This window comes from Salvelinus namaycush, chromosome 35 (assembly GCF_016432855.1).
Source record: "Salvelinus namaycush isolate Seneca chromosome 35, SaNama_1.0, whole genome shotgun sequence".
Classification (NCBI taxonomy): Eukaryota; Metazoa; Chordata; class Actinopteri; order Salmoniformes; family Salmonidae; genus Salvelinus; species Salvelinus namaycush.
Genome location: NC_052341.1, coordinates 2,176,685 through 2,248,773, shown reverse-complemented (window position 1 = coordinate 2,248,773; position 72,089 = coordinate 2,176,685). Strand labels below are relative to the sequence as shown.

At 44.2% G+C, this 72,089-nt stretch overlaps 1 protein-coding gene across 1 annotated transcript; it reads left to right on the top strand.

Moving 5' to 3' along the window:
* The first annotated feature begins 21,400 nt into the window (after window positions 1-21,400).
* On the top strand, window positions 21,401-70,695 carry LOC120029867 (dual specificity mitogen-activated protein kinase kinase 6-like). Its single transcript, XM_038975175.1, has 12 exons — window positions 21,401-21,699; window positions 35,789-35,855; window positions 38,588-38,636; window positions 40,047-40,160; window positions 40,565-40,684; window positions 42,960-43,076; window positions 54,937-54,988; window positions 55,449-55,576; window positions 61,789-61,866; window positions 62,607-62,746; window positions 69,070-69,115; window positions 70,141-70,695. The coding sequence occupies exons 1-12, from the start codon at window positions 21,609-21,611 to the stop codon at window positions 70,216-70,218; spliced, it is 1,080 nt and encodes a 359-aa protein (XP_038831103.1). The 5' UTR covers window positions 21,401-21,608; the 3' UTR covers window positions 70,219-70,695.
* The last annotated feature ends 1,394 nt before the right edge of the window (window positions 70,696-72,089 follow it).

Below are 72,089 nucleotides of genomic sequence, written 5' to 3'. Positions count from 1 at the left end.
TGAACCTGAACCTGAACCTGAACCTGAAACTGAAACTACATAACCTTAACCTAAACCTAAACCTGAACCTGAACCTGAACCTGAAACTACATAACCTAAACCTGAACCTAAACCTGAACCTGAACCTGAACCTGAACCTGAAACTACATAACCTAAACCTAAACCTAAACCTGAACCTAGTTCCTAAACTTAATTTGAACTCGTATCTTCTGTAGTGTGGTCACAAGACCTGTGTTTCAGCCACGTTCCAAAGATGTTTGTAAGACACAATAAGATGGAATAATTGGTCATTGATCATCACATTTATTTTGCATCTAATTAATTAAACGTGCATCTAATTAATTAAATGTGCTCTCTCTTGTTGCCTGTAGCAGCTCATACGTCACGCTTATGGACCGATCTAGCTGTTTACACAATCACATGTGCCAACAATCAAATGTGCAGACTATCGCTACCACAACTAATCAATCAGTTCTATGGCCTCAATTGTCCCCTTTTGTAGGCCTAAGCACCTGATGTTGCCAGCATACAGTACTAGCTTTAATCCTCTTGAATCGATCAGATACACGGTATTTTGTTGGGTTGATAATAGGCCTACAATGTAACAAATTGCTGTACATTTACAGCAAAACGTTCACAGTTAGCTACTGAAATTCTATATTACAGTACAGTACTGTAAAGAGCAATGCATTAATGGGGGCTCAATGGCATTCCGCTACACTGCTACACTACAATTTTACTCTAAAATACTGTATCTGTTCTGCTGTATATTTACAGCAGCATACTGTAAATTATGGTGTATTTGGGGAAAATGTTATGGGCGGTGAAAGAATCTCTGGCTCATTAGCGTATTTTGAGGCAAGCCTTGTGAGAGGCTTTATTGGTTGGACGCATTAGTGAGAATGCTGTACCCAACAGAATACACTACCATACTGTAAATTTGGAGCACCCAAAACCTATTGTGGGCGAATGGGATTGTTGTGGCTCATTAACAAATGTTGAGGCGTGCCTTGTAAGAGGCTATACATGTTGCAACCGTTAACGAGAGTGCCTTACCAATTTAAGTGGTATGTGGTAGTGGTTCCCTACCAATGACATGTATATAGGGAACAGAGCAGAGTGGCAACAAGTCTCAAACCTTTAATGGTTGAATGTTTAACCATGTCCTTTTGATCTGTTCTGTAGTCACTTTTATTTATTTTATTTGTTTTATTTAACCTTTATTTAACCAGGAAGGGCTCATTGAAAATCTCTTTTTCAAGAGCGTCCTGGCCAAGATAGGCAGCACCAAGTCATTACAAAAATCACTACCAGTTTAGAAGCCTTTGTTAAAGCTCCTAAACAGTCATTCTGAAAAATACTTTTTTTTCTGTCATGGCTAACTACCAGGAAGTTTGAAAAGACAGGATGAGTGGGCGGGGATCTTATATTCATGAGCTCTCCTTGACTGACAGCTCTTTGAAATGCCTATGTAAAGCAACTTGGATGCAGTGAGCAGTGCTGCAGTAGAACCTCTAGCTGTGCCCTCAGAGCATGTGCAGACCAGCTGGCTGTTGTGTTCTCTGACATGTTCAGGCCTCTATACCCACCCGCTTCAAGATGTCCACTATCATCCCTGTGCCCAAGAAAGGGAAAGTAACTGAACTGAATGACTACCGACCAGTAGCCCTCACTTCCATCATCATGAAGTGCTTGGAGAGGCTAGTCAAAGACCATATCACCTCCTCCCTACCCGACACACTCAACCCTCTCCAATTCACCTACCTTCCTGACAGATCCACGGGCGACGCAATCACCATTGCACTGCACACTGCCCTTATCCACCTGGACAATTATTAAATTAAATTATTCCTGATTATTATTTGACCATGCTTGTCACTTATGAACATTTTGAACATCTTGGCATAGTTCTGTTATAATCTCCACCCGGCACAGCCAGAAGAGGACTGGCCACCCCTCATAGCCTGGTTCCTCTCTAGGTTTCTTCCTAGGTTTTGGCCTTTCTAGGGAGTTTTTCCTAGCCACCGTGCTTCTACACCTGCATTGCTTGCTGTTTGGGGTTTTAGGCTGGGTTTCTGTACAGCACTTCGAGATATAAGCTGATGTACGAAGGGCTATATAAAATAAACTTGATTTGATTTGATTTGACAAAAGGGTGTGATACAGCCCAGGATCGAACCAGGGTCTGTGGTGACACCTCTAGCACTGAGATGAAATGCCTTAGACCTCTGTGCCACTCGGGAGCCTCAAAATACAATTAAACTGATTATTAAACTGTTACAAAATAGGCTTCATGAATTGTAGGACAGGCCGGTGAAATACCAATGACAAAACAGGTATTGAAAGTATTGAAATACTTATATCAAATATATGTAACAGTAATGCACTGTAAATTCTAGAAATACAGCATGTTACTGTAGTCAGGTGTTCCATTAATATGCTGTAAATTTGTGATAGAGTAAAGGTCCTGTAAATCTACAGTAATTTACTGGTTACTGTGCTGTCAGTAATTTACTGTAAAACAACATACTACCAATATGTTCTGTTCAACCTTGACAATTCTGCCCTGCTTCAACCTGATTATGGACTTCTCAATTTGAGAATGCCCCCCCCCCCCCCCCCCCCATAGCCTGCTCTGACTTGCCCCAGCAGCACTAGACCCAAAGAGGAGACAGAACTATACAAATCAAAGTGGTTGTCATGGTAATGGCCTACCTGGGCAGATTCATTTCACCAATCGATGGGGGGTGGGGGTTATTTTCTATCATGTGCAGCATCAGTTGGTCTGAATGGAAGGATGTGTCTATAGATCTAGAAAAACCAATGTCCCACATACAGAACCCTCTTTCAGCATTAGGCCAGACAGACCGAGCGCAGGACACCACAGGATACTACACGCGCAGCTGAGGTCAAGGAGAGAGAGAGAGAGACGGAGAGAATAGACAGAGAGAGAGACAGAATAGACGGAGAGAAGAGGAGAGAGAGAGAGACGGAGAGAATAGACGGAAAGAGGAGGTGAGAGACGGAGAGAATAGACAGAGAGAAAGACAGAATAGACGGAGAGAAGAGGAGAGCGAGAGAGACGGAGAGAATAGACAGAGAGAATAGATGGAGAGAGAGAGACGGAGAGAATAGACGGAGCGAGAGAGAGATGGAGAAAATAGACGGAGAGGGAGAGAGGAGGAGAGAATAGACGGAAGAGAGGGAGACTGAGAGAATAGACAGAGAGAATAGACGGAGCGAGAGAGAGATGGAGAAAATAGACGGAGAGAGAGAGAGAGGGAGAGAGACAGGGAGAGAATAGACAGAGAGGGAGAGAGAGGGAGAGAGACGGGGAGAGAATAGAAGGTGAGAGCGAGAGACAGAGAGGGAGAGAGACGAAGAGAATAGACAGAGAGGAAGAGAGACGGAGAGATTAGACGGAAAGAGAGAGAGAGAGAGACGGAGAGCATAGACGGAGAAAGAGAGAGAGACGGAGAGAATAGATGGCGAGAAAGAGAGAGAGGGAGAGAGATGGAGAGAATAGACGGTGAGAGGAGGTGAGAGGGAAGAATAGACAGAGAGGGAGAGAGAAGGAGAGAATAGACAGAGAGAGAGAGAGAGAGAGAGAGAGAGAGAGAGAGAGAGAGAGAGAGAGAGAGAGAGAAGAAATGTTCTTCCTGGAAGAGGAATAGAAGATATGTCTGTGGCCCTTCCCGGGAATAAAAGGGCCCCTGGCTCAGATCAACCTAATGGGGATGCTGTTGTCTCTCTGTCTCCACACCGACCCCGTCACTGGAGGTAAGGCCACCCAACACCACCACTGTCTGTCTGTTCCCATTGACAACTCACTTTGCAGGGCAGGATGACACAGAAGCCCAGGGGGTAGGGGAATTGAGATAACAAAACACTTCAGTGTAATGTATTGTAAAGGGTCATTTTAGGTGCGTATAAACCGGTATAGAATACGTAACAGTTGGAGTACTGGATTTGTAGTTTGTATTTGTTTGATCATTTATACAGGGAGACTCATTTTTCATTTATTTGATACGGTAGTATGACTAATGCTTGAAAAATAAAATGTCTCCCCTTGCATTTGAACTTGAGGTATTATTTACTTTGATACTGCAAATGAGGGAAGTTTACAAATATATTTAGGAACTGACACATTCAACTTTAAAACCAATGTTTAAGACAATTAGTCTAGTCGTATAGTAATTTACACTGTCAACCTCGTGCCTGTGTGAATCACGACTGAAGGAGAGTTAAACACTGACACAATAGTTCCGGTTGTTTCTTGTTCCCCTTTTCTTCCGGAAAAGGAAGTTTGACCAACAGACTTATAAGAAAAAGCGGAACTTCCTCTGAGAAATTAATAAAAGCTAAAATAGATCCTTAATTCAAATCATATACAGTTTCTGAGTCCCATTTGAATGTGGTCAGGGCATCTATCCAAGCAGCAGCACGTGAATCAAAGTTTCATTAAAACTGACCTACAGTCACCCCACACGGTGTGCACAGCTACAATGATTGATCCCATGGATTGGGACTCTACCCCCTCCTCCCAATAGCCGTGAAGGTTGAGGGGGCCGTAGATTGTCCAGTGTCTTTATTTAACGACCACTGCTTCCCCCTCCTTCTCCCTTCCCTGTTCATGGTGACGGGGCCCAGGACATCTCCTGCGGTTGTACCCTTGCTAAAGGCCAATAGCACCACTTTTCAACCTCGTATTCATTATCTCCAGCACCATACCAGTGTCTGCGTATGTGAAAATGGCACATTTGTAGGTTTTGTAGCAAAAAAAATTAAACAATAAAATGTGGAAACACACCATTTTCATTGCCCTTTAAACCCTAAAACTGTACAATAAAGTATTCTTCCTCTTCTTGGCATAATGAAGGCTGGTGAGATCCAGAATTATGGCGGTGACACCATAAGCCACTCCCTGGCCGTGGTGCAGCGTCTGGAGGCCCTGCTGGCTCAGGGGAACGGCAGCGATGTGGCCCTCAGGGTTCAGGTAGGCAGCTTGCCTAGAGGGTTAGTGAGGTGGGCAGAGACCAAAGGGTTGCCGGTTGAAATCCGGGGTCTGACTGGGAAGAATCTTCTGGGATGTGGGTGGCTGACCGTGTCCTCGAACCTGTGTGTGTTTGTGGGAGGGGATAAAGGAAGATGACAAATCGTCTCTGTGACATTTGAAACGAACAAAGTAGTCTTCCTCCAGACGGTGGAGGTGATGAAGATGATCCAAGCCCACTACCTGGTGCTGTCCAAGGCCACTCCCTGGTGCTGTCCAAGCCCACTACCTGGTGCTGTCCAAGCCCACTGCCTGGTGCTGTCCAAGCCCACTACCTGGTGCTGTCCAAGCCCACTACCTGGTGCTGTCCAAGCCCACTACCTGGTGCTGTCCAAGCCCACTGCCTGGTGCTGTCCAAGCCCACTACCTGGTGCTGTCCAAGCCCACTCCCTGGTGTTGTCCAAGCCCACTACCTGGTGCTGTCCAAGCCCACTCCCTGGTGCTGTCCAAGCCCACTACCTGGTGTTGTCCAAGCCCACTACCTGGTGCTGTCCAAGCCCACTCGCTGGTGCTGTCCAAGCCCACTCCCTGGTGCTGTATAAGCCCACTCCCTGGTGCTGTCCCTACAGAGCCCTGTGTTTGAGGAGCTGCTGCTCAGTCGTTACGGCACCACCCTGGTCCTGCTAGAGACCGCTGAGTGTGCTGAGGTTAAGTTAATCAGGTGAAAAGGGAGACACATACAGTGTGCTGAGGTCTTTGATAAGTTAATCAGGTGAAAAGGGAGATACATACAGTGTGCTGAGGTCTTTGATAAGTTAATCAGGTGAAAAGGGAGACACATACAGTGTGCTGAGGTCTTTGATAAGATAATCAGGTGAAAAGGGAGATACATACAGTGTGCTGAGGTCTTTGATAAGATAATCAGGTGAAAAGGGAGATACATACAGTGTGCTGAGGTCTTTGATAAGATAATCAGGTGAAAAGGGAGATACATACAGTGTGCTGAGGTCTTTGATAAGATAATCAGGTGAAAAGGGAGATACATACAGTGTGCTGAGGTCTTTGATAAGATAATCAGGTGAAAAGGGAGATACATACAGTGTGCTGAGGTCTTTGATAAGTTAATCAGGTGAAAAGGGAGATACATACAGTGTGCTGAGGTCTTTGATAAGTTAATCAGGTGAAAAGGGAGATACATACAGTGTGCTGAGGTCTTTGATAAGATAATCAGGTGAAAAAGGAGACACAGTGTGCTGAGGTCTTTGATAAGTTAATCAGGTGAAAAGGGAGATACATACAGTGTGCTGAGGTCTTTGATAAGATAATCAGGTGAAAAAGGAGACACAGTGTGCTGAGGTCTTTGATAAGATAATCAGGTGAAAAAGGAGACAGTGTGCTGAGGTCTTTGTTAAGTTAATCAGGTGAAAAGGGAGACACATGCAGTGTGCTGAGGTCTTCAACAGGTTCATTAACAATAATAATAGTTTGGTGTGTGCTTAGATTTGTCCTATTTCACACATGTACAAGTGTGTATTAATACACGTGTGAATTGAAAATTGATTTTTTTTTTGCTGCATATCCCAAACACCATGAGACACCCTTGGAGAGAGGGGACCCGGTCAGGGTATGCCATTATCAACGGTGACTCTGGAGTAAATTAGGGTTAAGTGCCTTGCTCAAGGGCACATGAACAGATTTCTCACCTTGTCGGCTCGGGGATTCAAACCAGCGACCTTTCGAGGAAGACAGTAATAAGTCACAAGAAATATGATATCATAAGGAATTCCCCCCCTGACAAGTAAAACATGGTTTAGGGTTCATGGGGGGGGGGGGGGGGGGAAGCAAAAAGTGTCAGGAGAGGGGGGTTTAACTGTAGATGTCTCTCTACTGCTTTAGACCGTGTACTCTATATGGGTAACACGCTCAAACAGTTTTACTGTCTATTTTTATATAGCCATCTAGTGGGTGTACTTGGTAGCTGCAACCTCGTGACTGATTCAGGACTAGTCTCGGAAATCCCAGACCTAAATGCTGAATACCAGTGGAGGCTGGTGGGAGGACGTACGGTCGGTGGGTGTCATACTATATCAATTAGTAAGTAATGAAAACCTAATTGGTTTATGGAGGTGTAACCACATTGATCATAATCTACTGTAGAGGCTTACTCTGGCTGGCTACTGCAACCATAGAATTAGAATTCCTGTATAATTCCACTCATTAATTTGAATGTAAAAACTTGTTCTAGGAATTATATCTCTATGACTGCAACACTAGACAGCTGTATATTGTGTACATCCTATAGGGTATAGGTTATTCTATAGGGCATAGGGTATTATATAAGGTATAGTATATCTGGTATTCTTTAAGGTATAGGGTATTATATAGGGTATACTATAGGGTATTCTATAGGGTAAAGGGTATTCTATGGGGTATAGGGCATTCTATAGGGTATAGGGTATTCTATAGGGTAAAGGGTATTATATAGGGTATAAGGTATTATATAGGGTAAAGGGTATTCTATAGGATATAGGGCATTATATAGGATATTATATAGGGTTTGGATATTCTATAGGGTAAAGGGTATTCTATAGGGTAAACGGTATTCTATAGGGTATAGGGCATTCTATAGGGTATAGGGCATTCTATAGGGTATAGGGTATTCTATAGGGTAAAGGGTATTATATGGGGTATAGGGTATTCTATAGGGTATATGGTATTATATAGTGTAAAGGGTATTATATAGGGTATAGGGCAGGTTTTCCCAAACTGGGGTACGCGCAATGCCGTCGGGGGTACGCCAAATAAAAATGTTATTCACATAAGAAAATTAAAATAATAATAATAATTAAAATATTCACAATTTCAATTAGTCCCTTTATATTTTCCAACGGGGCTATACATTTGGGTGAGTTTTTTCTCTCACCTGAGTAGCCTCGTTTCACTGCCCAAAATAAAATTAAACCCATCTAATGTGAAATAACAGCGAAATAACAACACAATGTCAAATACAGGTAGCCTTGTCAAATAATTAACATCCAATCACATTAACGCTCTCGCGGGAATTCCACTACCGGTCCGTATGTAGCCAAACATAGCTGCTGCTCATTCCTTTTGCTCGAAAATGGATAAATGGTTAAAAACAGTAAGGCCCGCGTCCATAGAGACACATACCAGCTCTACTGGTAGTACTGCTACTACCAGCAGTACTACATCTGCACCTGGCAACGACACAAGTTGTTCTGCTTCCACGAGCACATCCAATGCTAGCATCAGTAATTCTACATTTGTTGTTAGCACAGCTAGCATGGACACTAACAGTTGTGAATCTGATGCAGCCAAAGAGCTACTGCCCCCTTACCCGGGAAAGCACCGAACAACAGACAGGGACGTTGGACCATTGAAGAGGCGCAAATATGATGAGAACTACATTGATTTGGGGTTCACTTACATTGGGAGTAGTGCCTTTCCTCAGCCACAGTGTGTTATATGTACAAAAGTACTATCTCACAACTTAACGAAACCTTCACTCTTGCGCAGACATTTAGAAACAAAACATGGCAGCCTGAAAAACAAGCCACGGGAGTTTACAGAGAGTCTCTGTAACTATATTTAATGTGCGGGACAAAACTGAGGCTATGATTAGGAAGTTGGAGCTCTTCTCTGTCTGCATTAACAAGGACAACACACAGGTCTTTCCATCATTGTATGATTTTTTTGTGTGCAAATGAACTCAAGATTACGGACAATGTCAAATGTGATATAGTGAGTTGGGTGCACAATTACGCAGGTACTTTCCTGAAACGGATGACACAAACAACTGGATTTGTTATCCCTTTCATGCCCTGCCTCCAGTCCACTTACCGATATCTGAACAAGAGAGCCTCATTGAAATTGCAAGTGGTTCTGTGAAAATGTAATTTAATCAGAAGCCACTGCCAGATTTCTGGTTTGGGCTGCGCTCAGAGTATCCTACCCTTAGAAAATCGCGCTGTTAAGACACTGATGCCCTTTGCAACCACGTACTACCTATGTGAGAGTGGATTCTCGGCCCTCACTAGCATGAAAACTAAATACAGCCAGACTGTGTGTGGAAAATGATTTAAGACTGAGACTCTCCAATACAACCCAACATTGCAGTTATGTGAGTTATTCACCATTTTCGATGAACAAATAAGGTTTTATATGTAAGATGGCTAAATAAAGAGCAAAATTATTGATTATTATATTATTATTTGTGCCCTGGTCCTATAAGAGTTCTTTGTCACTTCCCACAAGCCGGGTTGTGACAAAAACTCACACTCATTCTTATGTTAGATACATGTATCGTATAGCGTGTGTGAGGAAGGTTTACAATGAGGGTAAAAAAACAACATTTGAGAGTGAGCTGACCCTGGTGCTAGAGGGGATACGCAGCTGGAGGTTAAATGTTTGAAGGAGTACGGGACTTTAAAAAGTTTGGGAATCACAGCTATAGGGTATTCTACACGTCAGGGTTTCCCAAACTCGGTCCTCGGGACCCCAAGCGGTGCACATCTTGTTTTGTTGCCCTAGCACTACACAGCTGATTTAAAATAGTCAACTAATCATCAAGCTTTGATTATTTGAAAAAGCTGTGTAGTGATAGGGCAACAAAAACAAAACGTGCACCCCTTGGTGGTCCCGAGGACAGAGTTTGGGAAAAGCTGCTACAGGGTGTGTAGGCCAGGGCTATTAAACTCTGACCCTACGAGGTCCAGAGCCTGCTGCTTGTCTGTTTTACCTGATCATTAATTACACCCACCTGGTGTCCCGGGTGTAAATCGGTGACTGATTAAGAGGAAGGAGGCTTATTCTGGCTGGCTAACAATAGACAACACTAGACAGGAGAAAATACTCTCTAGGCTTCTGTATGCCGGGTACAGCCTACTACCATAAATAGCTTTGATCTGTTGCCATTTTTGTTGGGGTTTGAGTTTCTGTCTTGGCTGGAGATACCCACGATAAAGTTAGACTTGTAAAATAATAATAGCAACTAAGACTATTCTGTGGACTCTGCGGAGGTTGGATGTACTTGGATCAAGTACAACATAATTTCCTTGGGTAAAACATAACATGTATTTGGATCAAATACAACATAATTTCCTTGGGTAAAACATAACATGTATTTGGATCAAATACAACATAATTTCCTTGGGTAAAACATAACATGTATTTGGATCAAATACAATATAATTTCCTTGGGTTAAACATAACATGTATTTGGATCAAATACAACATAATTTTCTTGGGTAAAACATAAGTATTTGATGGAGGCAGGGCTTTCTCAGCTGGAGGCAGGGCTTTCTCCTATAGATCTCCATTTTTATGGAATGGTCTGCCTACCCATGTGAGAGACGTAGACTCGGTCTCAACTTTTAAGTCTTTACTGAAGACTCATCTCTTCAGTGGGTCATATGATTGAGTGTAGTCTGGCCCAGGAGTGTGAAGGTGAACGGAAAGGCTCTGGAGCAACGAACCGCCCTTGCTGTCTCTGCCTGGCCGGTTCCCCTCTCTCCACTGGGATTCTCTGCCTCTAACCCTATTACAGGAACTGAGTCACTGGCTTACTGGTGCTTTTTCATGCCGTCCCTAGGATGGGTGCGTCACTTGAGTGGGTTGAGTCACTGACGTGATCTTCCTGTCTGGGTTGGCGCCCCCCCTTGGGTTGTGCCGGGGCGGAGATCTTTGTGGGCTATACTCAGCCTTGTCTCAGGATGGTAAGTTGGTGGTTGAAGTTATCCCTATAGTGGTGTGGGGGCTGTGCTTTGGCAAAGTGGGTGGGGTTATATCCTTCCTGTTTGGCCCTGTCTGAGGGTATCATCGGATGGGGCCACAGTGTCTCCTGACCCCTCCTGACTCAGCCTCCAGTATTTATGCTGCAGTTGTTTGTGTCGGGGGGCTAGGGTCAGTTTGTTATATCTGGAGAACTTCTCCTGTCTTATCCGGTGTCCTGTGTGAATTTAAGTATGCTCTCTCTAATTCTCTCTTTCTCTCTTTCTTTCTCTCTCTCTCTCTCGGAGGACCTGAGCCCTAGGACCATGCCTCAGGACTACCTGAGGACTACCTGGCATGTCCCCAGTCCACCTGTCCCCAGTCCACCTGGCCGTGCTGCTGCTCCAGTTTCAACTGTTCTGCCTGCGGCTATGGAACCCTGACCTGTTCACCGGACGTGCTACCTGTCCCAGACCTGCTGTTTTCAACTCTCTAGAGACCGCAGGAGCGGTAGAGATACTCTTAATGATCGGCTATGAAAAGCCAACTGACATTTACTCCTGAGGTGCTGACTTGCTGCACCCTCGACAACTACTGTGATTATTATTATTTGACCATGCTGGTCATTTATGAACATTTGAACATCTTGGCCATGTTCTGTTATAATCTCCACCCGGCACAGCCAGAAGAGGACTGGCCACCCCTCATAGCCTGGTTCCTCTCTAGGTTTCTTCCTAGGTTTTGGCCTTTCTAGGGAGTTTTTCCTAGCCACCGTGCTTCTACACCTGCATTGCTTGCTGTTTGGGGTTTTAGGCTGGGTTTCTGTACAGCACTTTGAGATATCAGCTGATGTAAGAAGGGCTATATAAATAAATTTGATTTGATTAGCCTCCTCCATTTTCGTACATGCAGTGACACGGTTGACACCATGTAAGCCAAGCACTGCCCTCTTAAAACATCACACTCATATCACATAATACACACAGTCAAGGGAGAACCAACTAGCCAACCAACCCAATCATGTCTGCATTCAACCAACCAGCCAACTAGCCAGCCAGCCAACTAGCCAACCAACCCCATCATGTCTGCATTCAACCAACCAGCCAACTAGCCAACCAGCCAACTAGCCAACCAACCCCATCATGTCTGCATTCTACCAACCAGCCAACTAGCCAGCCAGCCAACTAGCCAACCAACCCCATCATGTCTGCATTCAACTAACCAGCCAACTAGCCAACCAACCAACTAGCCAACCAACCCCATCATGTCTGCATTCAACCAACCAGCCAACTAGCCAACCAACCCCATCATGTCTGCATTCTACCATTCAGCCAACTAGCCAACCAACCCCATCATGTCTGCATTCAACCAACCAGCCAACTAGCCAGCCAGCCAACTAGCCAACCAACCCCATCATGTCTGCATTCAACCAACCAGCCAACTAGCCAAACAACCCCATCATGTCTGCATTCAACCAACCAGCCAACTAGCCAGCCAGCCAACTAGCCAACCAACCCAATCATGTCTGCATTCAACCAACCAGCCAACTAGCCAACCAACCCCATCATGTCTGCATTCAACCAACCAGCCAACTAGCCAGCCAACCCCATCATGTCTGCATTCTACCATTCAGCCAACTAGCCAACCAGCCAACTAGCCAACCAACCCAATCATGTCTGCATTCAACCAACCAGCCAACTAGCCAACCAACCCAATCATGTCTGCATTCAACCAACCAGCCAACTAGCCAGCCAGCCAACTAGCCAACCAACCCCATCATGTCTGCATTCAACCAACCAGCCAACTAGCCAGCCAGCCAACTAGCCAACCAACCCCATCATGTCTGCATTCAACCAACCAGCCAACCAACCCCATCATGTCTGCATTCAACCAACCAGCCAACTAGCCAACCAACCCCATCATGTCTGCATTCAACCAACCAGCCAGCCAGCCCCATCATGTCTGCATTCAACCAACCAGCCAACTAGCCAGCCAGCCAACTAGCCAACCAACCCCATCATGTCTGCATTCAACCAACCAGCCAACTAGCCAGCCAGCCAACTAGCCAACCAACCCCATCATGTCTGCATTCTACCAACCAGCCAACTAGCCAACCAACCCCATCATGTCTGCATTCAACCAACCAGCCAACTAGCCAGCCAGCCAACTAGCCAACCAACCCCATCATGTCTGCATTCAACCAACCAGCCAACTAGCCAGCCAGCCAACTAGCCAACCAACCCAATCATGTCTGCATTCAACCAACCAGCCAACTAGCCAGCCAGCCAACTAGCCAACCAACCCCATCATGTCTGCATTCAACCAACCAGCCAACTAGCCAACCAACCCAATCATGTCTGCATTCAACCAACCAGCCAACTAGCCAGCCAGCCAACTAGCCAACCAACCCCATCATGTCTGCATTCAACCAACCAGCCAACTAGCCAACTAGCCAACCCAATCATGTCTGCATTCAACCAACCAGCCAACTAGCCAACCAACCCAATCATGTCTGCATTCAACCAACCAGGCAACTAGACAGCCAGCCAACTAGCCAACCAACCCCATCATGTCTGCATTCAACCAACCAGCCAACTAGCCAACCAACCCAATCATGTATGCATTCAACCAGCCAGCCAACTAGCCAACCAACCCCATCATGTCTGCATTCAACCATTCAGCCAACTAGCCAACCAACCCCATTGTGTCTGCATTCAACCAACCAGCCAGCTAGCCAGCCAGCCAACCAACCCCATCATGTCTGCATTCAACCAACCAGCCAACTAGCCAGCCAACCCAATCATGTCTGCATTCAACCAACCAGCCAACTAGCCAACCAACCCCATCATGTCTGCATTCTACCATTCAGCCAACTAGCCAACCAACCCCATTGTGTCTGCATTCAACCAACCAGCCAACTAGCCAGCCAGCCAACTAGCCAACCAACCCCATCATGTCTGCATTCAACCAACCAGCCAACTAGCCAGCCAGCCAACTAGCCAACCAACCCCATCATGTCTGCATTCAACTAACCAGCCAACTAGCCAGCCAGCCAACTAGCCAACCAACCCCATCATGTCTGCATTCAACCAACCAGCCAACTAGCCAGCCAGCCAACTAGCCAACCAACTCAATCATGTCTGCATTCAACCAACCAGCCAACTAGCCAACCAACCCCATCATGTCTGCATTCAACCAACCAGCCAACTAGCCAGCCAGCCAACTAGCCAACCAACCCAATCATGTCTGCATTCAACTAACCAGCCAACTAGCCAACCAACCCCATCATGTCTGCATTCAACCAACCAGCCAACTAGCCAGCCAGCCAACTAGCCAACCAACCCAATCATGTCTGCATTCAACCAACCAGCCAACTAGCCAGCCAACCCCATCATGTCTGCATTCAACCAACCAGCCAACTAGCCAGCCAGCCAACTAGCCAACCAACCCAATCATGTCTGCATTCAACTAACCAGCCAACTAGCCAACCAATCCCATCATGTCTGCATTCAACCAACCAGCCAACTAGCCAGCCAGCCAACTAGCCAACCAACCCAATCATGTCTGCATTCAACCAACCAGCCAACTAGCCAGCCAACCCCATCATGTCTGCATTCAACCAACCAGCCAACTAGCCAACCAACCCAATCATGTCTGCATTCAACCAACCAGCCAACTAGCCAGCCAACCCCATCATGTCTGCATTCAACCAACCAGCCAACTAGCCAGCCAGCCAACTAGCCAACCAACCCAATCATGTCTGCATTCAACCAACCAGCCAACTAGCCAGCCAGCCAACTAGCCAACCAACCCAATCATGTCTGCATTCAACTAACCAGCCAACTAGCCAACCAACCCCATCATGTCTGCATTCTACCATTCAGCCAACTAGCCAACCAACCCAATCATGTCTGCATTCAACCAACCAGCCAACTAGCCAACCAACCCCATCATGTCTGCATTCTACCATTCAGCCAACTAGCCAACCAACCCAATCATGTCTGCATTCAACCAACCAGCCAACTAGCCAACCAACCCAATCATGTCTGCATTCAACCAACCAGCCAACTAGCCAGCCAGCCAACTAGCCAACCAACCCAATCATGTCTGCATTCAACCAACCAGCCAACTAGCCAACTAACCCCATCATGTCTGCATTCAACCAACCAGCCAACTAGCCAACCAACCCCATCATGTCTGCATTCTACCATTCAGCCAACTAGCCAACCAACCCAATCATGTCTGCATTCAACCAACCAGCCAACTAGCCAACCAACCCAATCATGTCTGCATTCAACCAACCAGCAAACTAGCCAGCCAGCCAACTAGCCAACCAACCCCATCATGTCTGCATTCAACCAACCAGCCAACTAGCCAGCCAACCCAATCATGTCTGCATTCAACCAACCAGCCAACTAGCCAACCAGCCAACTAGCCAACCAACCCCATCATGTCTGCATTCTACCAACCAGCCAACTAGCCAACCAACCCCATCATGTCTGCATTCAACTAACCAGCCAACTAGCCAACCAACCAACTAGCCAACCAACCCCATCATGTCTGCATTCAACCAGCCAGCCAACTAGCCAACCAACCCCATCATGTCTGCATTCAACCAACCAGCCAACTAGCCAAACAACCCCATCATGTCTGCATTCAACCAACCAGCCAACTAGCCAGCCAGCCAACTAGCCAACCAACCCAATCATGTCTGCATTCAACCAACCAGCCAACTAGCCAACCAACCCCATCATGTCTGCATTCAACCAACCAGCCAACTAGCCAGCCAACCCCATCATGTCTGCATTCTACCATTCAGCCAACTAGCCAACCAGCCAACTAGCCAACCAACCCAATCATGTCTGCATTCAACCAACCAGCCAACTAGCCAACCAACCCAATCATGTCTGCATTCAACCAACCAGCCAACTAGCCAGCCAGCCAACTAGCCAACCAACCCCATCATGTCTGCATTCAACCAACCAGCCAACTAGCCAGCCAGCCAACTAGCCAACCAACCCCATCATGTCTGCATTCAACCAACCAGCCAACCAACCCCATCATGTCTGCATTCAACCAACCAGCCAACTAGCCAACCAACCCCATCATGTCTGCATTCAACCAACCAGCCAGCCAGCCCCATCATGTCTGCATTCAACCAACCAGCCAACTAGCCAGCCAGCCAACTAGCCAACCAACCCCATCATGTCTGCATTCAACCAACCAGCCAACTAGCCAGCCAGCCAACTAGCCAACCAACCCCATCATGTCTGCATTCTACCAACCAGCCAACTAGCCAACCAACCCCATCATGTCTGCATTCAACCAACCAGCCAACTAGCCAGCCAGCCAACTAGCCAACCAACCCCATCATGTCTGCATTCAACCAACCAGCCAACTAGCCAGCCAGCCAACTAGCCAACCAACCCAATCATGTCTGCATTCAACCAACCAGCCAACTAGCCAGCCAGCCAACTAGCCAACCAACCCCATCATGTCTGCATTCAACCAACCAGCCAACTAGCCAACCAACCCAATCATGTCTGCATTCAACCAACCAGCCAACTAGCCAGCCAGCCAACTAGCCAACCAACCCCATCATGTCTGCATTCAACCAACCAGCCAACTAGCCATCCAGCCAACTAGCCAACTAGCCAACCCAATCATGTCTGCATTCAACCAACCAGCCAACTAGCCAACCAACCCAATCATGTCTGCATTCAACCAACCAGGCAACTAGCCAGCCAGCCAACTAGCCAACCAACCCCATCATGTCTGCATTCAACCAACCAGCCAACTAGCCATCCAGCCAACTAGCCAACTAGCCAACCCAATCATGTCTGCATTCAACCAACCAGCCAACTAGCCAACCAACCCAATCATGTCTGCATTCAACCAGCCAGCCAACTAGCCAACCAACCCCATCATGTCTGCATTCAACCATTCAGCCAACTAGCCAACCAACCCCATTGTGTCTGCATTCAACCAACCAGCCAGCTAGCCAGCCAGCCAACTAGCCAACCAACCCCATCATGTCTGCATTCAACCAACCAGCCAACTAGCCAGCCAACCCAATCATGTCTGCATTCAACCAACCAGCCAACTAGCCAACCAACCCCATCATGTCTGCATTCTACCATTCAGCCAACTAGCCAACCAACCCCATTGTGTCTGCATTCAACCAACCAGCCAACTAGCCAGCCAGCCAACTAGCCAACCAACCCCATCATGTCTGCATTCAACCAACCAGCCAACTAGCCAGCCAGCCAACTAGCCAACCAACCCCATCATGTCTGCATTCAACTAACCAGCCAACTAGCCAGCCAGCCAACTAGCCAACCAACCCCATCATGTCTGCATTCAACCAACCAGCCAACTAGCCAGCCAGCCAACTAGCCAACCAACTCAATCATGTCTGCATTCAACCAACCAGCCAACTAGCCAACCAACCCCATCATGTCTGCATTCAACCAACCAGCCAACTAGCCAGCCAGCCAACTAGCCAACCAACCCAATCATGTCTGCATTCAACTAACCAGCCAACTAGCCAACCAACCCCATCATGTCTGCATTCAACCAACCAGCCAACTAGCCAGCCAGCCAACTAGCCAACCAACCCAATCATGTCTGCATTCAACCAACCAGCCAACTAGCCAGCCAACCCCATCATGTCTGCATTCAACCAACCAGCCAACTAGCCAGCCAGCCAACTAGCCAACCAACCCAATCATGTCTGCATTCAACTAACCAGCCAACTAGCCAACCAATCCCATCATGTCTGCATTCAACCAACCAGCCAACTAGCCAGCCAGCCAACTAGCCAACCAACCCAATCATGTCTGCATTCAACCAACCAGCCAACTAGCCAGCCAACCCCATCATGTCTGCATTCAACCAACCAGCCAACTAGCCAACCAACCCAATCATGTCTGCATTCAACCAACCAGCCAACTAGCCAGCCAACCCCATCATGTCTGCATTCAACCAACCAGCCAACTAGCCAGCCAGCCAACTAGCCAACCAACCCAATCATGTCTGCATTCAACCAACCAGCCAACTAGCCAGCCAGCCAACTAGCCAACCAACCCAATCATGTCTGCATTCAACTAACCAGCCAACTAGCCAACCAACCCCATCATGTCTGCATTCTACCATTCAGCTAACTAGCCAACCAACCCAATCATGTCTGCATTCAACCAACCAGCCAACTAGCCAACCAACCCCATCATGTCTGCATTCTACCATTCAGCCAACTAGCCAACCAACCCAATCATGTCTGCATTCAACCAACCAGCCAACTAGCCAACCAACCCAATCATGTCTGCATTCAACCAACCAGCCAACTAGCCAGCCAGCCAACTAGCCAACCAACCCAATCATGTCTGCATTCAACCAACCAGCCAACTAGCCAACTAACCCCATCATGTCTGCATTCAACCAACCAGCCAACTAGCCAACCAACCCCATCATGTCTGCATTCTACCATTCAGCCAACTAGCCAACCAACCCAATCATGTCTGCATTCAACCAACCAGCCAACTAGCCAACCAACCCAATCATGTCTGCATTCAACCAACCAGCCAACTAGCCAGCCAGCCAACTAGCCAACCAACCCCATCATGTCTGCATTCAACCAACCAGCCAACTAGCCAGCCAACCCAATCATGTCTGCATTCAACCAACCAGCCAACTAGCCAACCAACCCCATCATGTCTGCATTCAACCAACCAGCCAACTAGCCAACCAACCCCATCATGTCTGCATTCAACCAACCAGCCAACTAACCAGCCAGCCACTAGCCAACCAACCCCATCATGTCTGCATTCAACCAACCAGCCAACTAGCCAACCAACCCCATCATGTCTGCATTCAACCAACCAGCCAACTAGCCAGCCAGCCAACTAGCCAACCAACCCCATCATGTCTGCATTCAACCAACCAGCCAACTAGCCAGCCAGCCAACTAGCCAACCAACCCCATCATGTCTGCATTCTACCATTCAGCCAACTAGCCAACCAACCTCCTCATGTCTGCAACCAACCAACCAACCCCATCATGTCTGCAACCAACCAACCAACCCCATCATGTCTGCAACCAACCAACCAACCAACCAACCAACCCCATCATGTCTGAAACCAACCAACCAACCCCATCATGTCTGCAACCAACCAACCAACCCCACCATGTCTACAACCAACCAACCAACCCCATCATGTCTGCAACCAACCAACCAACCAACCAACCAACCAACCAACCAACCAACCAACCAACCAACCAACCAACCAACCAACCAACCCCATCATGTCTGCAACCAACCAACCAACCAACCCCATCATGTCTGAAACCAACCAACCAACCCCATCATGTCTGAAACCAACCAACCAACCCCATCATGTCTGCAACCAACCAACCAACCAACCCCATCATGTCTGCAACCAACCAACCAACCCCATCATGTCTGCAACCAATCAACCACCAGCCAACCAACCAACCACATCATGTCTGCAACCACCAACCAACCAACCCAATCATGTCTGCAACCAACCAACCCCATCATGTCTGCAACCACCAACCACATCATGTCTGCAACCAACCACCAGCCGGCCAACCAGCCAGCCAGCCAGCCAGCCAACCAACCAATCCCATCATGTCTGCAACCAACCAGCCAGCCAGCCAACCACATCATGTCTGCAACCAACCAACCAACCAACCCCATCATGTCTGCAACCAACCAGCCAGCCAACCCCATCATGTCTGCAACCAACCAACCAACCAACCAACCAACCCCATCATGTCTGCAACCAACCAACCAACCAACCATCCAACCAACCCCATCATGTCTGCAACCAACCAACCCCATCATGTCTGCAACCAACCAACCCCATCATGTCTGCAACCAACCAACCAACCAACCAGACAACCACCAACCAGCCAACCACATCATGTCTGCAACCATCCAACCACCAACCAACCAACCAACCAACCAACCCAATCATGTCTGCAACCAACCAACCAACCCCATCATGTCTGCCACCAACCAACCAACCAACCAACCAACCAACCAACCAACCAACCAACCAACCCCATCATGTCTGCAACCAACCAACCCCATCATGTCTGCAACCAACCAACCCCATCATGTCTGCAACCATCCAACCAGCCAGCCAGCCAGCCAGCCAGCCAGCCAGCCAACCACATCATGTCTGCAACCAACCAACCAACCAACCCCATCATGTCTGCAACCAACCAACCAGCCAGCCAGCCAACCACATCATGTCTGCAACCAACCAACCAACCAACCCCATCATGTCTGCAACCAACCAACCCCATCATGTCTGCATTCAACCAACCAGCCAGCCAGCATGTCTGCAACCAACCAGCCAGCCAACCCCATCATATTTGCAACCAACCAGCCAGCCAGCCAACCAGCCCCATCATGTCTGCAACCAACCAGCCAGCCAGCCAACCAGCCCCATCATGTCTGCAACCAACCAGCCAGCCAACCAGCCAGCCAGCCAGCCAGCCAACCAGCCCCATCATGTCTGCAACCAACCAGCCAGCCAGCCAGCCAACCAGCCAGCCAACCAGCCAGCCCCATCATGTCTGCAACCAACCAGCCAGCCAGCCAGCCAGCCAGCCAGCCAGCCAACCAGCCAGCCCCATCATGTCTGCAATGTATGGATAGCAGACCATACCTGTTTGATAACATTTGGTACAGTATGTATATTAGAGATCAATATGTCTTACAAGCTTTGCTTTAGCAATGTTTTAAACGCTATTTCTCTGTGCTATTATACTCAAGACATTCACCTCAAAGGGTCCCTCATCACACCCATGTAGCATACCTAGGGACACAAACCAAAGTACTGGAAACCATGTCAAAGGGTCCCTCATCACACCCATGTAGCATACCCAGGCATACAAACCAAAGTACTGGAAACCATGTCAAAGGGTCCCTGATCACACCCATGTAGCATACCTAGGCATACAAACCAAAGTACTGGAAACCATGTTGAAAGCGAAATTGATTGAATGTATTTAGTTCATTTGTATAAGAAATAACACAAAGGTTATACATATCGTGATTAGATTCATGGTCATTTTGCTTTTTTATTAATAATAGATAACTAATATTATCTTAGTAAAGATTAACGTTGTTTCTTTGTTGTTGGTATTATTCTCAAGCTGTTTACCAAGGAGGAGGTTGTTAAAAACGGCTTCCTCTTCATTGACATTACCGTTGATGATATCTCTTGCTTGCGGTACCATTCAATAAAGCAAAGTTATTCCGGGACAGATTGACTGTGTGTGTGTTTCCAATATTTAAGAGTGATGTATTACAAGTAGCCTATGCCTATTGTTATTGATTATGTCGGCATATAAGTGCAAACAAAAGTGGAACTTCAAGTTTCATTTCATGTAAATCATAATACACTTGAAATTAATATTTTGTATTTAGCCTACAAGAAAACATGCGGATCATTTATCACACATAGCCGTACTCACATACTGTAATAAAGTAATACAATACTGTAATACAGTACGCATAACTACAGTATGGACTACAGCTCCCACCATCCTTTACGCCCAAGCAGGAAGAACGTTCGTAATATAGGCCAATGCCACTCACTGTCTGATCCAAGTTAGGAGCTTTCAGCTGCCAGCCGTGGCCCATTATGTAAGTGCCGCTAAGAATTATTTGCAGTGCCATTGCAAAACGACCCGTTTCCTGACCGTTTTGCAAGGTGTGCAATTGTAATATTGCTCTTTGCACGGACACACACGGTTCAGACGCAAAAAGGCTCCAAGTGCATGAAGATCGCGGCTTGTATTCCGCATCCTTGTTGCAAAGCAAGCCGCTGAAGCAAGCTTCGGTGCGAGGGCGATGGAGGGAGGGAGTGAGAAAGAAGGCAAAGTCTCTAGTACATCCCCTCCCCCCCATCAAAGCAAAGGGGAAATGTCTCAGCCAAAGGGAGGTAAGACTATATTACATGCGATCTGTGCAAAACGACTGAAATGCAATTAGTTATGCATTGTCTGCAATGTGCATTGCTGCAGGTTGAATATCGTCAATGCATGTTAAAGTTTATGCGGTAAAAGGGTCAGTTGCATTTCCTGTTTAGATCTTCCCCTTTGCAGAGTTCCTGGTAAAACGATGCTGTCTGTCTGTCTACTCTCAGCATGTAATAGCTAGATGCTTTTTGCTCATGTTGATGTTATTTGCAGTCCTCTTGTACAAGGGATATTATAACCTAATCAAAGCTGTCACATAGTCAGCAACTCCCTGCAGACATATTGCAACGCCTTTTATATAAAGCATGTACGAACACATGCACATTTCGACGAGATGTTGCCTTTACAAGGTAATGAATCGAATGCATTTATTGCAGTGCATCGATTAACTGCGTAACTGTAAACTTTGCTATTAAAGTACGTGCGTTGTAAACGGGGAGTCAGGGGGCACGATTACAACGTGACATGCAGCTTTCAATTGGTTAAGTTCAGTTCAAACTGCTCAGGATAATCACACTGAAGTTCTTCTGACAATTGTATTAAATTCAGTTTTATTTTCACTGTTAGTGGTGCATAATGGAAATTATTGGGACGCCTATAGACCTATTTTTAAAAAGTAAAATAGCTAAATATAGATTTGCTGTATGTAAGTCTACTGTACTGAGGTGAACAGTTAAAGAAACAGGGCAGTAGGCTATTAAAACACGAGTCTCCAAGCAAAACATCCCTGCCACATTCACTAAGTAAAAGCTCCGACACAGGTAGGATTGCCAAACGGTTACCTGCTGACAGTACTTAGTACCTGTGAAGAGTGCCTGCAGTCAATCTCTTTTTGTGTTCACACAGCAAAGACCTTGGAAGTTGTCAGTCACTCAGCCTTGTTAAAATTCTACTAAGCAGAAGGTGGCAGAGTATTATTATTTTTTGGCAATGCATAGCTGTGCATCTTGCTTTTGGTCTAGATTCCAAGCTATCTGCTCTAATGTTGCTATTTTGTAGAAAACCCTTGTTGATACTAGCCAGATGGCCACAGCTGTATAACTACCTAGCAAGATGACGAAGAAACAATTTAATTCCCTCTCCATAATACTGCCAGTCCAGCCCATAGTCAAATGTTTAGCTAGCTACCGTTAGCACATTCACTAGCTAGCACTACATAGCTAGCTAAGGACACTGCACTAACTCGGCAGCTGTTACATGGAAGCTAGCTAATCCATTGTGATTTAATTATAATGTCAATACCTGCTACAGTGGTTAGCTAGCTTGGAGGAAGTATTCAGTGCATTGCGTCTCTGCACTAAGCTAGCTACCATCCCATAGCCCACATTGCATATGAAGTCTGACTGGCTCATCTATGGATGTACGGAGAAAATGCCCTCTTTTTCCTTTTTTTGGCTCCCCCATGTGGGGGGGTTTGTGCCCTCTAATTGGCTCAAAGTCAAGTTGTTGGCTACCGATGAGCATTGCGATTCTACAAGTATAATCAGTAGGTTTGTCGCTACCGGGTCGGCACGCACCACGTCCAGCTTCTGTTCCAGCAAGAGAAAGAACAGCTTGCCACTGTATTAAGTGTGTATCGGCAGTGAGATTCTCATTTGTTTCTTGCTTAACAGTTTCTCTTGAGGTGGACCACTGTACAAGAAGACTAGACCTAGAGACAATCTCTATAACCCTCTGGAATGTGTTGCTATTGATCTCTGTTGTGTGCTTGATTAATTAATCAATTAAGGTCTCTGATCAATTAGAAACTCCCCTCACCTGGTTGTCTTGGTCTTAATTGGACATACATTGACACAAACCAGAAGTCACTCGTTTCGTACCTCCATGGAAGGAGTTTTGAATATTGATGAATATTTTCAGAGAGTATTTTCATCGTTTTCACAACATAGGCCTAATTGTCCTGTTACTCCGATCCATCTAAACTCATTCATTGGATGATTCCTTTCCACTTGTGTCCATTTTTTAAAAAGACCTAGACAGTGGAGTTCTTAACCAATCAGTGGCCTTACTTGATCAATGAAGAACAAAGGGAGAAGTGAAAATCCGCAGACACTCAGCCCTCCATGGAGTGATGTAAAGGATGCACATGTCCCATAGCTGCAGGCCTCTGCACTTAGTGGACCCTACTGCATTCCTAAGGCCAAGGCAAACATCTATTTTAACAGATCATCAAGGGGAAACATGTGTATGATTTGCATAGCCAGGAGGGCTATTATCGGATGTGTCCCAAATGACACCCATATTCCCTGAATAGTGCACTACTTTTGACCTAAGCCCAATGGGTGCTGGTCTAAAGTAGTGCACTACATAGGGAATAGGGTGTCATTTGGAACGTAACCCAACTACTTTGTTGTGAGGTCGTCTAGTATGGGCTCTCCAATTGCAGATGGTTGGTTTTCACAGTCCGAGGTTCAGGTTAGATTATTGCGTAACTAACACCTGTTTTGTTGAAGTAAATGTTTTGTCTGTAATCCCCCCCCCCCCGGTCACCAAACACACACACGTGAATGTACACATGACGGTGTGTTTAGCAACAAAGCCGATGCGAGCGTATCTTCGGCGCAAAACGGACAGGGTTGGCTTAGAATCATGGGATTATTGACAACATATAAAGTATATTTAGTCTCCGATGTTTCTTGAAAACTTAAATACATTTGCACAATAAGCACTTGTTGTCGCTGAATTACATCATTACAGGTATTAGTTACTTAGCTATTGAATTTTTTTCCCATATTGTCAGACTTGGTATGAATCAAAACACTTCAAAATACAGCTAGCTGAAACAAGCCACCTACGGACCCCCACCGTAGTAGCTTCTTGTCTTTGTTTCTAGCTATCTGGCCATCCAGAATCACTACCACGCACTGCTTTCTACACCTGCAATGCAGAGCACAGCACACACTCTGGCTGGCTGTGCAGGATATGACCAGCTAGTGGCTCGCCCCTGATTGGCAGCAATGTTTACCTTTACCTGTGAGCTTCTGTCAATACAGGTGAAATGTCAACTCCCCCCACACACACACACTGGCTTTGCAGCTAATGTTTAGGCGGACGCTTTCTATGTGGTTAATACAAAGCCAGATTTTAATTTATGGACTCGGCTGGTTTGGGACTTTTATGTGATATTAAGACGGAACACTGTATTCACACTTTTTTGTTTAATCTGTGCAAAATAAAATGCCTGCAAAACGGTTTCCATTGAATATTTCCATTGTTAGAAATGCTTAACACCAGACGTTGTAGTGTGAGCATACCTTGCAGATACATATGTTCTTTTCTTTAGTAAGGACTCTGGAAATAAATAAAATAAAATGCTGTGATAGCAAATGCCGAAGAATTTATCAAGAATTTAGATATTCTGCAAATGATACTGGCTCCTGCTCTAATTCTTGTGCAAGATAAGTGCAAGTGTCAGGCCTCGGCTAGGAAGGGTTTACAAAAGGGGTGGGCTACCAGACACATCTATTTACAACGTGTGTTTCTGTAATTACTGTCCTGTCATGTCAGTAGGGACTAGGGAGTAAATGATGCTGTGAGTCTTTAAAAAAAAGCAAAAAAAAGCAGTTTGGCCCAGAGACAGACCGTTGTGCTTTCATCATTGTCTGTTGTACTGTGCTGTGGCACTGGGGATGGTGATGGCAGCAAGTCAGCCAGCCAGTGGCCCTCTCAGTGTGTGTCCCTGTTCTCTGCCGTCTGCCACTGTAGCCCAGCCTCAGCCGACCCTCTTGCCCCAGCCTGGCCTGCACAAACACCCCATTTGTCATGCAAATAGACCCTGCATCGTTTTCAGCTGCACAGATAGTAAATTTGCTGTTTCGACGGGCCTATTGTTGGTCCGGTTCCAAGCCTATAGTGGCTTTCTGCTGCAATAACAGCAGGATTGTTCACTGCATTGTTAGCTGATGATCCACTAAGTGTGTGTGTGTGCAGAGATGGAAATGATTTGTTACATATATTTGAAATACAGTGCCTTCATAAGGTATTTATACCCCTAGACTTATTCCACAAATTGTTGTCTTACAGCTTGAATTGAAAATTGATTAAAATTTTTTTTTTCTCTCACCCATCTACACACCATGCCCCATAATTAAAAAAAATTAAATCTTTTTTTAGAAATGTTTGCACATTTGTTAAATGTAAACACAGAAATGTATCATTTACATAAGCGTTCACAACCCTGAATCAGTACCTTTTTTTTTTGCTAGAAAGGCATTTCACTGTACTTGTGACATTAAAACTTAACTTGTAGAACCACCTTTGGTAGCGATTGCAGCTGTGAGTGTTTCTGGGTAAGTCTCAGAGCGTTCCAAACCTGGATTGTGCAACATTTTCCCATTTATCCTTTAAAAAATTCTTCAAGTTCTGTAAAATTGTTTATTGATCATTGCTAGACAACCATTTTCAGGTCTTTCCGTAGATTTAAGTCAAAACTGTAACTCGGCCAATCAGGAACATTCACTGTCTTCTTGGTAAACAAGTCCAGTGTAGATTTGGCCTTGCGTTTTAGATTATTGTCCTGCTGAAAGGTGAATTCATCTCCCAGTGTCTGGTGGAAAGAAGACTGAACCAGATTTTCCTCTAGGATTTTGCCTGTGCTTAGCTCCATTCCATACATTTTTTTTTATCCTGAAAAACTCTGCAGTACTTGACGATTACAAGCATACCAATGACATGAATCAGCCACCACTATGCTTGAAAATATGGAGAGTGGTACACAGGAATGTGTTAGATTTGTCCCAAACATAACACTTTGACTAAAGACATTTCAGCATTTCATTTTTTTTATACATTTGTAAACATTTCTAAAAACATAATTCCACTTTGAATACTTTCTAAAGGCACTGTATGTATTTCATTACTTCTGAGTATTTTGTAATTTGTATTACACTGGACTGAACTACAATCCAATGTATTTTGCAATAAGATACTTTCGAGGGCTTTAATTTGTATTTTCAAAATCTTTCTTCTGTACCATTTTTTTTTGGGGCCCCCTTTCAACCTGCATTGGTATCAGAAGTTTGATTGCGCTATGGTCTGATAAGAGTGTATTCTAAATGTGTATGTTAAAATGAACAATTGCAATGCATGCTGAGTATTATGCTAATTTAAGTCATTTGAGCTCCACCCTGAAGCAAGGCCAATAATAATACCTGCTGTGCTTTGCAGTTTATTTTGGTATGTTCATTTTCACATATGCATTTACATTTAAGCAGTTCAGCAGACACTCTTATCCAAAGGGACTTAGTCAGTGCATTCAACTAAGGTAGATAAAGAATCACATTTCACAGTCATAGCAAGTAAAACGTTTCTGTAACCGTTGCTAAGAATCTTGTTGCTGTTCGGGCCGGCTTCTTGCATGTTTAGCACATTGATTCACTCTTCGGCGTGCATCATGCTCTCTAGTACAGTAACAACTTACACAGTTGCAAAATCAAGATGTAAGCAGCAGGAATAGAAATGCCTACTCAAATTCCAACATAATAACACTGTCTGCAAGAGGGCATGTACTGAACTATACTCTACTTTACTGTACTGAACTCTACTCTGCTTTACCGTGATGTCCAAACTTGTGAAACATGAGGAGAATGACATTCATATTCTTAACAGATCAGGGACCCATGATGTAATTCCGGTACGGTAATTCCGTTACCGGGTGTAAATCCACTTCACATACTGTAGTTCAATAACCAAAATAGATTTTTTTCTAACTCGAGGTGTCATAGCTGACACCCCATTCTTTCTGCAGACATTTTTTTCATCTTAATTCGTAGCAGATATTTAGCAGTTTTTGGAAAACGTGGTCGCGTAAACCTGAGGGGGATTTTACTGTATTTTTGTTACCAAAGTTTGCATCTGCATATTTCTTCCACTAAAATCGTTTTTTGTAACATTTTCAGTGGAAATTGTTAAGTATTCCTTGTGCATAGAGTTGTATGGTTTGTTAAATTTTCAAATCAATGGTTTTTTGTTTGACATACATTTGAATGTAAAAAAAAAAAAAAAAAAAAAAAATTCCATCAAAGCTCAATTCCGTTATCGTGGAATTGCCGGGGACCACCACACCAAGTCATCTGTGCAGGATAAAGCTTGATACGCCAGGACAGTGGTTGGCAAATAAATGTCAACACAAAGTACAACTTAGTCAGACTGCAAGACAAGACAGTAGATGGCTCCACAGGGTTAACATGACACATGCATCTTCACGAGCCTCGAGCTCTCTGTGACCCTCTCTCTGTGCTGGAGCTCTCTGATAGGAGCATAAATCTAGTCTCATCTTCATTCATCTTGCCTGGAGCCAGCCACCCCGCGGTGAATGCGATCACAGCAGGTCTCCAGCAGTGTTTTCTCTCTTCCTGATCTCAAAGGGGAAGGGGAAGAAGTCTGCATCTACTCTGTAGCTGAGCTTTACTGCTTGTCAAAATAATACAATCAATGCATCACAGCTGAATCCTAACATTCATCTTGAAACCTCATCAGGCTTCCTGAATAAGCAATCAGCTCCTTTCTCTACATGGCATTTCTCCTGGCATAACCTCCCTCCCTGCAACTATAATCCTACAATTCTTTTTTTATTTCACATTTTAATTTCTTGAAGGGCCGTTTTAGGAAAATTGATTTGGTGTGTCTGAAGGGCTGTAGAGTTAATGTATATTTTAGTAAATCAATGTCATGTGTCTGAAACAACATTTCTTGGTTCCACTATGGCTGCGTTTACACATGCATCCCAATTTGGATCTTTTGCCCCATTTATTGGCAAGAGCTGATCTGATTGGTCAAAGTGTGTTAAAAGATCAGAATTGGCCCGCCTGTTTAAACCCAGCCTATCAAGATACAGGGTGAACGTTGTCTCCCCGGCTCTGCTGGATGCAATAAATAGACCCAGCCATTGTCATCGTGGCTGGATCAAAGATGTTTTGATATTAAAGCATTCGGGTGGCAGTGCACTTAGCTGCCCCCTGCCTGATTACCAGTTGGACCTTGTGTGTGCAATTGACCAATAAAGTGATGTCTCTTAAAACCCCCCAGCTAGCGCACTGAGGAAAGGAAAGCTTGCCGACCTGCAAATTACTGCTCTCCGGTTACCACCGAGAGAGTACATCTCATCGCATGCTATCCCACAGTAACCCTATTTCCTACATAGTGCACTACGTAGGGGAAATATGTGCACTAAATAGGGAATAGGGTGCCATTTGGGATGCTATGACATTACTCTGGATGTGGGACATTACTCTGGATGTGGGCCAGACAAGCTGTCTGGAGGTAAATAGACAAGACATTTTGATGCACGTTTTTAAATGGTGATTGGGGAAAGTTCCTGAATTTGAATAGGAAGTGCTTTTAATTATGTGAAACCCAGCTAAAGAGAGATGGTGTGCTAACTCGAATGTTAACAACACACCTGTTAGGGTTTTATAAATGTAATGGATGTCCTTAGCGAGTACTGCGACTTCCTGTTTCGGCTCACACCGAGGCTCAAACCCAGGATTTCTGCCTTCCTAGCACCTATGACCGCCCTCCTGAAACGTCTTACCAGTTGGCGCCACGCAAAAAGCAAACTATTCGCTGCCGCAGGTGGGGACACTATAGGTTCAGGAGTTCGTTTCACACATCCCCATGTGCTACGTAAACATCTCTCTCTCGACTCCAGCCACTTGTGGTGTGTGTGGGTGTATTGTTGAATAAAACAGGACGTCACCTGGTCCACTTGGAACCATATACAGTTGCAGTCGGAAGTTTACATACACCTTATCCAAAAACATTTAAACTCAGTTTTTCACAATTCCTGACATTTAATCATAGTAAAAATTCCCCGTCTTAGGTCAGTTAGGATCACCACTTTATTTAAGAATGTGAAATGTCAGAATAATAGTAGAGATTTATTTCAGCTTTAATTTCTTTCATCACATTCCCAGTGGGTCAGAAGTTTACATACACTCAATTAGCATTTGGTAGCATTTAAATATTTGGTAGCATTTAAATTGTTTATAACTTGGATCAAACGTTTGGGGTAGCCTTCCACAAGCTTCCCACAATAAGTTGGGTGAATTTTGTCCCATTCCTCCTGACAGAGCTAGTGTAACTGAGTCAGGTTTGTAGGCCTCCTTGCTCACACACGCTTTTTCAGTTCTGCCCACAAATGTTCAAAAGGATTGAGGTCAGGGCTTTGTGATGGCCACTCCAATAGCTTGACTTTGTTGTCATTAAGCCATTTTGCTACAACTTTGTAAGTATGCTTGGAGGTCATTGTCCATTTGGAAGACCCATTTGCAACCAAGCTTTATCTTCCTGACTGACGTCTTGAGATGTTGCTTCAATATATCCACATAATTTCCCTGCCTCATGATGCCATCTATTTTGTGAAGTGCACCAGTCCCTCCTGCAGCAAAGCACCCCCACAACATGATGCTGCCACCCCCGTGCTTCACGGTTGGGATGGTGTTCTTCGGCTTGCAAGCCTCCCCATTTTTCCTCCAAACATAACGATGGTCATTATGGCCAAACAGTTCTATTTTTGTTTCATCACACCAGAGGACATTTCTCCAAAAAGTACGATCTTTGTCCCCATGTGCAGTTGCAAACCGTAGTCAGGCTTTTTTCTGGAGGTTTTGGAGCAGTGGCTTCTTCCTTGCTGAGCGGCGTTTCAGGTTATGTCGAATTTATAGGATTCGTTTTACTGTGGATATAGATACTTTCCTACCTGTTTCCTCCAGCATCTTCACAAGGTCCTTTGCTGTTGTTCTGGGAATGATTTGTGGAGTGGTTGAAAAACAAGTTTTAATGACTCCAACCTAAAGTCTATGTAAACTTCCAACTTCAACTGTAAGTAACTGGAATGAAATGGCCCTGCAGTTCCACAGATTGTGTCAACTAATCTTGGGGACGAATTTATTTTCTTTCTGGACCTCTCACATCCAACCAATTCAACCAGGCCAGTAGGGCCTACATCCTACTGAAGCCTGGCCAACAAAACCAGGCCGGTAGGCCTACATCCTGCTGAAGCCTGGCCAACTCAACCAGGCCGGTAGGCCTACATCCTGCTGAAGCCTGGCCAATTCAACCAGGCCAGTAGGGCCTACATCCTACTGAAGCCTGGCCAACAAAACCAGGCCGGTAGGCCTACATCCTGCTGAAGCCTGGCCAACTCAACCAGGCCGGTAGGCCTAGATCCTGCTGAAGCCTGGCCAACTCAACTAGGCCGGTAGGCCTAGATCCTGCTGAAGCCTGGCCAACTCAACCAGGCCGGTAGGCCTAGATCCTGCTGAAGCCTGGCCAACTCAACCAGGCCGGTAGGCCTAGATCCTGCTGAAGCCTGGCCAACTCAACCTGCCTGGTAGGCCTACGTCCTGCTGAAGCCTGGCCAACTCAACCTGCCTAGTAGGCCTACATCCTGTGACAATATGCTATGAGAGAGTTAGCAGGCTGTAACGCTTGGAATCCTAAATAATGCTAGCTCATGTTAGGCTGCTACCAGGCCAACAACTGTTACGGTGGTGCTTCCCTTAATTGATAAGTTATCCACTTGATCTTACTATTGCCTTGGCCCATTCTTCGTACTCTTGCAGATGTGGTCTAAAACCAGGTATACTAAATAGGATCTGAAGATCGCATATCCCCATAGTTGAGCAGTGATCTTATGCTGTAGTCATGGAGGTGAAGTTAGCTGCCGACCTAGTTAACCGCTACTTAGGCAGGACTGTGCTCTGCCGTGACCTGGAGCTGATACCCTCAGCACGCAGAGCACTGCCGTCAGTATCGTTTAAGTCAACCCCGGCCGTGTAGGAAGTGTATCGCCATGTGATCTGCTGGTGAAGACATGGTTCCCAATAGAGCTTCGTAATATAACAGCTGTAACCTAATGGATCCATATGTATCCGACATCTTTGAAAGTGTATGGTATCTCAGACTGCCAGGACGGTCAGAAGTGGCATAACAGCCGCAGGCTCAAGAAGAGTTATTTTCATCCCATCTCTCTGTCTCCATTTCTTTGCCCTGGCCCTGTCTCTCTTTTCCACTCCATGGCTGCCCCCCCCGCCCCCATCTCTCGTTCCCTCACTCCCTCTCGCCTTCCTGCCATCCCTCTCGCGGATGTCTGATTCATCTTTCTTCCTCTGGGTCTGTGTAATTCCATTGAGGGACTTTTGGGATTGTTGGAATTCCCGGCATGCGTGTGTGTGTGGGTTTGGAAGAGTGAGAATGAGCGGGTTGGTTGGTTCCGCCTGCTTTGAATGCCACCCTGGGTTTATTATCAGCATGGCTGGGCCTGGCTGGGCATGGGCCTGTCTGGCTGCACTCTCACACTATAGCTTTTGCTCCAGATTCACAGTGCTCAAAGCATTCACTCTGAGGCCGCCTTGGTTTCAGCACAGATCGCTCTGGCATAGTCTCCTGGCTGTTAGCATGCCGTCTCTGACAGGACATGTTTCCCCTGGCTTCGTTACATGCTGAAGGAAACCAATTACAAGACCTGCTTGGTTGGTGGTATTTCAAGTTAACATTAGGTGAGGCAAAGACGGCAGGGCAAAGACTCCTTCAATTGTCTTTTCTTTGGCTTCAGTACTTCTCGCTGGTATTTTAGTTTTGCCGTCTTCACCCCTGACGCTAAATCTTTGAGAGAGAGAGCGAGAGAGAGAGAGCTTCTCCCCAGTGACCTCTTGCTGGCATCTCACAACATACTTGTCTTCAGCCCATGTGCTGCAAATCACTGGGAATGATATACTACTTTTAATTAGGTTGCATTGCAAAACAAAGCTACATCGAATGCTGAGATCAGCGAGGAAAAAGCCTAAAGGGGGGAGACTTTGTATATTTTGATTTGAAATTGTGCAAGATAATACGGAATAACTAAAAACAGCGACTGTATTTGCATAGCTTGCAATAATTTCCTCTCACAGTTGTGAAAATATATGACACAAGAATTGTAATGTTAGGAAGGCCTGTTGAAGAAGACATGTTTTTGAGATTAAAAATATTCTATTGGCTCAGGACAGACAATGCAGCGTTTTAGCTTATTCCTGCCCTGTACACTGTAAATTATATCATTTATTGATTAGTGGAACAAATATATATCCGTTACATATCAGGATATTGATTTATGACAAAATAGGCCTATCGCAATATTATTTTGGACGATATCGCAATATTATTTTTGCGCAAGTCAGCTCAGCTGTAAAAGGTGAGCCAATATGTTTTCAGCACTTATTTTATTTTGATGACTTTAATCAACTTGTTTTCTCCCGGGTCTCTGTTCAGCCGCAGGTTCTATCCCTTGTGATTTTCCTTTCTGGAGAAATCTGCCAAAGTCTGCATTACAAATGGTGCCCTATTCCCTTTCTAGGGCTCTGGTCAAAAGTAGTGGATTCTATATGGAATTGGCTGCCATTTGGAAATTAACCTGTGTCTGATCCAACCACTTTTCAACATGTTGCGTGACTGTGTGAGTGAATGCAAAGGTAATTCTTTGGCATGCAGCTCAGTGCATGACTGTCTCTTTCTATCATTATGAGTTGCTGCCCTTTGCTTTCATGTCTCCCATCTCTCATGAATGCAAATGTGAAATGAATGTATAGCCGACAGTATCGGTAAGATGTTAAGTTGGTGTGTGACGTGCATGCAGCAGGGATCTCAGGGGGCTGTGTCTGTGGACTGGAGATGGAAGCTGTTGTCTTCGCAGAGCGTGCCGCGTCTTGTTCCATCGAGCCAGAGACTTGGAGGCTGAGGACCGTGGAGTTTTGCTGAATCCCCTGTCAGCCTTAGCAGCATGGCATGCATAGTCATGGAGATAGCCTGGGGAAGCTGGTACTCAGCCATGGCCGCTCACCGATTTCTTCATTTTGGCAAAGTGTTGGTAATGAAACGGTTAGAGAGCCTTGCCTGTAGCATACCCTGCCAGCCTGGCAGAATGGCATGCATATTCATGGAGAAAGCTTGGTGGTGCTTAACCAGTTCTTTGTTTTGGCAAAGTCCTTGTAATGAACTGGAGAGAGAGTCCCTCGCCAGCCTGCCTGGCATTGACATGCATAGACTAGTCATGGAAAAAGCTTGATGAATGTGGTGCCTGGTGCTCAGTCATGTTAATAACCACTCACCAGTTCTATATTTTGGCAAAGCCTTGGAAATGTGCGGCAGGTAGCCTAGTGGTTGGACTAGTAACCGAAAGGTTGAAAGATCGAATCCCCGACATGACAAGGTATAAATCTGTCGTTCTTTCCCTGAACTAGGCAGTTAACCCACTGTTCCCCGGGAGGCTGTCATTGAAAATAAGATTTTTTTTCTTAACTGACTTGCCTAGTTAAATAAATAAAAATGTCACAGCACTATTTTGAGGGAGCAGTGGGAAGCGCTAAACGCTTGTCCAAGAGGATGTAACATTGCTAAGCATTCAGTTCAAAGCATTGTTTGTCAGCTCTAGAAATAAAAAGAATATAAAACGTTCTACATCACTGAATACACTCCGGGTGTCGAATGGAGCTGCGAGCTCCTATTTTTACATTCTGAAACCTTCCGTTGGTAGAGTAGAACTCCTTTGTGGTTTGGTTTGGTTCATGTCCATTCAAACAGTCATAGACTTAGGCCTATTAGAAGACTAGTGTCGGTTTTCAGATGCTATTGTTGTCTGTGTTAATACGTGTGGGAGAGGCCCAAAGTGACATTTTGGTGCAACAAAGCTGCTTTGGAAAGTGGAAACCCTGAGGCATGCATTGAGAAGCCACGGTGACAGTACAGCGACGCAGGGAGATGATGGTGGCACGCTTGTCTGTGCTTGTCTGTGCTTGTGAGGTTTCGATCAGTATGTTTTTTTTTTTTTTTTGTGACGGAATTAATGTTTTCCATTTAATGGGGATCCTAATAAAATACCAAATAGAAAATATAATAAAAAAAAAAAAAAAAAGTGAATAATTCTAGTTGAGTGAGTTCATTGACTGAGTATCTTTATCATGGCTTACTAGAACTGCGCCTGCAGTAGATCATAGCACAGACGTTGCATTGTCAGGTATGTTTACCATCAAGTACTGCTGGGTGTGTGTGTGCGTGCGATGTGCATAGCATTCTCACAAATACCTACGGTATGTTCAGTTACTTGAAACAGTTCCTCACGCTCCCAAACATTCCGATCAAGCCCCCCAAAAAAACAATAGGCAATATGCTTCCTCCCTTCTCCTGGGAGGAAGCACAATCATACTCCCTCCACTTTAAAGATCTATGTACTTACTAGGTGACGCCACCACCGCCCATAGCCAGGTGGTGGACGTCACCTAGTAAGTACATAGATCTTTTAAAGTGTGGGCGTGTCTGTGTAGCTCTGCTGTGTGAGGATTAAAAATACTATTTGAGATATTTCAGAATATATTGAGCGTTTGCTTTAGTCTGCCTGGAGTACCAGGTGGGTGTGGTTTCCACTTGTGGGATTTTCTATTGGTTCTGTTGCAACAGGCAAGCTCTATCAAGCACAGCTAAAGTACATGACAGGATTTTGAAATAGTACTTGAACCCAGGTCTGTGTGTGGAAGCACTGGCTGCTGTGATCCAGTCAGGGGAGGTGTGATCCAGATGCTCTGGTGAACCACACACACTCTTTGTCGGCGACGGCAACCTGTCACTCACACCCTCAGGAGTGTCCGTAACGCCCTGTTACCGTGGCACGGAGCCATTGAACCTTCCACTGGTTCAGCGCAGTACCTCCCAGATGTAGAGAGCTCTAACTCACGTGACTCCAACGCTACAGACATATCTCCTCTCGCTGCTCGCAATCGCAGCGGCTTGTTACATTCAATTAGGTTCTGGAGTTACTCACCGCATCCAACCGTAAGTGTCTGACGGGCTGTGGGCTGCTGGACTCAGGCCCTGGACCCTACAGCAGTGGAAATACACTGCAGGATGAGACATCTGAGATGACTAGAAGTAACATTTTAAAAACTCAGGAAGAAACTCCACTTTTACAAATCAGATCATCCAAACTGCCTTTCTAACTTTGTTGAACGTGAATTGCTTTCTTCAGGTGTATAATTGTATTGTTCTACCAACTGTTCAGTGTTATTATTTCTCTCCTGTCAGGTAAGAGGAAGCCTGGGCTCAAGCTCTCCAAGGAAGTGTTTGAGCAGCCTCCTGCTGCTGCTGCTATGTAAGACTTCCACCCTTCAATATCTTCTTTACATCTAAACATTTACATCTAAACATTTACATCTTTACATCTAAACTTTTACATCTTTACATCTAAACTTTTACATCTTTACATTTACACTTTTACATCTTTACATCTAAACTTTTACATCTTTACATCTTTACATCTAAACTTTTACATCTTTACATCTAAACTTTTACATCTTTACATTTAAACTTTTACATCTTTACATCTAAACATTTACATCTTTACATTTACATCCTTACATCTAAACTTTTACATCTTTACATCTAAACTTTTACATCTTTACATCTAAACTTTTACATCTTTACATTTACATCTTTACATTTACATCTTTACATCTAAACTTTTACATCTTTACATCTAAACATTTACATCTTTACATTTACATCTTTACATCTAAACTTTTACATCTTTACATCTAAACTTTTACATCTTTACATCTAAACTTTTACATCTTTACATCTAAACTTTTACATCTTTACATCTAAACTTTTACATCTTTACATTTACACTTTTACATCTTTACATTTACACTTTTACATCTTTACATTTACATCTTTACATTTACACTTTTACATCTTTACATTTACATATTTACATTTACATCTTTACATCTTTACATTTACATCTTTACATCTAAACTTTTACATCTTTACATCTAAACATTTACATCTTTACATTTACACTTTTACATCTTTACATTTACACTTTTACATCTTTACATTTACACTTTTACATCTTTACATTTACACTTTTACATCTTTACATCTAAACTTTTACATCTTTACATTTACATCTTTACATCTAAACTTTTACATCTAAACTTTTACATCTTTACATCTTTACATCTTTACATCTTTACATCTTTACATTTACATCTTTACATTTACATCTTTACATTTACATCTTTACATTTACATCTTTACATCTAAACTTTTACATCTTTACATCTTTACATCTAAACATTTACATCTTTACACATGTTCCCTAAGATGATAAGAGATATTAATAAAATGCGTCAGTGATTTTGTATTTTCCTTCAACTTCATGAAGACCCATTGGTAGTGGGAATGCGTCTGTCTTTGTTTTCCTGTTTGTCCGCCACTATGTAGACGTCAGCATGATGCTAATGACAGGCTTTCCATCTGCCAGAATAGGTTTTCTCAAAAAACTTCTCGTTTAAATGTTAACTACAAAGTAGACTATGGATATCTGGCAGAATGATATCATGATTATTTGCATCAATCCAGTGGTGATTTTGTTTGGCAAACTCTGCAATCACATGCGTGCTACAGAAGCACAGCTAACCAAGCAAGGATCTTGCTGGGCACATAAATTAAAGTTGCACTATGCAGAAATCGCTGCGCCATTTCCTGGTTGCTAAAACTCTTAATAGTTTGCCTAATTTCAGTTTGGTTTGTGACAAAATAAACTAGTATAGTGTAGAGAATCATTTTACCATCTAAACCGCTGTGAAATATATTTTCCATAACCAAAAATATTGTTGTATCACCCCCCCAAAACTACAGTAACTGTTGCCATTTTATTCCCCCACTGTACCAAATCGAACCGTGCCCCCCAAAACCACAATACATTCCAAACCGTGGGTTTGGTGAACCGTTACACCCCTACCTACTATGCAACAATTCTATTACCATTTTATTATTACGTTGTTACTAGTGTAATTACAAAACTCTTTGGGCACTCTAGTGCCTACTTACCCGAGTCGCCTCCATCACCTAAGCCGCCCGCTATCGTGCTGTAACACAGGTGGTGTCAGTGGACTTGGAGCCTATATTGACTGTGGGCACAGAACCCCTTTTTTACTGGCCTCAGATTCATGTTGAACCCAGTCTTCCACTGTCGGTAGTTATCGTAATTCTTTGGGACGAAGTGAGACTTGAAGCTGAAGGGATTTTCCCTGAGCCATTCTGCCCCAAGCGGTCCAATTTTTTCCCCAATAGACCAAACATGCCTACCGTGTACCCTGCTCTTGACGTCAAAGCCGCAATCTATGGTTGGTATGAGCTTATGATACATGTAATTCAATTTTTATAAACTTATACAATAAAGACTGTTTTTTTTTTTGATGGAATATCACCAATCTACATTATTAAATTTATGGACATATATTGTGCAACCTGCCCTTTTTTAATATAAAGTGTTATCCTGTTTTGCTATGAGGCATATTAATACGGATATGATGCTGCTTAATCAACATGATGATCCTAAAGATGTCAGTGACGGCTCCATTTCCTCCATTTTGGACGTGTTCACCGATAAGTGGTTCACAAACTGATATCTTTGGAGCAATCAAATATATTTATAAAGCCCTTCTTACATCAGCTGATATCTCAAAGTGCTGTACAGAAACCCAGCCTAAAACCCCCAAACAGCAAGCAATGCAGGTGTAGAAGCACGGTGGCTAGGGAAAAACTCCCTAGAAAGGCCAAAACCTAGGAAGAAACCGAGAGAGGAACAAGGCTATGAGGGGTGGCAATGTGCCAGTGAATATTGTTAATAGCATAATTTCAATGTGATGATGATGATGATGATGATGATGACTCAAGACGAACACTGTTTCTTACATTAACATCTACATGCAGGTTTTCTCCAGAACATTTTGAAATCTTAATGAATTAATGCATGCAGTTTTATGAACATAACGTTTATTTTTTTATCCTAACAACTGTTTGACTACTTTACAGACCCCCAAGAGATTTGGATTCGAAAGCTTGTGTGACCATTGGAGAGAAGGTACTACTTACCACTTCTTCTTCATGTTCACTGAACTGCTCAGTGTAGTTTACACTCTCAACACATTCTTACCTTTCGTCTACGTTTCGTCCCCACACGTTCCTTCGACTAAACCTTTATTTAAAACTGAAGCACAAACTTCGGGTTTAACATCTGGGTGTAGTTGTTGTAACCTTATGTATACTGTGTTTAGACGGTACGAGGTAAACGGCAAATGTTTTTCAATGAGAGCATGACTGTAAATGCCGTTGAGGCTGGCGGAGAGTTCAAATATTTCAACTTTTGCCGTCTGCCGTAGTGTTGTTTTCTACCGGATGTTGATTTGCACTGTTTGTTTACTGAAATCACCATAACAATGCATACCTTCATGACAGATAGAACAATTAGACAGATATTTCACTGGATGTGTAAATGTGACCCATTCGGTTGGCGTTTACACTCACTACCAAATATAGTGATGAGAGGATGCCCAGTGGCCGGCAGTGGGAGAAGATGGATTTGTTGGATTTTGGCCAACATTCTGCACATTTTCTCATTTGATGAAACATTTTGGTATCCATACTGTTTTCTGTTTCTAAAAACTATAATAATTGTATCAAACAGAGTGGACTGTGTTTTGTATATTTAACGCTTTGCCAAAGTTTTAAAACAAATTGCGTTGTTTATAAGGAGTGCAATGCCGAATTTAGTTAATACACACGTGCATTTCAGAGTAGGCGGTCCCTAACGGAAATATGCAAATAAATGCTAGAACGCGCCAATAGGATCTCACTAGCTCGTGCTTGGCTCTGCCCACCTCCTTGTTTGTTCTACCCACTATGTTTCATATGCTCAGACCAGAGCCTGTCGTTTCCAATCAATCTTGGGTTAGTTATAAAAAAATCTTTGCTGTCGGGCTGGCTTGCTTTTACCGCCACCTTATTTCTTGTCCCACTATGCCGACTGGTATGACGGTTTTTGCGTCCCTCGTGCTGAACGCAGCATTAGGTTGAGTAAGATCCTCTCTGTGGTCTGCATACAGAAAGATGAAAGCTTGGCTCAATTTAAGGGTCTGTGAGCCGTATACATAACGCCCTAGCAAACATTACGACTCGGATTGAATACTTCTGATTGTAGGCAGACGGATGTGTTTAACTTCCTGACGGGCAGTAAAAATATTTATTTTAAATGTATCAAATAAGTGGACTTTTCCATTGGTAAAGATGCTGGCTTTTTCCCCCTCTTATAATTTAGCCTGAAGTCAAAGTCGGGGAAACCATTGATTTAGTTGTTGTATGAAGTGAGAAAAGGACAGAAGTTGTGTTCCCAATTTGTTTTCTTCCTTATTACGTTGTGTCACCCTTTCATGTTTGATCTGTCACAGTCGAGCGTGACACGTCTCTCTCCCCTCTCTCTGCCGGTCCTGAGCAGAACTTTGTGGTGAAGGCAGATGACCTGGAGCAGATTGGCGAGCTGGGGAGAGGGGCGTACGGCGTGGTGGACAAGATGAGGCACATGCCCAGTGGCCTGATCATGGCAGTCAAGGTATGCGAGATTTGATGCTGTAACTGGTGTTCTCTTTAAGGGGATCTAGGGCTACGTTTACACAGGCAGCCCAATTCTGATATTTTGCCTAGTTATTGACAAAAGAGCTAATATGATAGGTCAAAAGACCAATTAGTGGAAAAATATCAGAATTAGGCTGCATGTGTAAACGCGGCCTTAGTCAGGTTACTATAGCTAAGCACTTTGGCTTTATTTACACAGGCAGGCCAATTCTGGTCTTTTTCCCCACTATTTGGTCTTTTGATCAATCAGATCAACTCTTACGCCAACAATTGGGCAAGAGATCAGAATCGTGCTGCCTGTGTAAACGGCCATGGTGACAGCTGTTGATGTAATAAATAGGTTGGCTGGATGGATTTGATGTCCTTTCGCTCCCATCCTAGAGGATCCGTGCCACAGTGAACACCCAGGAACAGAAGAGACTGCTGATGGACCTGGACATCTCTATGAGGACAGTCGACTGCTTCTACACAGTCACCTTCTACGGCGCACTCTTCAGAGAGGTAGCCAGCTTCTTTATAAAAATAATTTCAAAAAAATGACAATTAAATAATAATACTTAAGTCTTGTAGTCTTTAAGTCCAAAGACTCTTTTACAATAGACAATCTTTTGGTGTAGCGTATTGTTTGTGTATTTGGATCCCCGTTAGTTGTTAGTCACAACAGCTACTCTTCTTTGGTTTCCTCTACTGCTGGTCTTGTTCATTACTATGTTTAACATAGGCTTCCTACAGTGTCATTCCAGAGATGTCGGAGGACAGAGCCTTGTAAAGACGCTGTCAAACATATTGGTACCCTTACACTTTACAGTGGAGTGCAACAGTTTTTATATTTTCAAAACTAGTTGGTTATTTTTTACCCAGTGGTTATTTTTTACCCAGTAGGCACCTGCAACTTACAAAGAGTAGGATAAATGATACTTTCCAAGAATCACTTGCCTTCCACCAAATTTAATTTGAATTTTGAATAGTTTAGTCCAGGCCATTTTTTGACTTAACTGAAATTAAGGTTTTGCACTTTTGATCAGTTGTATATCAAACAAAATGTGAACACCGTAAAATGTCAACTTATTTTAGAAGTAATTGTGAGTCATGCACGGGTGCCTATATATTTGCCTGTATCTGTATATTCAGATAAACAGTTATTTAGCAACTAACTTAGTCCTCTTCATTTCTACACTATATACAAAAATATGTGGACACCCATTCAAATGAGTGGATTTGGCAATTTCAGCCACACCTGTTGCTGACCGGTGTATACAATCAAGCACATTAGCCATGCGATCTCCATAGACAAACATTGGAAGTAGAACAGCCTGTACTGAAGAGCTCATTGACTTTCAACGTGGCACCGTCATAGGATGCCACCTTTAAAACAAGTCAGTTCGTCATATTTCTGCCCTGCTAGAGCTGCCCCGGTCAACTGTAAGTGCTGTTATTGTGAAGTGGAAACGTCTAGGAGCAACAACGTCTCGCCTGCGAAGTGGTAGGCCACACAAGCTCACAGAACGGGGTCGCTTGCAACACTCACTACCGAGTTCCAAACTACCTCTGGAAGCAACACCCGCACAATAACTGTTCGTCGAGAGCTTCATGAAATGGGTTTCCATGGCAGAGCAGCCACACACAAACCTAAGATCACCACGTGCGATGCCAAACATTGGCTGTAGTGGCGTAAAGCTCGCCGCCATTGGACTCTGGAGCAGTGGAAATACGTTCTTTGGTGTGATGAATCACGCTTCACTATCTGGCAGTCCAACAGACGAATCTGGGTTTGGTGGAAGCATTCTTCTGGCAATCTGCCCCAATGCTTATGTAAAGTTTGGTGGAGGAGAAATAATGGTCTGGGACTGTTTTTCATGGTTTGGGCCCCTTAGTTCCAGTGAAGGGAAATCTTAACGCTATAGCATACAATGACATTCTACACGATTCTGTTCTTCCAACTTTGTGGCAACAGTTTGGGGAAGGCCCTTTCCTGTTTCAGCATGACAATGCCCCCATGCACAAAGTGAGGTCCATACTGAAATGGGTTGTCGAGATCGGTGTGGAAGAACTTGACTGGCCTGCACAGAGCCCTGACCTCAACCCCACCGAACATCTTTGGGATGAATTGGAACGCCGACTGCAAGCCAGGCCTAATCGCCCAACATCAGTCCCCGACCTCAATATTGCTCTTGTGGCTGAATGGGAGCAAGTTCCCTCAGCAATGTTCCAACATCTAGTGGAAAGCCTTCCCAGAAGAGTGGAGGCTGTCATAGCAGCAAAGTGGGGACCAACTCCATATTAATGCCCATGATTTTGGAATGAAATGTTCAACTAGCGGGTGTCCACATACTTTTGGTCATGTAGAACATAAGACTTTCTGATTTACACACAACATTGTACTGTAGGACTGGGCTGCCATCCAGACAGGTACCATGACCCCTTTTTCCTCATGTAGAGATGTCAGATGATAGAGCGGTGTATGTTGTAGTCAAGATAAACAAATAAAGAATTCCCAATATTGCCGGATGTAGTTACCTACCACTTGAAGAGAAGAGAGCGTTCCACAGGATATCCATCTGCAGCGGAGCACATTGGAAAAAGCTCCTTCCTGTTACCCAATCTGTGTGTCTGGAATGTGGTTCTGTTTTTCCAATCCTTCCCTCTACCGCTCTCTCCATAGCCCCCTTTTTCCGTTCCCACTACCCCTCTCTCCATCCCAGTATCTCCCCCCACCTCCTTAACCCTTAAACTCTCACCCCAATCTGACCTTCTCATGTTGTACCTGTGTTCCCAGGGTGATGTGTGGATCTGTATGGAGCTGATGGACACCTCTCTGGATAAGTTCTATAAGCAGGTGATAGAAAAAGGCATGACCATCCCTGAAGATATCCTGGGAAAGATGGCCGTCTCGGTGAGTAGGACCACTTCTTTACTTCCTTTCCTCATGTAAATAGGACTAACTATGTCACATCATTCAGCCTAGAGACCAAGCGGAATATTACATGTGTTATGTAGGACTGGGTTTCCGTTAGCCGGTAATTGCCTGCTTTGGGACGATTTTTTTTAATAAATGAAAAGCTGATCAATAAAATTGTACCCGGCCAAATTGTCCAGGGGTGTCCAGCTGCTGAGGAGAGGGAGAACGCGAGAGATGAGCCTTGGCCTAGGCTACTGTTGATCGTGAAGATGGAGGCCTTTTTTAATTTGAAGTATATGAAGTATTAAAATAAAAGTTAGCATATGCTTACAGTGAAAAGCCTACAAGACAGGGCTCAAGACTGACCATTTTAGTCGCAATTTGCGACCCTTTGACTTGGCTGTGCAAGTCAAATAAAAATGTGTCGCGTCGGTGTGGGCTGCACATTCATTCACCGCACTAAAAATGTCTTTTTTTTTGTCGGAGGCTCAAACCATGATTTGGTCAAACAGTAAAGTATCCTCATGTAATAGAAGTGTCTGCCTGCATGCCCCTGTACCTGTTTCGGTGGCGCCTGCTGCTGTGTTGAGCAGCCACTCGCTATCTCTTTTCACAGGGGATAAAAAATTATCCCGGAGGAAGAAAAGTGTTCTGATTTTATAACATTTTAAAATCCAATTGCTGGGGGGGAAAACGCTATCATGTTGTCACAGATGGGGAGAGGATATTCTCAGCTTTCTGTAGGTCCATTTTCATTAACCTATTGGATACGGGGGTCACTAGCCTTAAGGTAATTGCAGCAATATAGCCTGTTCAGGTTTAAACCAATTCACAAGTCTGTTTCATTCTGTTGATGCATTTTCTGTGGACAAATTAAGTTCCAACTGTAATGTTATGTTTGACACAGTATAATATCCTACTCATTTTCCCTATAAACAATAGCTTGACTTACTTTTGATATTATCCTAATAAAATTAAGAAGCGTTTGAAGGTTTGGTGTGGCTATTAGCCTATTATACTGCAGGCCTGTGATACAAAGGCAATGCGCACCGGCCCGCCAACTGACAGGTGAACTTGAGGAAGAATGTTTTAGGCCTACTGGATTTACTCCTATAATCCAACAATATAATGCTCATCTTTATAAAAATATTCTAATTGAAAATTAATGAATTAGCCTCCTGTAAACTTACACAAGTAAGTATTCACCTCACTTGGACTTTTCCACATTTTGTTGTGTAAATTAAATGTTAAAAATACCAATTAAATCCATTTCAATTCCAGGTTTTAACACAATATATACTTAAAACCTTGGAGGTGCAACTATTTTTGACACAAAAGTGAAAAAAAAAAAAGTGTTGGTTGCATTAGTGCCCAATACTTGGTAGAAGCACCTTTGGCAGCAATTACAGCGGTAAGTCTATCAGCTTTGCACATCTGGATACTGCAATATTTGGTCCATTCTTAACAAAATTGCTCAAGCTCGGTCTAGTTGGATGGGCACTGTTGGTGAACAGCAATTTGTCAGATTCTCAATTGGATTGAGGTTTGGGCATTGACTGAGATATTCAAAGACATTCAGGTTGTTGTTTTTAAAATACTCCAGTGTAGCTTTGGCTGTGTGTTTAGGGTCATTGTCCTGCTAGAAGGTGAACCTCCGCCCCAGTCGCAGGTCTCTTGCTGGACGGGGAACCTCCGTCGCAGGTCTCTTGCTGGGTGGTGAACCTCCGCCCCAGTCGCAGGCCTCTTGCAGACTGAAACAGGTTTTCCTCTAGAATTACCCTGGATTTGGCTCCATCCATCTTGCCCTCAAACCTGATCAGTTTCCCAGTCCCTGCTGATGAAAAGCATCCCCATAACATGATGCTGCCACCACGCTTCACCATGGGGATGGTGTTCTCAGGGCGATAAGCAGTCTTGGCTTTGACCAGAGAACTTTTTTCCACGTTTGCTGTCTCCCACATGTCTTTTGTCAAAAATATTTTTTTACAGCAATGGCTTTATTCTCACCACTCTTCCAAAAAGCCCAGGTAATAGTTGTCCCATGTACAGTTTTTCACATCTCAGCTGTGGATCTCTCCAGCTCCTTCAGAGTTACCATTGGCCTCTTGGTTGTTTCTCTGACTAATGCCCTCCTTACCCGGTCACTGAGTTTTGGTGCAGGGCCTTCGATAGGCAGAGTCGCGGTTGTGCCATATTCTTTCCATTTTTTAAATAGAGGATTTAACGGTGTGCCGGGGGATGTTCAAAGTTTGGGATATTTCTTTTTTTTTGAACCCGACCCTGATTGGTACTTCTCCAGAACTTCTGACTTGTTTTGATCTTCATGCTGATTAGGTTCTCTAACAAAACAGGTGTTTTTAATGAGATCATGTGACACTAATTGCACACAGGTGGACTCCATTCAATAATTATTTGACTTCTGAAGGCAATTGGTTGCACCAGAGCTTAGGGGGTGAATACTTATTAAGCAATCAAGACTTGGTTAAGTAGGTGAACACTTATGCAGACACAGAAATGAATGTTGGCGTCGTGGCATAGCGCTCTCCCTGTCTGGGGTAGGCCTAAGCTTTTTATATATACAGTACCAGTCAAAAGTTTGGACACCTACTCAAGCAAGGGTTTTTATTTTTTACTATTTTCTACATTGTAAAATAATAGTGAAGACATCAACTATGTAGTAACAGTGTTCATCAAAATATTTGATATTTTTCAAAGTTGCCACACTTTGCCTTGATGACAGTTCTACATTTTCTAAACCAGTGTCACCGGAAATGCTTTTTCAACAGTCTTGAAGGAGTGCACTTGTTGGCTGCTTTTCCTTCACTCTGCGATTCAACTCATCCCAAACCATCTCAATTTGGTTGAGGTCAGGTGATTGTGGAGGCCAGGTCATCTGATGCAGCACTCCATCACTCTCCTTCTTGGTCAAGTAGCCCCTTTACAGCCTGGAGGTGTGTTGGGTCATTGTCCTGTTGAAAAACAAATGATAGTCCCTCTAACACGGAACCCAAACCGGCTGTGCGCGTGCGCCATTGTGCATAAATGTATTTTGTCTCCCACCACCAAACGCGATCACGACATGCAGGTTAAAATATCAAAACAAAATCGGAACCAATTATATTAATTTGGGGACAGGTTAAAAAGCATTGCACATTTATGGCAATTTAGCTAGCTAGGTAGCTTGCACTTGCTAGCTAATTTGTCCTTCTTAGCTAGCTTGCTGTTGCTAGCTAATTTGTCCTGGGATATAAACAGAGTTATTTTACTTGAAATGCAGAAGGTCCTCTACGCCGCCAATTAATCCACACAAAACGGTCAACCAAATAATTTCTAGTCATCTCTCCTCCTTCCAGGCCTTTTCTTCTCTTGACTTTATATTGCGATTGGCAACTTTCATAAATTAAGTGCATTACCGCCACTGACTTTGTTCATCTTTCAGTCACCCACGTGGGTATAACCAATGAGATGGCACGTGGGTACCTGCTTCTATAAACCAATGAGGAGATGGGAGAGGCAGGACTCGCAGAGCAATCTGCGTCAGAAATATAACTGACTTCTATTTTAGCCCTTGGCAACGCAGACGTCGTTGGCGCGCGCAATAATTGAATAACAGATTTCTGAATTTATTTTGCAGCGCTCGCGCATGCGACGCGAGCTATGTTGTCAACCTGTAAGCCCAAACCAGATGGGATGGCGTATCGCTGCAAAATGCTGTGGTATCCATGCTGGTTAAGTGTGCCTTGAATTCTAAATAAAGCAGACGGTTTGGGTGTACTATGCTGGTAACACTATCACACCTCCTCCATAATTCACAGTGGGAGCCACACATGCAGATATCATCCGTTCACCTACTCTGCGTCTCAAAGACACGGCGGTTGGAGCCAAAAATCTCAAATTTGGTCTCAACAGACCAAAGGACAGATTTCCACAGATCTAATGTCCATTGTACACGTTTCTTGGCCCATGCAAGTCTCTTATCTGTTACGTACCCCTCGTGGAGGAGGGAACGCAACATCCTGCTACAGCTCAACTCCCGAGGAGGGGGGGGGGGAAAAGTATGATCGTAAGTGTGGGGAAGGACAACAGAGGCAGAGAAAAATACAGTTTACAGGGAATTTATTATTCCTTAACATAGTAATGTGGGGAAAGGGGGCTGGATGGAACCAAAGCAAAATAAGTAAAAAAGTTAGTCCCCCCCCTCCTACCTTACCTGCCTTCCCACTTAACCTTTAGCACCAACTGGCGCGCTAACCAAAATACAGGGTGGTCCGCCCAGGTCTTACCTAGTGTGCATAGACAGATTCAATACTACGGGTTATGTATTCCCGCAGGCCTCTTGCCTAAACACTCCCAAGGTGCGTCCCCCCCCCCCCCCCCCCCGGGAACAAATGAAACAGAATAATTACCAATACTTTAAGTGAACAATTTCAACAACCAAAAACACTAAGTCATATTGTCATACACATCCCTCTGATGGAGCGGCTACTAAATAATATCAACAAAACTTGTACTGATCAACAACCAACATAGGACATAAGAAGAAGCTCTTTTCTCTGACGAAGGAACACTGGCTTTTATCAAGCTGGAGAAGGAGTTGGTAATTTAAGAGACAGCTGTTTCCCCTGACGAGAGGGAGGGGTCAGAGCTCCAATTAGCGATGGGGCCGACCAATCAGCTGCTTTAGGATTCCAGGAAGCCATTTCCTGAAATACACACACATACAAACCCACAACACAGAAACTGGGGAGCGTAACAGTGTCCTTTAGTAGTGGTTTCTTTGCAGAATTTCAACCATGAAGGACTGATTCATGCAGTCTCCTTTGAACAGTTGATGTTGAGATGTATCTCTTACTTGAACTCTGTGAAGCATTTATTTGGGCTGCAATTTCTGAGGCTGGTAACTCTAATGATCTCATCCTCTGCAGCAGAGGTAACTCTGGGTCTTCCTTTCCTGTGGCGGTCCTCATGAGAGCCAGTTTCATCATAGTGCTTGATGGTTTTTTGCACTTGAAACTTTAAAAGTTCTTTACATTTTCCGCATTGACTGACCTTCATGTCTTAAAGTAATGATAGACTGTCGCTTCTTTTTGCTTATTTGAGCTGTTTTGCTATAATATGGACTTGGTCTTTTACCAAATACGGCTGGCTATCTTCTGTATACCACCCCTACCTTGTCACAACACAACTGATTTGCTCAAACGCGTTAAGAAGTAAAGGAATTCCACATATGAACTTTTAACAAGGCACACCTGTTAATTGAAATGAATTCCAGGTGACTACCTCAAGAAGCTGGTTGAGAGAATGCCAAGTGTGAAAAGCTGTCAAGGCAAAGGGTGACTACTTTGAAGAATCTTAAATATAAAAAAAATATTACTACCTGATTCTGTGTGTTATTTCATAGTTTTGATGTCTTCTATTATTCTACAATGTAGAAAGTAGTAAAATAAAGAAAAACCCTTGAATGAGTAGGTGTGTCCAAATTTGTCTGGTACTGTATATATTTTTATATTAATATAATACATTGGAGGCCTATGTCAAATATTGACTGGCTCTCATCAAGCTGCCCACTCAAGAAAAAACTTCAAACTGTAACCAGTGCCTGCAACCTGGTTCAGGTGGTCAGCCAACCTACCAGGATATTTACAAACAGCACAGGAATGAAATCATCAACATGTAGTGATCACATCTTTACTGCAGACATTTGCTTTAAAGCAGTATCCAAATCCATAGGATATAGTGATCACAATATAATAGCCATATCTAGGAAAATCAAAGTTCCAGAGGCTGGGGCTAATATAGTGTATAAGAGGTCAGACAAGAGGTTTTGTAGTGATTCATATGTTGATGATGTAAAGAATATTTGCTGGTCTGTGGTGTGTAATGAGGAGCAATCAGACGCTGCACTTGACAAATTTATGAAATTGCTTATTCCAGTTACTAATAATCACGCACCAATTAAGAAAATGACTGTAAAAACTGTTCAATCCCCTTGGATTGATTAAGGAATTAAAACATTTTATGGTTGAGAGGGATGGGGTAAAAAGTATGGCAAATAAGTCTGGTAGCCCAACTGGCAAACGTACTGCAAATTAAGAAATCATGTGACTAAGCTAAATAAAAGATAAACTATACTATGAAACAAAGATAAATAATATAAAGACTGATAGTAAAAAGCTTTGGAGCACCTTAAATTAAATACTGGGGATAAAAGCCAACTCGGTGCCATCATTCATTGAATCAGATGGCTCATTTATCACAAAGCCCACTAATATTGCCAGCTACTTTTAATGTCTTTTTCATTGGCAAGATAAGCAAACTTAGGGATGACATGCCAACAACAGACGCTGACACTACACATCCAAGTATATCTGACCAAATGATGGAAGACAAGAATTGTACTTTTGAATTCCGTAAAGTCAGTGTGGAAAAGGTGATTTTTCTTTTGCTGTCTATCAACAATAAGCCACCGGGGTCTGACAATCTGGATGGAAAATTACAGAGGATCATAGCAGACGATATTGCCACTCCTATTTGCTACATCTTCAATTTAAGCCTACGAGAAAGTGTGGAAGGAAGCCAAAGGAAGGAAGCCAAAGTCCGCTATCCAAGAATAGTAAAGCCCCCTTTACTGGCTCAAATGGCCGACCAATCAGCCTTTTACCAACCCTTAGTAAACTTCTGGAAAATATTAGCACGTCACTTACTCAAAGGACTGATGATTGGCTGAGAGAAATTGACTATACAAAGATTGTGGGGGCTGTCTTGTTAGACTTCATTGCAGCTTTTGACATTATCGATCATAGTCTGCTGCTGGAAAAATGTATGTGTTATGGCTTTACACCCCCTGCTATAATATGGATAAAGAGTTACTTGTCTAACAGAACACAGAGGGTGTTCTTTAATGGAAGCCTCTGAAACATAATCCAGGTCAAAGCAGGAATTCCCCAGGGTAGCTGTTTAGGCCCCTTGCTTTTCTCAGTTTTTACTAACAACATGCCACTGGCTTTGAGTAAGGCCAGTGTGTCTATGTATGCGGATGACTCAACACTATACACGTCAGCTACTACAGCAACTGAAATGACTGCAACACTTAACAAAGAGCTGCTGTTAGTTTCAGAATGGGTAGCAGGGAATAGCAAGGAATAAGTTAGTCCTAAATATTTCCAAAACTAAAAGCATTGTATTTGGTACAAATCATTCTCTAAACCCTAAACCTCACCTGCATCTTGTAGTGAATAATGTGCAAATTGAGCAAGTTGAGGTGACTAAACTGCTTGGAGTAACCCTGGATTGTAAACTGTCATGGTCAAAACATATTGATACAACAGTAGCTAACATGGGGAGAAGTCTGTCCATAATAAAGCGTTGCTCTGCCTTCTTAATAACACTATCAACAAGGCAGGTCCTACAGCCCCTGGTTTTGTCGCACCTGGACTACTGTTCAGTCGTGTGGTCAGGTGCCACAAAGAGGGAAAGTTGCAGTTGGCTCAGAACAGGGCAGCTCGGCTGGTCCTTAAAAGTACACAGAGAGCGAACATTAATGACATGCATGTGATTCTCTCATGGCTCAAAGTGGAAAAGAGATTGACTTCCTCATTACTTGTTTTTGTAAGAGGTGTTGACAAGCTGAAGGTACCGAGCTGTCTGTTTTTAAAATACTAGATGACACCCATGCATACCCCACAAGACATGCCACAAGAGGTCTCTTCACAGTCCCCAAGTCCAGATCAGACTATGGGAGGTGCACAGTACTACGTAGAACCATGACTACATGGAACTCCATTCCACATCAGGTAACTGATGCAAGCAGTAGAATCAGATTTAAAAAGCAGGTAAAAATACACCTTATGGAACAGCGGGGACTGTGAAGTAGCACAGACGCATGCACACACACACACATGATAACATACACACTATACACACACGTACACATGGATTTTGCATTGTAGATATGTGGTAGGAAGTATGGGCCTGAGGGCACACACTTAGTGTGTTGTGAATTCTGTAATGAATGTATTGTAATGTTTTTAAAATTATATAACTGCCTTAATTTGCACGAACCCAAGTAAGAGTAGCTGCTGCATTGGAGGCAGCTAATGGGGATCCATAATAAATACAAATAGGCCTATGCATGCAATGCCCTGATGCATTTAGTGATCAAATCTCCGACAATAGGCTATAAAGTTTTGCATATGCTACAGATGAAAACACAAGGAATAGTGTTTTTGTAATTCGATATAGGCTGTTTGCACGGACACATAAATGGGCTCATTTGGCCAATATCCCTTGTTTATTGATGGTGGTGGTTTTTGTTGGTGAACGGCCTAATGGGTTACTTACCCAGTGCATATGGATGACCGGTAAATTTCTCAAATGTCCGATAAATTGAAAAATCTTCCTGTCACTTGTCTGACGCCAAATTTTCCTAACAGAAACCCTGGTGTAGGAAAAGTATTCTTGCTTTCAGAAAGTATTCACACCCCTTGACTTTTTCCACATTTTGTTGTTACAGCCTGAATTTAAAATGGATTAATTTAAAAAATAAAATAGAAAAAATGTCACTGACCTAAACATAATACCCCATAATGTCAATGTGTAATTATGTTTTTCATAATTTTTACAAATGACAAGCTGAAATGTCTTCAGTCAATAAGTATTCAACCTCTTTGTAATGGCAAACCTAAATAAGTTCAGGAGTAAAAATGTGCTTAACAAGTCACAGTGCACATTAATCAACGTTTCAGTAAAAGTGACGGTTTTAGCCAGCCGGCTAATTTTCAACCGCAGTCCCTGTGCAGGTTATTAAAAACAATAATAATGTTCAATAATAGTGTTAATGTGAGTTTTGAATGACCAACTCTGTACCCCCATACACAATTCTATGTATGGCCCTTTGTCATTGTGTAGGCCCTCTATGTAGGCCCTAATCAATGGATTTCACATGAGTGGGAATACAGATATACATATGTTCGTGACAGATAACTTAAAAAAAAGAAAAAAAGTTTGGCCGTGAATCAGAAAACTAGTCGGCATCGGGTGTGACCATCATTTGCCTCATGCAGCGCGACACATCTCCTTCACATAGAGTTGATCAGGCTGTTTATTGTGGCCTGTGGAATGTTGTCCCACTCCTTTTCAATGACTGTGCGAAGTTACTGGACATTGGAGGTAACTGGAACACGCTATCGTACACGTCTATCCAGAGCATCCCAAACATGCTCAATGGGTGACATGTCTGGTGCGTATGCAGGCCATGGAAGAACTGGGACATTTTCAGCTTCCAGGAATTGGTCCTTGCGACATGGGGCCGTGCATTATCATGCAGAAACATGAGGTGATGAATGGCACGACAATCTCATTTAAAATGTCCCATCACTGAAATGCAATTGTGTTCGTTGTCCTTACCTTATTCCTGCCCATACCATAACCCCACCACTACTATGGAGCCCTCTGTTCACAACGTTGACATCAGTATACCGCTCACCCACACAACATCTTCCCGGTACAGTTGAAACCGGGATTCATCCGTGAAGAGCACACATCTCCAGCGAAGGTGAGCATTTGCCCACTGAAGTTGGTTACGACACCGAACAGCAGTCAGATCAAGATACTGGTGAGGACGACAAGCATGCAGATGAGCTTCCCTGAGACGGTTTCTGACAGTTTGTGCAGAACTTCTTTGGTTGTGCAAACCCACAGTTTCATCAGCTGTCCGGGTGGCTGGTCTCAGACGATCCTGCAGGTGAAGAAGACTGATGTGGAGGTCCTGGACTGGTGTGGTTGCACATGGTCTGTGGTTGTGAGGCCGGTTGGATGTACTGTCAAATTCTCTACAATGACATTGGAGGGGGCTTATGGTAGTGAAATGAACATTAAATTATCTGGCAACAGCTCTGGTGGACATTCCTGCAGTCAGCATGCCAATTGCACATTCCCTCAACTTGAGACATCTGTGGCATTGTGTTGTTTGACAAAACTGCACATTTTAGTGGCCTTTTGTTGTCCCTAGGACAAGGTAAACCTGTGTAATGATCATGCTGTTTATTCAGCTTCTTGATATGCCACACCTGTCAGGTGGATGGATTATCTTGACAAAGGAGAAATGCTCACCAACAGGGATGTAAAACAATTTTGTGCACAACATTTGAGAGAAATAAGCTTTTTGTGCGTATGAAAATGTTCTGGGATCTTATATTTCAGCTCATGAAACATGGGACCAACACTTTACATGTTGTTTCTATTTTTGTTCAGTATAGAAACATGTTGCCAGTCTCTTGACCAAGAGGCTATTACTGTACAAAATGACTGAATTCATGCCAGATGTTTAATATACTAAGAATTAAATAAATACCATATGCAAACCAATGGGTATGTCTGGGAAGTTAGACCTGCATTCCCCATGTTGATATCCTTCTCCAGCTGCTGATGTTCTGTTCTAATGTTCCAACCTTGTGTTCTGTTGTAATGTTCCAACCTTGTGTTCTGTTGTAATGTTCCCACCTCGTGTTCTGTTGTAATGTTCCCACCTCGTGTTCTGTTGTAATGTTCCCACCTCGTGTTCTGTTGTAATGTTCCCACCTTGTGTTCTGTTGTAATGTTCCAACCTTGTGTTCTGTTGTAATGTTCCAACCTTGTGTTCTGTTGTAATGTTCCAACCTTGTGTTCTGTTGTAATGTTCCAACCTTGTGTTCTGTTTGTAATGTTCCAACCTTGTGTTCTGTTGTAATGTTCCAACCTTGTGTTCTGTTGTAATGTTCCAACCTTGTGTTCTGTTGTAATGTTCCAACCTTGTGTTCTGTTGTAATGTTCCAACCTTGTGTTCTGTTCTAATGTTCCAACCTTGTGTTCTGTTTGTAATGTTCCAACCTTGTGTTCTGTTTGTAATGTTCCAACCTTGTGTTCTGTTTGTAATGTTCCAACCTTGTGTTCTGTTTGTAATGTTCCAACCTTGTGTTCTGTTTGTAATGTTCCAACCTTGTGTTCTGTTGTAATGTTCCAACCTTGTGTTCTGTTTGTAATGTTCCAACCTTGTGTTCTGTTGTAATTTTCCAACCTTGTGTTCTGTTGTAATGTTCCAACCTTGTGTTCTGTTGTAATTTTCCAACCTTGTGTTCTGTTGTAATGTTCCAACCTTGTGTTCTGTTGTAATGTTCCAACCTTGTGTTCTGTTGTAATGTTCCAACCTTGTGTTCTGTTGTAATGTTCCCACCTTGTGTTCTGTTGTAATGTTCCAACCTTGTGTTCTGTTGTAATGTTCCAACCTTGTGTTCTGTTGTAATGTTCCAACCTTGTGTTCTGTTGTAATGTTCCAACCTTGTGTTCTGTTCTAATGTTCCAACCTTGTGTTCTGTTGTAATGTTCCAACCTTGTGTTCTGTTTGTAATGTTCCAACCTTGTGTTCTGTTTGTAATGTTCCAACCTTGTGTTCTGTTTGTAATGTTCCAACCTTGTGTTCTGTTTGTAATGTTCCAACCTTGTGTTCTGTTGTAATGTTCCAACCTTGTGTTCTGTTTGTAATGTTCCAACCTTGTGTTCTGTTTGTAATGTTCCAACCTTGTGTTCTGTTTGTAATGTTCCAACCTTGTGTTCTGTTGTAATGTTCCAACCTTGTGTTCTGTTGTAATGTTCCAACCTTGTGTTCTGTTGTAATGTTCCAACCTTGTGTTCTGTTGTAATGTTCCAACCTTGTGTTCTGTTGTAATGTTCCAACCTTGTGTTCTGTTGTAATGTTCCAACCTTGTGTTCTGTTGTAATGTTCCCACCTTGTGTTCTGTTGTAATGTTCCCACCTTGTGTTCTGTTGTAATGTTCCCACCTTGTGTTCTGTTCTAATGTTCCAACCTTCCTCGTTACAGACAGTGAAGGCTCTGGAACATCTGCACAGCAATCTGTCAGTCATCCACCGAGGTAAGAACAAGCACAGAGTTAAATAGAACGTTTAAATATGGTATGTTATGTATATCTCTCTCTTGGGTACACTTTAAAACAGTTTTCACTAGTGTCCATCTTTTTAAATCTGGAAGCTTTAGCGGGGAACCTGCCACATCCGTTTGCGATGTTACAAAAACAACGATGTTACTTGAAACAACATTTTACATAGCAGTTTTACAGATGTGTTTTGTGGGCTGTGTTGAGCGAGACAGATACACTGCTTCATAGTTATGTTGTTGAGGCTAAGGAAATCACTTTAAAATATGTTATACAGTAGGTCTGTTTTGGACTGACTCCAAAATCAGTGATTTCTCTTTCACTTCCATCTCACGCCACTCTTCTATTTCTCTGTTTTGTTTCCTCCATCACTCACTCACTCACTCACTCACTCACTCACTCACTCACTCACTCACTCACTCACTCACTCTCCCCTCAGATGTGAAGCCATCCAACATATTGATCAACACCCAAGGGCAGGTGAAGATGTGTGACTTTGGGATCAGTGGTTACTTGGTGGACTCTGTGGCCAAGACCATGGACGCAGGCTGCAAGCCCTACATGGCGGTGAGCGGTTGTGTGGGGGTGGGTGGTTGTGGGTGAGCGGTTGTGTGGGGGTGGGTGGATGTGTAGTAGAGGTTTCTGGGATTTAAAAGAGACAAAATAAGTCTATCGGTCAAATCTACTCAATAAAAATCAAACAGTGGAGTTGTGCTTAAGCTGGCTCAGTGAATAACTGTTTCAGAAGGGAGATATGATACATGAAGTACCTCATACCCCGGCACATCGATCTGGTGCTTCCTGTATATAGCTGCACATCGATCTGGTACTTCCTGTATATAGCTGCACATCGATCTGGTGCTTCCTGTATATAGATGCACATCGATCTGGTACTTCCTGTATATAGATGCACATCGATCTGGTACTTCCTGTATATAGATGCACATCGATCTGGTACTTCCTGTATATAGATGCACATCGATCTGGTACTTCCTGTATATAGATGCACATTGATCTGGTACTTCCTGTATATAGATGCACATCGATCTGGTACTTCCTGTATATAGCTGCACATCGATCTGGTACTTCCTGTATATAGCTGCACATCGATCTGGTGCTTCCTGTATATAGCTGCACATCGATCTGGTGCTCCCTGTATATAGCTGCACATCGATCTGGTGCTCCCTGTATATAGCTGCACATCGATCTGGTACTTCCTGTATATAGCTGCACATTGTTCTGGTACTCCCTGTATATAGCTGCACATCGATCTGGTGCTCCCTGTATATAGCTGCACATCGATCTGGTACTTCCTGTATATAGATGCACATCGATCTGGTACTTCCTGTATATAGATGCACATCGATCTGGTACTTCCTGTATATAGCTGCACATCGATCTGGTACTTCCTGTATATAGCTGCACATCGATCTGGTACTTCCTGTATATAGCTGCACATTGATCTGGTACTTCCTGTATATAGCTGCACATCGATCTGGTGCTCCCTGTGTATAGCTGCACATCGATCTGGTACTTCCTGTATATAGATGCACATCGATCTGGTGCTCCCTGTATATAGCTGCACATTGATCTGGTGCTCCCTGTATATAGCTGCACATCGATCTGGTACTTCCTGTATATAGCTGCACATCGATCTGGTGCTCCCTGTATATAGCTGCACATCGATCTGGTGCTCCCTGTATATAGCTGCACATCGATCTGGTATTCCCTGTATATAGCTGCACATCGATCTGGTACTTCCTGTATATAGCTGCACATCGATCTGGTGCTCCCTGTATATAGCTGCACATCGATCTGGTATTCCCTGTATATAGCTGCACATCGATCTGGTGCTCCATGTATATAGCTGCACATCGATCTGGTGCTTCCTGTATATAGCTGCACATCGATCTGGTACTCCCTGTATATAGATGCACATTGATCTGGTATTTCCTGTATATAGCTGCACATCGATCTGGTACTTCCTGTATATAGCTGCACATCGATCTGGTACTTCCTGTATATAGCTGCACATCGATCTGGTACTTCCTGTATATAGCTGCACATCGATCTGGTACTTCCTGTATATAGCTGCACATCGATCTGGTGCTCCCTGTATATAGCTGCACATTGATCTGGTATTCCCTGTATATAGCTGCACATTGATCTGGTATTCCCTGTATATAGCTCCACATTGATCTGGTATTCCCTGTATATAGCTGCACATTGATCTGGTATTCCCTGTATATAGCTGCACATTGATCTGGTGCTTCCTGTATATAGCTGCACATTGATCTGGTACTTCCTGTATATAGATGCACATTGAACTGGTACTTCCTGTATATAGATGCACATTGAACTGGTACTTCCTGTATATAGATGCACATTGATCTGGTACTTCCTGTATATAGCTGCACATTGTTCTGGTGCTTCCTGTATATAGATGCACATTGATCTGGTGCTTCCTTGATTTGGCTCTACTTCTGTTTTATTTTTTTCCTCGTGTTACTATTTGTTCATTTGTATTATAATGTTTTAACGCTGCACCGTTGGGAAGGGATCGTAAGCAAGCATTTCACGGTTAAGTCTACACCCGTTGTATTTGGCACATGTGACAAATAAAATGTTGATTTGTATTTGTTAATGTTAACTAATTCACCTATTAAGTTTGACTGAGCAGAGCTGAGTTGGCCGCTTACACCATATATGTGTTAACTTCTCTGGGATAGTTGGGACGCTAGCGTCCCAACTGACAAGCACCCCCAACCCCCCCCTCACTGATTAGCATCGCGTCACAATTAAATAGTAGCATCTAAATATGTAAATATCATTAAATCACAAGTCCAAGACACCTAATGAAAGATACAGATCTTGTGAATAAAGCCACCATTTCAGATTTTTAAAATGTTTTACAGGGAAGACACAATATGTAAATCTATTAGCTAAACACGTTAGCAAAAGACACCATTTTTCTTTGTCCACCATTTTTTCTCAACACCAGTAGCTATCACCAATTCGGCTAAACTAAGATATTGATAGCCACTAACCAAGAAAAAACCTCATCAGATGACAGTCTGATAACATATTTATTGTATAGGATAGGTTTTGTTAGAAAAATGTGCATATTTCAGGTATAAATCATAGTTTGCCATTGCAGCCACCATCACAAATCTCACCAAAGCGACTAGAATTACTACAGAGAGCAACGTGTTTTACCAATTTACTCATCATAAAACATTTCTTAAAAATACACAGCACATAGCAATGGAAAGACACAGATCTTGTGAATTCAGACAATATTTCAGATGTTCTAAGTGTTTTACAGCGAAAACACAATAAATCGTTATATTAGCATACCACATATGCAAACGTTACCCGACCATTGATTCAAGCCAAAGAGAGCGATATCGTTATCATCGCCAAAATATATTAATTTTTTCACTAACCTTCTCAGAATTCTTCCGATGACACTCCTGTAACATCATATTACAACATACATATAGAGTTTGTTCGAAAATGTGCATATTTAGCCATAAAAAACCGTGGTTATACAATGACAATACTAGCAAAACTAGCCTGAAAATGTCGGTCGCCATCTTTCACAGTGATCTTGTCTCATGGATATCTATTCATAAACTTGACTAAAAAAATATAAGTTGGACAGCTATCGAAAGACAAATTAGTTCTTAATGCAATCGCTGAATTACATTTCTAAAATTATCCTTACTGTGCAATACAGGGTTCGCCAAGCGAAGCTATACAAAACAAAATGGCGGCATAAGCGTTTAACATTTTTCGACAGAAACACGATTTATCATCATAAATTGTTCTTACTATGAGCTGTTCTTCCATCAGAATCTTGGGCAATGAATCCTTTCTTGGGTCTAATCGTCTTTTGGTCGAAAGCTGTCCTCTTGCCATGTGGAAATGCCCACTAACGTTCGGCATGAACTGGAAACGTGCCCAGCGGTTCAAAGTGTCTCAGAAAGCAATGCCTCAAAATCGCACTAAACGGATATAAATTGCTATAAAACGGTTTAAATTAACTACCTTATGATGTTTCTAACACCTATAACGAGTAAAAACATGACCGGCGCTATATTACTGGCTAAACCAAGGCTTGGAAAAAGGCCAGTCAGATGTCCTTCTTGCGTTGAGCGCAGAGTCCAAAAGAACGCTACTTCCGGTATTTGGTGATGTATAGAGGCCATGATTGCGCAATCGACTCCATTCAAATTGTCACCACTTACTGACATCTAGAGGAAGGCGTGGGCAGTGTTTGTATCCTCATAGGATTTACAATGGCTTTAAAACTGATCTGGAACCAGAGGCCAAGAGTTCTGAAAACTCACTCACTGGGAGGAAAAGTGCTGTAGAATGAGTTCTGTTCCACTCAGAGACATAATTCAAACGGCTATAGAAACTAGAGAGTGTTTTCTATCCAATAATAACAATAATATGCATATTGTACGAGCAAGAATTGAGTACTAGGCAGTTTAATCTGTAGAGCAAATTATGCTAATGCGAAACAGCACCCCCTATATCCCCAAGAAGTTAAGTGATGCAGGTCTGTTATGTCAATAGTCATGCATTTAAAGGGTAGAGCGCATGAGTTTTCACTCACCGATGTGAAAACACAGACTTAGTAACTTAGTTCTAGTCATGATCTGGTTGCCTATAAGTACAAAGATAGTTATGTTTTTGGGTTATTACATATTTATTCACTTATTTCTGGATATTTTCTAAGCTACCCACAATGCCCTATTTCTCAACGTTATATGGAGGAACTAATCCAGTCTGTGCTACTGAGTTTGTATGCTAGCTCGGTATCTAGCTCAAGCTGGCTAATGTTAGCTACTAGCCATGCTAGCATGTAATTACATTCCAGACCAAATGTTGGCAGTGGTGAGCTGCAACCCATCAAACAAGGAGCAGATGGGGCATGTGCATCAATGCAACATGCCCTTCAGACTTTGTGGCTGTGTTATTATCTAGTGGGAACTCGTTAGCATGGCAGGTTCTGGTACCTTCTTGCCGTGGGCTAAAAACGAAAGAGAAAATCATACCTGCTTGCTCTAATTGTGTAGTACCTCGTCTGTTCTCCTTTCTGTTTTGTCAACTTTTCGGCATGACCTCTGAAGTAGGCTACGGCAGTTTGGTAACTTGTTCCACCTTGACTTAGTGCTAGCGCGCTAGCTGACGGACATCTGGAATCTATCAATTTTGGGTTTCCCTGACTCCATCGGCCTGGCGAAGTGCCCTCCTCCTCCTCACTTTGGTAGCTACCTCAGCCTGCACTCTTTTCAAAGTTTTACCACAGGATGGGCCCCAGCCATCAATCTGTTAGTCTGCTCTACATTTATATTACATTTTAGTTCACTTTCTCTCTTTGCTTCTAATCTGCGGTTATGTTTTGGTTGTGTTCTAGCTGGTCTTCAGTAGTTGGGCTCTAGCTTGCCGACCATAATCGTGGTTGTTGGCTAGGCTGGCTAGGCTAATAGCTAGTTGGCTAAATAACTAACGTTAGCTGGCTGGCTAGCTTGCTGCATATAGCTAACATTCTTTGATAACTGGTTAGATGGTGTTATTTTCAAAACTTTGGTTTTCTTTAATGTAGCTGTAAGCTAGGTGTTGATAGCAACTGGCTGACTCATGCACAGCTGGTAGGGCTAATGTTAGCAGGCTAGTTGGCTAGCAACCTTGCAAGTTGATTTGTATTGATACATTCATAAAGTATTTGCTTCTATGTTGTCTGAAAATGAAACTAAAACCAGTAGTCATCAGTGGAAACAATTTGGTTTAATTTGAAGTTCTACATTTGAAGATATTTCTGTTGGAGTTTACATTATAGGGAATAGGCTGGCTTGCCGGTCCTCCATATTACATCACACCCCGGAAAAACATTTTCCTTCAGCATGCTTCAGAATTCGGATCGGTTTTGCCTCCCGAGTGGCGCAGCGGTCTAAGGCACTGCATCGCAGTGCTTGAGGCGTCACTACAGATCCGGGTTCGATCCCGGGCTGTGTCGTAGCTGGCTGCAACTGGGAGACCCATGAGGCGGCACACAATTGGCCCAGCGTCGTCCCGGTTAGGGAAGGGTTTGGCCGGCCGAGATGTCCTTGTCCCATCGCGCTCTAGCGACTCCTGTGGCGTGCCGTGTGCATGAACGCTGACACGGTCGCCAGTTGTACAGTGTTTCCTCCGACACATTGGTGCGGGTAGCTTCCGGGTTAAGCGAGCAGCGTGTCAAGAAGCAGTGCGGCTTGACAGGCACGTGTTTCTGAGGACGCATGGCTCTTGACCTTTGCCTCTCCCGAGTCTGTACGGGAGTTGCAGCGATGGGACAAGACTGTAACTACCAATTTGATATCACGAAATTGGGGAGAAAAAAGGGGTAAGAAGTAAACAAAAAAGATGTCAATCTTAATAATTATGTAAAAAATAGAAAAGAGGGGGGTTGTAAACTTTGCATTGGGCCTTTTGATGTGTTTACTAATGCAAATCCATATGTTACATGTGGTAACGTTTATGCTAGCTACCCTTTTAATAACCTCCAGTGTGCCCAAACAGTGTGTCCACAGAGCCTTTGATTGGCTGAGGCAGTTTTTTTAGGGCCATGGTAGCACTCAGAGAACAGACTGGGCTGTGTGTGTTCAAGAGGTACAGATGACGGAGGAGGTTGGGTCGTCTAGGACAACTGTCAGTTAGCGACTCTAAAGTGATGTCACCCGTGTCTCCGTCTTTGTCTTTGTGTGTGCGTGTGTCATTATGTCCCCTAGCCGGAGAGGATCAACCCAGAGACCAATCAGAAAGGCTACAACGTCAAGTCTGACATTTGGAGTTTAGGAATCACTATGGTGAGTCTCTATTTTATATCACTTTTTATTATTAATATTTCTGCAGATTTATTATAACAAAATTGTTATGTGATTATTACACTAGTAGGTCTATTTTATATATTTTTTCTACATTAAACTAGCAACCTCTGATACCGTAAGGTCAGGTACAGTAACTACAGATAAATAATAGTATTTTATTTTTCCTGAATGATGTCTTCACTATATAACCAGTACGTTGTATTCGTTGCCAGTAATAGCCTTAAGTGAGCAGATAGAGTTCCATTGAATTGAAATGCATTGCTGTTCATATAGGACAGGTTCTTCATGGTCAAGAAAAGCCCTGCCTTTTCTCTGTGAGACACGATGACACACTACGGCTCTGCTCTAGACTAACTGGTGTCTAGACATTTTATTAGGAGAGTTGTTACATATTACTAGCTCTCATCTGCACGTCCTAAACTGTCTCACATCCACGAACAGTTTTGGTTTTAAAATAAATTTGATGGTCCTCCAACTGCCCATGGTAGTTTTCAGTAATGTAACACTGTCTAGGGTCATAAACCACCCAATTCCAGGCTTTTATATACATAATATTTCAATTTTCTTCATTTTATGTACAGTAATACAATGATGCGTTCACATAGCCTGACCTCTATGTACTGTCGTATACCTGTGCCCTGTCATATACCTGTGCCCTGTCATATACCTGTGCCCTGTCATATTTTGTGCCCTGTGATATCCTGTGCCCCCTTCTTCAGATTGAACTGGCCATCCTGCGGTTCCCTTATGACTCCTGGGGCACGCCCTTCCAGCAGCTGAAGCAGGTGGTGGAGGAATCATCGCCCCAGCTCCCTGCTGACCGGTTCTCCCCTGAGTTGGTTGACTTCACCTCCCTGTGGTATGTTCTCCTCTCCCTGTAAAGCTAGCCTGGTCCTATATCTGTTATAGCTGTCTTTCCAACTCCATGGTCATTGTTATGCTTGTTATGACAGAGACGACAGTTAGAGTGGGCAAGACATCAGAAACAGATCTAGGACCAGGCTACCTGTTCATCATCTAGTCCCTCCAGGCTACCTGTTCATCATCTAGTTAGTCCCTCCAGGCTACCTGTTAATCATCTAGTCCCTCCAGGCTAGCTGCACATCATCTAGTCCCTCCAGGCTACCTGTTCATCATCTAGTTAGTCCCCCCAGGCTACCTGTTCATCATCTAGTTAGTCCCTCCAGGCTACCTGTTCATCATCTAGTCCCTCCAGGCTACCTGTTCATCATCTAGTCCCTGTTCATCACCTAGTTGTCCATCCAGGCTACCTGTTCATCATCTAGTCCCTCCAGGCCACCTGTTCATCATCTAGTTAGATGCTGTACAGGTAGCCTGGAGGGACTAGAGGATGAACAGGTAGCCTGGAGGGTCTAACTAGATGATGTACAGGTAGCCTGGAGGGACTAGATGATGTACAGGTAGCCTGGAGGGACTAACTAGATGATGTACAGGTAGCCTGGAGGGACTAACTAGATGATGTACAGGTAGCATAGAGGGACTAACTAGATGATGTACAGGTAGCCTGGAGGGACTAACTAGATGATGTACAGGTAGCCTGGAGGGACTAGATGATGTACAGGTAGCCTGGAGGGACTAGATGATGTACAGGTAGCCTGGAGGGTCTAACTAGATGATGTACAGGTAGCCTGGAGGGTCTAACTAGATGATGTACAGGTAGCCTGGAGGGACTAGATGATGTACAGGTAGCCTGGAGGGACTAACTAGATGATGAACAGGTAGCCTGGAGGGACTAGATGATGAACAGGTAGCCTGGAGGGACTAGATGATGAACAGGTAGCCTGAAGGGTCTAACTAGATGATGAACAGGTAGCCTGGAGGGTCTAACTAGATGATGAACAGGTAGCCTGGAGGGACTAGATGATGAACAGGTAGCCTGAAGGGACTAGATGATAGTCGCTCTGGATAAGAGCGTCTGCTAAATGACTTAAATGTAAATGTAATGATGAACAGGTAGCCTGAAGGGACTAGATGATGAACAGGTAGCCTGCAGGGACTAGATGATGAACAGGTAGCCTGGAGGGACTAACTAGATGATGAACAGGTAGCCTGGAGGGACTAACTAGATGATGAACAGGTAGCCTGGAGGGACTAACTAGATGATGAACAGGTAGCCTGGAGGGACTAACTAGATGATGAACAGGTAGCCTGGAGGGACTAACTAGATGATGAACAGGTAGCCTGGAGGGACTAACTAGATGATGAACAGGTAGCCTGGAGGGACTAACTAGATGATGAACAGGTAGCCTGGAGGGACTAACTAGATGATGAACAGGTAGCCTGGAGGGACTAACTAGATGATGAACAGGTAGCCTGGAGGGACTAACTAGATGATGAACAGGTAGCCTGGAGGGACTAACTAGATGATGAACAGGTAGCCTGGAGGGACTAACTAGATGATGAACAGGTAGCCTGGAGGGACTAGATGATGAACAGGTAGCCTGGAGGGACTAACTAGATGCTGTACAGGTAGCCTGGAGGGACTAACTAGATGATGAACAGGTAGCCTGGAGGGACTAACTAGATGATGAACAGGTAGCCTGGAGGGACTAACTAGATGATGAACAGGTAGCCTGGAGGGACTAACTAGATGATGTACAGGTAGCCTGGAGGGACTAACTAAATGATGAACAGGTAGCCTGGAGGGACTAGATGATGAACAGGTAGCTTGGAGGGACTAGATGATGAACAGGTAGCCTGGAGGGACTATCTAGAGAGCTTGTTGGAGTGAGACTCACAAGACCATTTCTCTTGACAATTTTTCCCATGTTGTTGTAATAACCACAAGCCCTTTATGACCAGGACAGAATGTGCAGCATGTGCCCAGGTTCCAAAAGCTACCCTCTGTGGAGTGTCTTAATATTCACTTTCACCAGCCTGTTGTGTCCACTGTTAGGTCTTCACAGCAAGTATTTCATATTTACTCATGGTGTGTTTTTCCCGTAACCCATAATTGTTATGAATTTGTTTTACATGTAGACCTACAGTAGAGAAAGATAAATGTCATTTTCCCCAACATTTTGAACCTTGCTCATCGGTTATCTTTGTCTGTTGTGTTGTACAATGTAGGCCCTAGTTTTTTGGGTCATACTGCTGTCCAAAATGGAACCTATTGCTTTCCGTATGTAATGCACTACATTTGACCAGTGCTAATCTCTCTTTGATAATGGGTCACATACTGCACATTGTGTATCCACGTTCTAAGTCCCATTTTAAGTACTGTTATTGCTCATGCATGCAGGTATGCACCATTCATCTCTTACCAGGATGTTTATCCCATGTTTAGCTGGGCTTTGGCATAATTTACCAGTAGAGCTGTGGTTTAATTCAGCCGGGTCAGATGTTAAAGCAGGATTTTTCCAGCAGTGGATCAACAGCATTGTTTTATACCCCGGTGACTCAACTGTTTATGTGACAATAGGAAATTGGAATACCTGAGCAAACCTCTCCTCTGGCTTGAATGGAGATTATCCTCCTGTGGAAGAGTGGACTATTAACATGTAAAAGGGGGCATTGGGGATACTCTTACCTCACCCCACAATGTCAGGCATACACACTAGAGCCCTGCACAGGCATGCATTTTAAGCCTCAGCCCTACCCATGCCCACAAAGTGCAGGCCCTACTCTAGCCATGCCCACAAAGTGCAGGCCCTACTCTAGCCATGCCCACAAAGTGCAGGCCCTACTCCAGCCATGCCCACAAAGTGCAGGCCCTACCTTAGCCATGCCCACAAAGTGCAGGCCCTACCTTAGCCATGCCCACAAAGTGCAGGCCCTACCTTAGCCATGCCCACAAAGTGCAGGCCCTACTCCAGCCATGCCCACAAAGTGCAGGCCCTACCTTAGCCATGCCCACAAAGTGCAGGCCCTACCTTAGCCATGCCCACAAAGTGTAGGCCCTACTCCAGCCATGCCCACAAAGTGCAGGCCCTACCTTAGCCATGCCCACAAAGTGCAGGCCCTACCTTAGCCATGCCCACAAAGTGCAGGCCCTACCTTAGCCATGCCCACAAAGTGCAGGCCCTACCTTAGCCATGCCCACAAAGTGCAGGCCCTACCTTAGCCATGCCCACAAAGTGCAGGCCCTACTCCAGCCATGCCCACAAAGTGCAGGCCCTACTCCAGCCATGCCCACAAAGTGCAGGCCCTACTCCAGCCATGCCCACAAAGTGCAGGCCCTACTCCAGCCATGCCCACAAAGTGCAGGCCCTACTCTAGCCATGCCCACAAAGTGCAGGCCCTACTCTAGCCATGCCCACAAAGTGCAGGCCCTACTCTAGCCATGCCCACAAAGTGCAGGCCCTACTCTAGCCATGCCCACAAAGTGCAGGCCCTACTCTAGCCATGCCCACAAAGTGCAGGCCCTACTCTAGCCATGCCCACAAAGTGCAGGCCCTACTCTAGCCATGCCCACAAAGTGCAGGCCCTACTCCAGCCATGCCCACAAAGTGCAGGCCCTACCTTAGCCATGCCCACAAAGTGCAGGCCCTACTCCAGCCATGCCCACAAAGTGCAGGCCCTACCTTAGCCATGCCCACAAAGTGCACGCCCTACCTTAGCCATGCCCACAAAGTGCAGGCCCTACTCTAGCCATGCCCACAAAGTGCAGGCCCTACTCTAGCCATGCCCACAAAGTGCAGGCCCTACCTTAGCCATGCCCACAAAGTGCAGGCCCTACCTTAGCCATGCCCACAAAGTGCAGGCCCTACTCTAGCCATGCCCACAAAGTGCAGGCCCTACTCTAGCCATGCCCACAAAGTGCAGGCCCTACTCTAGCCATGCCCACAAAGTGCAGGCCCTACCTTAGCCATGCCCACAAAGTGCAGGCCCTACCTTAGCCATGCCCACAAAGTGCAGGCCCTACTCTAGCCATGCCCACAAAGTGCAGGCCCTACTCTAGCCATGCCCACAAAGTGCAGGCCCTACTCCAGCCATGCCCACAAAGTGCAGGCCCTACCTTAGCCATGCCCACAAAGTGCAGGCCCTACTCTAGCCATGCCCACAAAGTGCAGGCCCTACTCCAGCCATGCCCACAAAGTGCAGGCCCTACCTTAGCCATGCCCACAAAGTGCAGGCCCTACTCCAGCCATGCCCACAAAGTGCAGGCCCTACTCTAGCCATGCCCACAAAGTGCAGGCCCTACTCCAGCCATGCCCACAAAGTGCAGGCCCTACTCTAGCCATGCCCACAAAGTGCAGGCCCTACTCTAGCCATGCCCACAAAGTGCAGGCCCTACCTTAGCCATGCCCACAAAGTGCACGCCCTACCTTAGCCATGCCCACAAAGTGCACGCCCTACCTTAGCCATGCCCACAAAGTGCAGGCCCTACTCTAGCCATGCCCACAAAGTGCAGGCCCTACTCTAGCCATGCCCACAAAGTGCAGGCCCTACTCTAGCCATGCCCACAAAGTGCAGGCCCTACTCTAGCCATGCCCACAAAGTGCAGGCCCTACCTTAGCCATGCCCACAAAGTGCAGGCCCTACCTTAGCCATGCCCACAAAGTGCAGGCCCTACTCTAGCCATGCCCACAAAGTGCAGGCCCTACTCTAGCCATGCCCACAAAGTGCAGGCCCTACTCTAGCCATGCCCACAAAGTGCAGGCCCTACCTTAGCCATGCCCACAAAGTGCAGGCCCTACCTTAGCCATGCCCACAAAGTGCAGGCCCTACTCTAGCCATGCCCACAAAGTGCAGGCCCTACTCTAGCCATGCCCACAAAGTGCAGGCCCTACTCCAGCCATGCCCACAAAGTGCAGGCCCTACCTTAGCCATGCCCACAAAGTGCAGGCCCTACTCTAGCCATGCCCACAAAGTGCAGGCCCTACTCTAGCCATGCCCACAAAGTGCAGGCCCTACTCCAGCCATGCCCACAAAGTGCAGGCCCTACTCCAGCCATGCCCACAAAGTGCAGGCCCTACTCCAGCCATGCCCACAAAGTGCAGGCCCTACTCCAGCCATGCCCACAAAGTGCAGGCCCTACTCCAGCCATGCCCACAAAGTGCAGGCCCTACTCCAGCCATGCCCACAAAGTGCAGGCCCTACTCCAGCCATGCCCACAAAGTGCAGGCCCTACTCCAGCCATGCCCACAAAGTGCAGGCCCTACCTTAGCCATGCCCACAAAGTGCAGGCCCTACCTTAGCCATGCCCACAAAGTGCAGGCCCTACCTTAGCCATGCCCACAAAGTGCAGGCCCTACTCTAGCCATGCCCACAAAGTGCAGGCCCTACCTTAGCCATGCCCACAAAGTGCAGGCCCTACCTTAGCCATGCCCACAAAGTGCAGGCCCAATCAGAAATAACTTCCTTCGTTAGTATCCGTTAGGCACAGCTGCACAACATAGCTCTTAAAGGGGCAATGGCGTCTTAAAAGGAAAATGACATACTTTGTTTTAGAATCCCCCAAATAAAATGTTGAGTGAATAAGAATGAATAATGAATTATATGTATTCGTATTTATAATACAGTTATTAGTATTCTTAAATGACAATCTGGATGTGTCCAGTGGGGTAAATGCAGATGGATAAACCCCAACTCTGCTGCATGTTATAGGCTAAAGATGATCATGCTTATTGCTAATAGCACATCTGATAATATAGGCCATGCATAGAAATTGTATTTTAGATGGTGTCAGCATCATTTTTATTTTTATACATTTTTAGGTATAATTAGGTCCTTTCTAAAAAGTCACCAGAACTGAGCATTTCACTCCTTCAACATAGAAATTATCTCGACGAAGACCCCGGACCCTCTAAGCAAGGGGACTGGAATTGGGAAATCTCGCAGTTTAATATGTACAAAATTAGCCTCTTTCTCTGAAAGCATGCCTTCTAGTTTCAGTAAGGGGACGTTAACTTGGCCCCAGATAATCAATCTGAGATCCACTTAAGTTTCAGTCATGGCATTTTTTTTGTTGCTTTTACCCCTGAGCTAATTAACTTCCACATGGCAGAAGGGAGGATAGATCACATGCTGAACACTGTACTACAATTATTATTTTTTATCTCTGTCTCTCTCGTTTCTTCTCAACTATTATTTTTACTCTGTTAACAGTTCCACGTTCGCTTGCAGCTGATGCAATCATTCAGTCTGCCTGGACTGGGAGATACGTTACCAGATATTACTAATCTAATCTTCTATCTCATTGCCCATTTTCGTTCTCAGCTTAAAGAAAAATTCCAAAGAGCGGCCAAACTACCCAGAACTCATGGTGAGTGTGTTTTGAACTTTGGAGATCTCCCGTTATGTGGACACATTGTGTCCTCTTGCATTTACTCTTAGTTCACCACTAGATGGGAGACTTAGTCCAGTGATACATCATGCTTTGTTATCAATCAAATTTCAATCAAATGTATTTATGAAGCCCTTCGTACATCAGCTGATGTCACAAAGTGCTGTACAGAAACCCAGCCTAAAACCCCCAAACAGCAAGCAATGCAGGTGTAGAAGCAGGGTGGCTAGGAAACACTCCCTAGAAAGGCCAGAACATAGGAAGAAACCTAGAGAAGAACCAAACTATGAGGGGTGGCCAGTCCTCTTCTAGCTGTGCCGGGTGGAGATTATAACAGATCATGGCCAAGATGTTCAAATGTTCATAGATGACCAGCAGGGTCAAATAATAATAATCACAGTGGTTGTAGAGGGTGCAACAGGTTAGCATCTCAGGAGTAAATGTCAGTTGGCTTTTCATAGCCGATCATTCAGAGTATCTCTACCGTTCCTGCGCTCTCTAGAGAGTTGAAAACAGCAGGTCCGGGATAAGGTCGCACGTCCGGTGAACAGGTCAGGGTTCCATAGCCGCAGGCAGAACAGTTGAAACTGGAGCAGCAGCACAACCAGGTGGACTGGGGACAGCAAGGAGACATCAGGCCAGGTAGTCCTGAGGCATGGTCATAGGGCTCAGGTCCTCCGAGAGGGAGAAAGAAAGAGAGAATTAGAGAGCGCATACTTAAACTCACAAAGGACACCGGATAAGACAGGAGAAGTACTCCAGATATAACAGACTGACCCTAGCCCCCCGACACATAAACTATTGCAGCATAAATACTGGAGGCTGAGACAGGAGGGGTCGGGAGATACATCTCCCCATTTTAATAATCTCCCCACTTCATTTAGATTTTTATCCAATCAATGCTATTGATTATATATCACACTGTTGTTGAGGATATTATTTTAATGTTATATTTGATTCTGCATAAATCAGTCTCTTCTTCTGGTTTCTTCTCTCCATCCCAGCAACATCCCTTCTTCATCTCCCATGAATCCTTAGACACCGACGTGGCTAGCTTTGTCAAGGTCATCCTCGGGGACTGACGAGCGCCCTGATCTAACCCAACCCAATGCACTGACCAATGGCCACGGGGGAGGCGGACCTACACAAAAAAAGCACCAATCACAAACCCTATTACCTGCGGGACTCCACCCCCTCCCTAGTTCCCGACCCCTCCCTTTGGCACAGTGCAGATGGACATTAGAGGAACTCAGAGGAACTGAGTGAGGAGTTATTCTTAAGGCCATAAGGCCCTTGCATATTACATATGGGCAGGGGGCCAAGATGGGGAAATTACTGCAATTTTCAGTATTGGAGCACCGGCCCATATATAATCTGGATTAATTTAAATGTATAATAATATCTGTATGAAATGTGATCCCCCCCCAACCTCTAAATTTGTCCCACCCTTGTTACTGTACTAGACTCAGTACTAAAACAGATTTCATTGTTAGATGTTAGTGAATTAAGCAACGTGTGGATTATGCCCTGTCCTATACAGTACCACAGTATGAGTCATAATACCCATAAAACCTAGCGGTCAAACAGGGAAATATTTCCAATTGTTTTTCCACCATTCATTTTTCCCCATTGGGGATTTTTAGAAAACACTTAAAATAAGGGCTGTGTTTCGTGTAGACTTACCGTGCCATGACGTTTTGATAACCATGTAAATCTCTCTCAGACAAGGTGACTTTCATCAATATATTCGCCTGTATTTACCCCCCCCCCCCCCCAAAATGAAATGCTAATTAGCTGCTAATGTTGCTATCATAAAGATCTACACATGTCATGATGATCTGGACTGCCGAATCGAGGCAAAGGTAAGAATCTCTGAATCACAGGAGGCTGCTGAGGGGAGGACGGCTCATAATAATGGCTGGAATGGCATACCATTCCATTTATTGTGTTCCAGCAATTACTATAAACACATCCTCCCCAATTAAGGTGTCACCAGCCGCCTGCGCTCTGGATTAATTATGTGATATTAGTAATTAATAAATTGGCTACATTTCTTTAAATGGGCAATTCTGTGAAGTGTCTTGTGCAAGTTTTAAATTGACACAATACATGTCAGCAAAGGTGTCTTTATATTTTTAACGTTTAATTTTATTTGATGTGCAGGAGCTTGCAGGGATTTGTAATTTGCGTGTTTTCTACTTTGATGCTAATAAGCATTTTTTTTAAATCTGAAAGTCACCTTGTCCTAGAGAGATTTACATGGTTATCAAAACGTCACGTCGGGGTAAACAGCTCTTATTTGAAGTGTTTCGAAAATCCCCTATGGGGATAAATGAATGGTTGAAAAAACGATTGGAACCATTTCCCTGTTTGACCGCTAGGTTTCATGGGTATTAGGACACCTCCACTGTGGGTCTCTATTGGTCAATCCCTGAAATATTTTCAAACGCAATGTAAGAAAACAGAAAACAGGTTTCTTTTTTTTTAACAACTGAAAGTGATATGAATATATCTATGTATAATCTCAGTGTTTGTATTATACTCAAGCTCAAGTGTTGTATTGGTTTACTAATTCACTGCATGTACAGAAAATATATAATATAGAATGGACTGGTATCAGTCGCCTTTGAAAGACCGAGAGATTCAGATTCTCGACTGTCCAGTGGTTAAATAGTACACAAGTCTATAATGGTTGGGAGGTGTCATTCAGAAGTGCAGTGGGTTTGTCAAAGGAAGTTACTGCACTTTGCTCTCGACTGCTCTCTCATGTATAGGTCTACTTCACATTGTGGGCTTTGTGTGTGTGTGTGTTCGGTGTCTCTGTGTGTGTGTGAGGAGCGTGCGTCTGTGTTTATGTGGCCGCCTTCTATGTGTGCTACATGTGTTTAAAGTGAAGTATATGTGGTCGTTGTGGTCCTAGTCACTTCCTGAATATTCTTCTCTTCTGAGCCAG

What these genes read in the sequence shown, in the direction of transcription:
- LOC120029867 (XM_038975175.1), top strand. Translation starts at nt 21,609, where the DNA reads ATGGAGGGAGGGAGTGAGAAAGAAGGCAAAGTCTCTAGTACATCCCCT. An exon ending in GCCTGATCATGGCAGTCAAG is followed by an intron (nt 40,161 to 40,564) that starts GTATGCGAGATT and finishes CTCCCATCCTAG; the next exon opens with AGGATCCGTGCCACAGTGAA. An exon ending in TGGGAAAGATGGCCGTCTCG is followed by an intron (nt 43,077 to 54,936) that starts GTGAGTAGGACC and finishes TCCTCGTTACAG; the next exon opens with ACAGTGAAGGCTCTGGAACA.